Genomic DNA, 60,703 nt, shown 5'->3' with positions numbered 1-60,703 from the left:
TGATGGCTTGAAGAATTTCAGCTCTGGAGCCTACGATGAATACTGGCTCTACTACTTTTTAGCTGTGAGCTAGTGTTTTCGTTCAGTCAATCAGTTGTGCCCAGCTCTTTGCAACCCTATGAACTGAAGCACGCTAGGCTTCCCTGTCCTTCACCATCTCCCGAGTCAGTGTGCAAGTTACTAAATTCTCCGTGCTATGATTTCCCATTTGTAATGTGTAATTGTAAAGACCCTGCCTCATAGACTTCAAGAATTAGAGAAAACGGACTTGCAGAACACTGAATGCCCCGCACACACTCAGGTCTCATTTCTACCCATTGTTGTTGCCTTGTTGTTGATAGGGCTCTTTGCCTTGAGCTCTTTCTACTGCAGAAAAACCTTGTTTGTTGTGTATGGAAAACATATCTTCTGGCTGTGCTTCTCTTGTCCCAGAAGAGACGATGATGTACCTGGTAATATGCTAGTGCTTTTGAAGTTCAACATGAATCTTCCTTCCGAGGTCTCCCTCTGAATTCATCTCTCATGGAATATTGTCTGCAGTTTCATTATAATGCTTATATCTGCCTCATGTTGGCCACATGTCCATCTGTGGGATGAGACAGTAAGCCAGACTCATCCCTTTAGCCCAGCACTTCGCATGGTGCCTAGCCAACTAGGAGGAGCTTACTGGATATTTGTTGCTTAAATGGCCTCTTGTCCCTAGCAACCTGATCTCTAAGTTTATAATGGTGCTGCTGGCCAAAAAGAAAGATGTAGTTCACTTTGAGAAGGGGAACCAGAGACCTGGGACCTGTAAACATCTCACTGGGTCTCCTGGAAACTGAAGCAATAGTGGGCTTATGGCAGCCTCAGCCCCACTCTGGACGGCATGCAGCCTCAGTCAGAAGCAGTTGTTTAGGGACAAATGAATCATCACAGGCATTGCCTATTTACTTTACTTGTCATCTTCACTTTAAAGGGGAATTTGATTTGAGACTCACAGAGGCTTTCAATATCCATTAGTTGGTAAACATTTCATTGAATGGGCTCTTGCACCTGCCTCAGGACATGTCAGAGCACTTCTGCTGTTCTGACACACCCATTGCCCCAGATCTCCATTCTCTATCTTCATAGACTCTATGAATTTCCCAGAAGATCTAGCTTTTTAAAAAAACAAACCACACAGCCTATCTTTAGACTCAATATTGGATTTTCCTTGGCCCTGCTTTGAAGTCTGGGCAAATATTCCCTGCTAATGTGCCCAGCTGGGCATTGCTGAAGCTTGGAGCTGGCAGAAACTTTACAGATGACCTCATTTCTCAGCAGAGCCCAGTGGGACCATACTCCTGGCTTCCTGGAAGCTTCCTTTTATAAAGGCTGTTTTCACTTTTGTCATAATATGAAACTCACAGCATAATGTTCCCCTTAAATGAAACTTGGCTTCTCAGAAATCCACTTCCCTCTTATGCAAAGGTCTTTACTAATCAATTCTTTCTTCTTCTCCAGACAATGAGAAAATAACCAGCCAGACAAATCCCGGGGGAGCAGCCCCCATCCAGCCAATGGGGACACTACTTCTTTGTCTCCCAAGAATGTTAGTTTTTCCTCCCCTCTCCAAGTGGCCAAACAGCTGGGTTTCCATTGACAGGGCAGCAGCTCAAATCTCCAGTGGATCCCAGGGCTTTGAGGGAAAGATGCAGGCTGGATGACTGACCAGTTTGCAGAAAAAGACTGACATTCTGTGCAGGCAGTGGATGGTGCAAGATGTTCTCCCATTTGGACACACCAAATAATACATTTCCTTTGAGAGAACAGTAAGGTGTGGAAGGGGTAGAACTCCAGAAAAAGAGGTTCAAGTCAGTTCCTGGGACTTATATGTCTTTGGCAAGGTTTGGACTCCTCGCTGAGCTGAAAGGGGTGGGTGGGACTTTGAGACAGTAACACGAAGCCTGCAGAAAGAGAGCTACATTTCAGCAAAGCTGACCAGGGAGCCAGCAATAGGTTCCAGAATGGCCATAGGCACTCATGTTCTAAAAAAAAAGGAACATTCGGAGGCTGGAGGCTTATGTTTGGTAAGTCCCTGCCAGCAACCAGGTGCTTTACTTCATTTAAATCCTTATATTTAACTATCAGTCAGTTCTTAGAGGTAGGTACTCTCGTTATTTCCTTTTTCCAAATGGAGAAATGGAGGTTCAGAGGGATTACATGAGCTCTGACCACATAGCTGGTGAAAAGCAGATGTAGGCTTCCAGACGACACTTTGTGCACCTGATGGTCAACATTCTCATCAATGTATGCCATGTCTTCATGGCTGTGCCACAATTAGGAGCAAGATTTATGGACTGGCAGTGTAAGGAACTCGGGGGACACTCTCCCTACAAACCAACTATTTAGCAGGAGGAATTAAAGTATCAATTATTTAAGATCTCTGGAAATTGTCCTAAGGGCATACAGCAAATGGAGAAATGTTGATTCAAGAAAATCTCTTAAATCCTGGTGAGAACAGAGAGGGTATATATGGCATTTGAACCACGACCCATTGGCTTACTCCCTCTCAGTTCTCTCTCCTGGAAATTATTCCAGGTACCTGTAGTCCACTCTGGGCAAGGATGGCTAATAACACAGAGGATCCCTCTCCCTACAATTTTCACTTTAGAATTACAGTTTTCCCTCAAGCATTTGATAAATCCACTAACCTTTCATAATAAAATCACTCAACGACTTGGAAATAGAAACTTCTTCAACCCTGTAAAGACATCAACAAAAAACTGAGTTAACATCATATTCAGTGGTGAAAGACTGCTTTCTCTAAGACTCAGAAACAAGATAAAGATGTCTGCTCTTATTCTAGCCAATGTTGTACTGGTGGTGGTAGCTAGGAAAATGAGGCAAGAAAGAGAAACGGCTTCAAAAGACTCTTCAAGAAAGAGAAGAGGCAACCCACAGAATAGGAGAAAATATTTGACATTTCATACCTGGTAAAAGTCTAGTATCCATAATATATTAAAAGCTCTTTTCTTACAATTCAAAATAAAAAGACAAATAGTCCAATTTAAAAAAGGGCAAACCATTTGAATGGGGGTTTCTCAAAGAAGGTATAGAAATGGTCAATAATTACATGGAAAGTTGCCCCAACTCATTAGTCATTAAGTAAAAGCATATCAAAACCATAATTAATGAAAGACTATAATAAAAAAATCAGACAATAACAAATGTTGGTGAGAATATGGAGAAATCAGAACTCTCATACACTGTTGATGGTAGGGTAAAATGATGCAGCCCCTTTGCAAGACAGTTTTGCAAGTTTCTCAAGGTGTTAAACATTGATTTACCACTTAACCAAGCAATTCCACAGCTAGGTATATATCAGGGAAATGAAAATACATGCTCACCCTAAAACTTGTACATGAGGATGTTCATAGCAGCGTTATTCATAAAAGGCACAAACTGGAAATAACCCAAAAGTCCATCAAGAGATGAATGGATAAACACAAGTTGTATATCCATATAGGAGTGTTCAGCCATGGAAAGGAACAAAGTAAAATATGTGTTAAGACATGGATGAACCTTGAGAACATTATGCTAAGTGAATAAGGCAACTCACAAAAGACCACATATCGTATGATTCAATTTACATGGAATGTCCAGAATAGGAAAACCTAAAAACACAGAAAGTAGATTGTGGTTGCTTAGGGTAGGAGTGGAGTAGGGTGGGGAATAATTGTTAATGAGTAACAGACATTTTGTAGGGGTGATGAAAATGTATTATCTTAGGTTGTAGTAAACCCGATTATGAATATAACAAAGAACATTCAATTATACACTTTGGTGAATTGTATGATACTTGAACCATATCTCAATAAAGCTATTTTAAAAATTAAAAAATAATCCTTTAGTACTGATGGGAGAGAGACTAGGATACTAGGTCACCTCCCACTCCCACCGACCCTAGAGCATGGCTCCCCGTTACTGGGGGCCTGCTTTGGCTCTCTGTTGAAGCTGGAGCATGGTGTCTACACCCTCTCCAGGCTCAAGCCCTGGAATCTGGAGTTGAGACCTGCGTTGGCCGTGCCCTGGAGACAAGCCTTGCTGATGTTTTCTCACTGCGGGACCCATAGTAACAAGCACTCACACTGACTTGGGCCCTGTGTAATCTGAAAAAGCACTTTCCCCATTTTCTGGGAAGACTTTGCACCTATTCTGAGAGACGTGCTGTTGTTCCTACTTAATAGGGGATCCTGGAACCCAGGGAGGTGAAGGGGCTTGGCGGAAGTCAGTCAACGTGTTAAGGGCAGATTTAAGAACACCCCCTCCCTCACCCCGCCCCCCCTCAACCTCAGCCCAGTGCTCCACGCCCAATAGTTCTATTCTGCATCTACACTATGTCTGCTCTGCCTTCTGCTGAGAAAGTGGGGCAGGCTACCGCAAGTCAGCCCTTCTAGTCTTTGTTTCTCATTGAGATGGAAGTCAGGGCATCTTCGTAAGGACAGCAGTAGATCAGGATGTGGTTTAGTGTTTTGGATTGAGAATCAGATGGAGACGTGGTGCTTGCCTGCTTTTGAGGAAGGTGCTGCTTTCTTGCCCGGTCCGTTGACAGAGATGAGGGCTCTGGTCTATTGAATGACCTCATCCAAGCCTGTTTTGGAGGGTAGGGTGGGGTCAGCAAGAAGAGTGTTGAAGAACTTTACTTTGTTAACCTAGGTAAGTTCATAGTCACCTAAGCCTCTAATGCTTCATACGCAGCAGACTCCCTTTACTGATAGCAGCCACCAGGAAGCCTTAGTGTTGAGTTGCTCAGTCATGTCTGACTCTTTGCAACCCCATGGACTGTAGCCTGCTAGGCTCCTCTGTTCGTGGAATTCTCCAGGCAAGAGTACTGGAGTGGGTAGCCATTCCCTTCTCCGGGGGATCTTCCTGACCCAGAAATCAAATCCAGGTGTCCTGCATTGCACGAAGATTCTTTACAGGGAAGCCGACCAGGAAACCTAGAGGTTTCAGAATATCACCTGGAACTCCCAGTGCCCACCTCATGAACAATGCCATAGCAGATGCTTATTAAACATCTCTTAATAAACTGAGATGTTTACTAATGGGGTCTGAAATCTCTGAGATTGTGCTTCCCAGTTGCTTACTGAGACCGAGTCACCCATCTAGCTCAGTTGACTTGGGCTGAGTACGGGGTAGGAGTGTCATGTTCCCTAGAGGCCTGTGCAGTGAGGGTGTCTCTGCCCATCACCTCCACCCCCGCCCCCCATGACAGGTGGGGACCTTAACTCCTTCCCACTTGGGCTCCCTGGGTGCACAGCAGGCCAGCCTGAGAACCCTGGCCCATTACGAATCCAGCACAATCCCTGCCTACACATACCCATGATCCATATTACTCATTCTCCCCGGACAGTGACTCCTGAAGTTCCTCCTTGGTGGCGGCTAAAGAAACAACTCTGCAGCTTCCACCTTTGAGGGCTTATGAGAGTATCCTTTCTCACTTGGTTTTACAGAAGAACTGTCCCCCCCTACCCCTGTCTCCAGGAAGGAGTCTGCTTGTTTGGGACACCTGCTGCGTTTAGGCACCACACTGATACCAGCTTTTGGTTGGCTATTTCCATTCATTTGTGAAATAACTTGTAGGGAATATGGAAAAGTGTACAAGAATAAGCACGTGTTTCTTACCTAAACCTCAAAGCATGTGCTCTAAGGGCTATTCTGCAGAACCCTAGTGTTTGCTCACACACACGAATGGGAAGCATTATATAATATAATTGCTCATTAATTAAGATTACTTATGAAGAATAACACATCTGTTCTGCCTTGCAACCACCTGAAGGACCAGAGAACACTTTTTAGAAATATATATTGCAGTTTTCTTAACTGAATATTTGATTCAACTTTATTTGTTCATTCTGGGTTAACTGTTACTTCCATGGCCCTGTGGCACAGGGCTGGCCTGTTCCCTGCCCACTTTCCTATCTCCCCTCTTTCCCCTGCTCGTCCTTCCTTCTCTTCCATTTTGAACAAGCATACATTTCTCACCTCTTCTGCCACCAGTCACCAAGCAGGCCAGAGCCACGTCTCCAAGCTGTGTGAGTCTCCAAGGCACCGCCCCGTGGCCCCTGCACACAGCATGCGCCTTGTCATGTATGTTGGCATTCACGGCCGAAGATTGTCGGCTCACAGTCTCTTTTAATTTACATCATCTGCTTGGAATCTTGAGAACCCATGTGGTGGGGATACAGGGAGCCCTCAGCGATGCTTCTGGAATGAGCATCACTGTCCCAGCCCCGCTCTCCCTGCAGTGAGCACAGAGCCCCATTGTCTCCCTGAGTGGCTCTGTGACTCCTGCTGCCTGGCGCCAGCCCTGGAGCACGCAAAGAATGCAGCCTACTCCTCAGCGCTGCTCCCACCCTGGAGGTTCGCCACCTTGCCTTCCTTTCCCGCTTCCCGTCCCCGAACACTCTCAGTTGGAGTTCAGGACCATGGCGGTCGTCAACACCTGCCTTTGAGATGCATAAGCTGCCAGAGCACTGCTGGGCCTGCAGAGCTATGTTACATCAGAGAGGAGATGGGCTGTGACAGTGTAGAGTGTAGGATCCGGGCTCAGGAGCCGAAGAAGCCCCAGGACTTCTGGGCTGATGCCTTGTGTGAGGTGGGAGTGACGATCTCCTTTAGGGAAGCACAAGGACTTCTCCGATCTGGGTCCAGGAGGGAGGACCCTGTGAGGGCTCGAGGCAGCATGAGCTTCATCTGTGCCACCCTCATGGTCTTCACAGGACCTGTCCTGCTGCCCAATGGCCCCAGAGGCCCAACCACCATGGGGATGTCTGGTAACCCCTAAAGAGCTGACCTGTGAAGACTCTGAGCTCCCCCGAGGGGCCCTGGACACCAGGGAATTCCTGGCAGGACCATATATCTATACAGACTCCTTGCTGAGCATCCCCCAGCCTGGAAAGAGCAGCTCAGAAGAGGCCGGGGCTCGCAAGGGAAGAGAGGAAGAGTGGGGCCTCAGGGGGCGGGATGATGGGGGTGGTGTCAGAGGTGGTCTCCTCCGGCTCGCTGTCCCCATCATCTGGGCCTTCTGCCAGGGCCGGTATGATTTTCACCACGCTGTCCTCAAAGTGCACCTGCTTCTTCTTGGCCAGTGAGTCAGCCGGCTCCAGAGTCAGCTCCGTCAGGGTGTCCGGGCGTCGGAGGGTGTTGGGCTTCCTCGTCCCCTTCAGGATGCTCTTCACGTGGATGAAGAGGGAGCCAGGTCCCTCCTTGAGGGCTCCGTGGAAGGTGTAGGTCTGCTCGGTGTCCCCAGAGCCGGTGGTGCTGACCACACTGCTAGAAGGGTCTGTGTACTGCTCTGGGAGGGCCAGCACCTCTGCTGCAGCTTTGCTCTTTTTCCGCTTGCTCAGCAGGAAGTAGGCCAGACCGGTGATGATGAGCATAGAGCCTGGGAGAGATCTGGGAGGTTAGGATGCTGGACACATCCTCGAGAAGAGCCAGATGCCCACCGTCCCTGTGCAGGCGGCCTGTGCAGCCACACCTAGGCCCCCAGTGCTCCAGCCGGCACACCTAACTTGTCCTCACACACCCACATCAGACACTGTGGCAGGCTGATGCCTGGCCAGCAGGGGATGTCAGCAGGGCCAGTCTATGCTGGGGTCTTCACCACGACCATTAGCCAGGAGACCCTGTGCCTGAGACCCTCTTCGTGTAGGAAGCTGGTCCTTGTGTTGTTTCTGCCTGTTCTCCCTTCACTGTGCTCAGCCTCCCTCTCAGGGATGGCTTGCTGTGTCTGGACCTGCAATGCCTTCAGCAAACCTGGACTCTAGGTTGGATACCAGGATCCGACTGCTGATTGGAGCTTCCTTCTGTTCCCAGGAGTGGGGACAACCTCCTTTACTACCACCTGCCTCCAGTAAACACAGAGGAAGTTGCAAAGCCCTTTGGGAGCAGCCGGCACTGTATTCACTCCCCTCCTGGCCCCTCATGCAGCCTCCAGGCCAGAGGCCCTTCTGTCTCCTGCTGGGAGCCCCTCCTGGTCCAGAGGAAAGGGTGAAGGTGGCTCTCCTGCCTGCCAGGGCCGGAGCCTCCCGTGTATCTCACTCTTTCTAAAGGTAGGAGGTTGTGGCTCACTCTGACCTTGGCCGTGCTGAGTCTGACTCTACTGAATGCTGCCTGGAGTGGCCCTGAGAGGTGAGGATAGATCTGAGAGGCTAGGGTGGAAACTACAGGGAAGAAGAGGAGGCTCTGCCTTTGAACCTCATTTCCAAAGGCGGTCGGCTTCCTGGCATTGTAGATGGGTATTGAGGAAGGGTGCAGTTTTCACAGCTAGGGAGGAGAGAGAAGTGTCCCAGCAGAAAAAGGCTTCATTGAAACGCAGGAGGTAGAAGCATCCGTTTCTGGCTTCTGAGATCAGAAAACTGGGCTGGCTAGCAGGGTGAGTAGAGGGGGATAAATAGAGGGATTTTGAAGGCCTTTGGGGGTCCCATTTAGTGTGCCTTTCAAACAGGTGAGGAGTTTGAACCTGAATGGGTAGGGGCTAAGGAGACACAAAGGTTTGGATGGAGAAGTGATCATCTCGCTCCCTCTGAAAGCTCAGATCACACACAAGAATTGGAGAAAAGGTCAGTTTGCTTTTGTGGGTATAACCTCTGGACATTTACAGGAAAAATGCGTTTCCTGGGATGTTCCTGCCTCTTGATAAATTCTTCATCCCTACAGTCTATGCCAGGAAGGGGCCAGTGGGGCCCTAGAACCAGCATCACTTGAGGCCCATGAGAGGGGGATTCAGACCCTCCTGCTCAGAGCCCACCCTCGGCCGGAGCCTGTCTGCCTCCACTGCCTCCTGGAGCTCCTACCTGGGATGGTCACGTGCCAGACCAGGACAGGGTGGAGGAAGCAGGCCACCGACAGCAGCATGTAGGCCAGGAACCTCTGGAAGCAGCCCAGCCAGTGGGCCTTCTCTCTTGCTCTGTAGGCCAGGGACCCTGGCTGACACCTGCGGGGAGGAAGTCCAGGATTGGCAGGAAGTAGGGAGGCGCCCAGAAAAGTCCCAGCAATGTAAAAAGCCCTCAGAGTCTGGGACTGGGTTCCATTATGGCCGGGGTTCTCTGCAGTGGCCTCTGGTTGAACTCCTCCCAGGAGGCGAACTCCTCACTGTGGGTTTCACAGTTAGGGGGCCTTGCCCGAGCCTCTCCAGAGGGTCTCCAACAGTTTTTTTGAAAGGCCGTGCAGCCACGGCTGTCTGGTCTAGGCGGAGGAAGGTAAATGCTCTCAGGATGCTGCAAAGGCGGTGGGAAGAAGAGTAGGAGACCCAGGGGCACCTTGTGAGTTCACAGGGCAGTGGAGAAGGTGTGCAGCACGGGGAACACTTGGATGGGACAGCTGTGAGGGTTGTGCATTGTACAGAGGGCCTGGACACTTGGGCGACAGGGCTGGAATCCAGCTGTACCCCGCTCAAAGGGGCCTTGCCTAGACATGAGATGGCATCGGCCTAGAGGGGCTTCTATGTTAACTGGCACGCAAGGGCTAACACATGGGCCTGGTAGAGGTCTGATGCTGAGCAGGTTTCCTTAAGGATGCTTCCTCCAAGTTGCAAAGGAAGTTAGTGTTTGCATTTAGTTCCCCCTCCTTCACCCTCTGAATTGGCCTAAAGCCGGACTTTGCACACAGCCCAGGCTCACTTTGCAGGAAAGGTATGGCTGGGTTATGTGGGACCAGAGCCTTCTGCCATGGTCTATTGGTGCCCCCTGGTGGTCATTATTTTGTGACAAACCCAGGGTGGGAATGGAGGAAGTCGAGGGTAAAATGCCCCTTTAGGGTGAGGGCAGCACCCTCCCCTGCCCTGAGAAGCTGCAGGGGTCCCTCAGCAGTGGTGTTCAGCAGGAATGGGGGAAGACTTCTGCCTCAGGGCTGGTGACCCTGGGAGGCAGCCAGTGGCCTTGCAAGATACAGGACAGCTGGATTTGAAGTCTGACTCTTCATGCTGACTGCCTAGAGACCCAACTGTGTAGGTTCTGAGAATGTGGCCCAGGACGAGTCCTTGGCCACACTGATGACAGCTTCTGTGAGCTGAACACGAGTGGGCAGAGGTACAGGCCTCTGTGGCCATGTGGCCTCCCGAGACCCTGCAAGGTCTGCAGTCCTGCCCCACAAATGGGCCTGGAGGCCAAGGCCCTGACTCATCCGTGCATCCTGGCAGGAGGCAGAGTCAGTTCTCAAACCCAGCTCTGCATGGTCCAAGCTGGCCTTCTGCGGGGTTCTGCCCCTTGGTGGCCGACTCAGATGGCAGGTACGGTGACCGGGTGTTTCTGGAGGATGAGGATGACTTTGCAAGTGGACTCGGTGGATTCAGGCCCTGGTGGGTGTGTCAGTCCACTTCCAAGTCTGGGCTGGGGCTCACTGCAGGGTCGGGAGGGAACCCATCCACTGCTGCTTTGGGAGCAGAACACTTCGCAGTCGTGTGCTCATGGGTGGAGGCATCTGGGGTGTCTGGGACGGGGGGTGTTGGGGGAGCTCCAGAGGCTACTTACTGGAAGCAGATGGACAGCAGCTGAGCCACAAAGTAGGCCCCTTCGCTCACAGAGACGGCAGCTCCTGTGAACCTGTGTGGAGATAGGTGAGGGAGGCCAGACACACTCTTCACATTCCTTGGGAGTTTGCTCACGGCACCTTGGCCTCCTGGGCTTCTGCGTATAGCTGAACAACTGACCGGGAGTTTCTTGACCAAATCCTGCCATCCAGCCAACAGCCACTAGGAGCTTCCTGGATGCCAGGCCCTGTGCTGGGCTGGGCTACCAGAGGTAGGTGAGGGACCTACAGGCCAGCAGTGAAGACCACCTTGACCCCCAACACTGCTGCTTGGACACTGGCAGGCATATCCATCCACCCAGGGTCACCAGGACTGTGGACGAACTAGGCAGCCATGTGGAGTGAGGGAAGGCCTGCCCTGCTTCCAGATTCCAGGAAGACAGTGCACAGTGGCCGGGCACAGGCTCAGTAAGACATGAAGGGCCTTTGGAGCCAGGAAAAGTCACTTCTGTCTGGCGGGGGCTCCAGGCTCTGGAGGCACGCAGGGCAAAATATCAGGCTCTGGGAATGCTGGAGTGACTGGGAAGGTTCTCTTGCACTCTACAGGATGGAGTAATGGCTTAGAGGGGAGGTGACATGGGTGAGTTTGAGAAAGAGTCAGAAGTTCTTGGGGTATAAACTGAGGGATAAGAAATAAGACAGAGGCCAGAGGATGACAAAGGAGTGTAGGCTGGAGGCTGTGGGATCCACTGAAGATTGTCAGAAGGACCTAGTTTTAAGTGGCTAAAGTGGTAGAGTGGAGATGGACTGGAAGGAGAGAATGGGATTGGGAGCTGATGGGTGTGATCCATGTATTAATAGCAAACCAAGGAGGTTGCTCTGAGGAGCAGCCCTGGGGAGGCACAGTGATGCGGGCGGGTGTGGATGGGAGCAGGTGGGGGTGGAGGATGCAGCCTGGTGATGCTGCAGGCAGATTGGTGGTCCCTCAAGGTGGCCTGCTGAGAAGCTGGGTTGTCAGAACCCGCAGGGAAGGGAAACCAGGCTCTCATCACCCCTGCACAGGTTTTTTTTTTTTTTTCCCACTAGGGGCCATTTGCAGAGGCAACTGGCAGAAGAGAAAGACAGAGGTTGAGAAACAAAAGGGACCCAGGTGGATGAATCTGGGCCCTGCTGGTCTTGGGCTTGGTGATGTGGGCTGAGCTGCTTACTCCTCTGAATTCTTTTAATTTGCAAAACAGACTATGTAGTGTGCACTTCTCCTATAACTCTGTCAAAGGTAAAGGACATAATGTAAACAAAACATTTAACTGTGCTTGGCATACAGAGGCGCTCAAACAGAGAATCCTTTGAACTGATTCCCATCTCTCTAAAAAAGAGTTTGCTTAATGTTTGATGAATAAAGAAATGATTGATGATATGGATAGATAGGTGTATGGATGGGTAGGTGGAGGAGTGGGTGGGTGTATAGATGGATGGGTAGGTGGAAGGGTGGGTGGATGGATGGATGGATGGATGGATGGATGGATGGATGGATGGATGGATGGAATGCTGATTGGTTGGTTTGTGGGATGATCTGTCTAAAGTCCTTTCCAAACAAGAGGATATTCTAGAAGCCCCTGTTACTCCTTTCACCTTTGGGACAGAACAGAGCTTGTGTAGGATGTGGGGAGGTGCTGTGGGTGAATCTCAGCAGAAGGATTGGGGTAAGCTGGAGTAGAACATACTGGCAGGGAGGGGCCCATGCACACATACTCACAGCAGATAGAAAGCCAGGCTTTTGAACTGTCCCCGGAGGAAGGTCTCAGTGCCCACGCCGATCAGCACTAAGGGAGGAAGAAGAGGAGGGAAGGATGGGCCCGGGTGCTCCAGCCATGGCAGTGCTTTGTGGAGGCTCCTTGGCCATGGAGTGAGCCATCCCCTGGGCACTGGGAGCCAGGGGAACTCTTCTCCATGTGGCACCGGGCGCTGTGGCCGGGAAGGAGGGCAAGGAAACTTCTGGATTGGTCTCTGGGAACTGGAGGGGATTTATGCAGAAGCCCAGAGGCCTTTTAATCCAGCCTCCCCAGAGAAGATGCCTGTCCTCTTCCACCTTGGTCATGCTGCCCTGAGTGTCCCCCGAAACAGCCCACAGACAGGCCCCGAGCCCCAGGCTCCACAGCTGTCCTCCACGTGGAGTGGCTTGAAGGGCCCTCACCATCCTATAGGCCCATGGGTGCTGTGTGTCTGGGCCTCAGTGCTTGGCCGTGGGACCTGCCCCCACCCCCTTCCCTTGCCCAGATCACTATTCTTGCTATTTCCATGGCCTCATTTTCACTTGCTGGCTTGGCGGTTGCATTGAACACTCTTGGCTCATCGTTTTGGACCCAATGCTGATGAAGTCCGTGGGGTTTTGCTCAGACACAAGATGCGGCTCAGCCTCGTCTTGCCTCCTATTTTTTCTTGGCAGCTGGTGTTTGGGCTCGAATACTTGAACTCCCATTTGTCCAGGGTGAATCCATCTCAGATCCAGCTCTGCGGACTTGCTGGGTCCTGGCTGTCTCCTCACTCTCATGGCTTCACTCAACCAGCCGTGGCTCCAACCCATTTGCCCGAGGAAGAAACGCCACAGACAGCATGCAGATTGTCTGGAAATGTTCTTCCCACCATAGGGACCCACGAATCAGATCTCTTTCTGGCCCTATCTGATTACAGTCCATGCACCCTACATTACAGTCCTTGCATCCTATGTTACAGCCCATGCACCCTACATTTCTCTCGGTAGGCTCTGATGACCCACACTGGTATTTGCCAAATGGTGACTTCACCTCGTCTGCTCCCCAGAGAGTTAGGGCTGGGCTGTTTTCAGCTGCCGGTGCATGGGCGTTTGTCTCTGCTGCACTGGGGGCTGCTTCCCTGGGCAGTGATGCCTCCCCTTTTCACTGGTGGATTCCCTTGTAAGCTCCCATACTTGGGTGACCTGAGCTCTTGATCCACTGCAGAAATTCTGACTTTTGACATGCAGGGTTCAGTCCCTCACTTAGCCGCCAGCACTTCCACCCCTTACTTTGTGGTGGGATGCAGAAGTACTTTAGGGAGAAGGGAACAGAGCTCTTCCATCTAGGAAGGGGATAGCAATGTATCCTTAGGGATTGGGTTCTAGTGCGCCCTGTGCTTGAGGGCTAGAGTGGAGGAGGACCCCATGCCTCTGTCCTCGTCAAGTTCTAGCTGCCTTCTGGCTTGTCCCAGGTTAAGAGTCAGGGATGCCCTGCAGCTTCATGCCCCTCCGCAGTGTTAACATAACCTGTAGAGCACTCAGTGGATTACACACAATGGTTGTACATGTCCTGGTTCCTGCCAGCAGCCCCACGACTCAGGGAGTTCTGTATGCCCCCTTTTACAGGGATGGAGATGAGGCTCAGCGACCTTGTGTAGTTCTCCCAAGGACACATCTAGAAAGTAAAGGGTCTACAAAACAAAACTGAGAGTTCTACCTCCAGGCAATGGACCATTTCCTGGTTCCCACTGTGGACCTGTGTGTATGTGTGTGTGTGTGTTATGCAGGCAAATATTCGTGTATTTAGTTTTCACTATGTTTTCTGTCCTGTTTTCAGCATTTAGCATTTATTAACTTATTTAAGGGGCTTCCCAAGTGCCTCTAGGTCAGGAAGATCCCCTGGAGAAGGCAATGACAACCCACTCCAGTGTTCTTGCCTGGAGAATCCCATGGACAGAGGAGCCTGGAGGGCTACAGTCCATTGGGTCACAAAGAGTTGGACATGACTGAAGCGACTTAGCATACCACACAGCTTATTTAGTCCTCACAACAGTTTTATATGAAAGTACTATGTTACCCTTATTTTATGCAAGAGGTGATGGAGGCATAGAGAGTGTAAGTAAAACCAACCAATCAGCCAACCAATCGTGGATGTCTAAGTCAGATCCTGCATTTCAGTTTCACATTTGCCAGCTAATAGTTCTGCTGATCTCTCTGAGGACTCAGTGAGTTAATTAATGCCAAGCACATCACAGGGGCTCAATGAAATCACCAATTTCTGGCACAAGAATACAGCCCAGCCCAGGTAAGGATCTTCCCACCCAGGGCCTGGGGGAAGGGACGGTCTGTCCAAGGCGATGCTTCTGGTTGTTCACCTCTGGGGTGAGGCAGGGCCTTCATTCACCTCCATAGTCTTCGTACATTTGCACTGGCTCCTGGTGGATGACCAGCAGATGGCAGGAGAGGTTCTTGGGAACTCAGTCCCTTTCCCTAACTTGTATCCCTTTGGCACATGGAGAGCAATTTTGATGTCTTTAAACGGAGCATCAATAGTCAAAGGGGCATTTCAGGAACACTCTAGAGGCAGTGCGGAGAAGGCAATGGCACCCCACTCCAGTACTCTTGCCTGGAAAACCCCATGGACGGAGGAGCCTGGTAGGCTGCAGTCCATGGGGTCACTAAGAGTCAGACACAACTGAGTAACTTCCCTTTCACTTTTCACTTTCATGCATTGGAGAAGGAAATGGCAATCCACTCTAGCATTTTTCCCTGGAGAATCCCAGGGATGGGGGAGCCTGGTGGGCTTCCATCTATGGAGTTGCACAGAGTCGGACACGAGCGAAGTGACTTAGCAGCAGCAGCAGCTAGAGGCAGTGTTTGTTTGCAGCTTAAAAAATGAGAATAACAAAAAAAAAAAAAAAAAAAGAGAGCGAGAGAATAACAGGGACTTCCCTGACAAAAAAAGAAGACAGCGAGAGAATAACAGGGACTTCCCTGACGGCTTAGCGGTTAAGATTCTGCACTTCCAATGCAGGGGGCGCGGGTTTGAGAATTGGTTGGAGAACTAAGGTCTGCCATGCTGTATGGTGAGGCCAAAACAGAAAAAGAAAATTTTAAAAAATGAGAATAACAATAGGAAAAAGAGTTGGGTTGGAATCCTGGTTCTGAGTGGGTAATTGTGGATAAGTAATTAACCCATGGGGCTTCCCAGGTGGCGCTAGTGATAAAGAACCTGCCTGTCAATGCAGGAGACATAAGAGATGAAGGTTTGATCCCTGGGTTGGAAAGATCCCCTGGAGGAGCACATTGCAATCCATTCCAGTATTCTTGCCTGGAGAATCCCATGGACAGTGGAGCCTGGTGGGCTAGATCCATAGGGTCACAAAGAGTCAGATGTGACTGAAGAGATTTAGTACACATGCCCACACTTAGCCCATCTGGTCTGGGTTTGCCATGTGTGGAATGTGTAGAATTAGTTATATCTCCCAGAGTTGTTGCTTGGGTTGGGGAAAATAATGGGTTTTGTGCTGAGAGACGTCAGGTGGTCCAGACACATGAGCGTCTTCCTCCCTCTGACTCTGGCCTCTTCAGCTCTCCCAGCCTCCAGGTAGCCCATTTTGGAGCAAGGGAAATGAGGTCACCCTTCCAAGAGCTCTCAACCAACAATAAGCATGCTAGTTCTGCAAGCCCAATGACAGAGGAATGGCCTTTGGTTGGAGGAGTAGAGCAGGGGGCTGGAGTTGGGAGCATGACCCCTCAGGCCAAGAGATCCATAGGGGATTCTCATGGGAGGCTTATAAGGCCCTTTGACACTGGGGCCAAGGGTTCCCCTGATTGATCCTCTTAGTTTTGGGGCTCATGTTCTCAAAGACAGACCATTGACACTGAGGCAACGCTGATCAACGTGAAGCTTTTCCTTTCCTCTGTGCCAATCTGTCTGCTTATGGCCTTGACCCTGCTCCTGCCTGGCTGCTGGCTGCTGCCTGCCCAGGCTTCATGGTGTCTCCCAGCAGCTACTCCTAGACTGTGCTTCCATCTCATCTTCTGTGGTTTTGCAGGCTCTGGCTCTGAGTAAATGGGCCAACCTACATCAGCCACTCACCCCAACAAATGACGCTGTGGCTCTCGCCATGAGCTAGGGATGGGGACAGAAGAACTGACGATTTGAGAATGAAGATGGGGGACAAATGCCATCATGTCTCCTGCATCAAGACTTCATTATAACAACATCCCTATAAGAAAAAATTGCTCCAGAACAGCCTTGATTCTGAGTTGCATCGTCCTTTGTGCTGCAGGTGGTAGTGGTGCTGGGCGGAGTGGTATGTGGGCTTTTACATTCCCACTGAGGGGCCTTAGACTCCTTCCATCCCTCCCAGTCACCCATCCTGTAGGATCTTCTTGCCCTGGTCCCAGCCCAACAGAACCACTTTACAAGCCCACCCCGACACAGCCCATCCCACCCCTCCATCTCACTTCCCCTCGCAGTCTCTTGGGAGGCATCTTTCCTGGAGTCTTGTTATAATCAGCATCTGTGGACAAGCCTGGCCTCTTCATCTCATCCCCTGGCCTCTGGTTTCTTTCCCTCTTGTCTGAGCTGTGTCCAACCACAGTACAGTATTTTCTTCTCCCAGAGGCCAGGGCTTTCTTCTGAGTTGCTGTCCTGAGCTGTTTGTTCTAATCAGCCTTAGCAGGGATCAGAGATTCTAGACCTGTGGTGCAGGCCTGGGCCAGGCACACAGCAGAGCATCTTCCAGGCATCTCAAAGTTCTGGTCCCAGAGTGTGGTTGGACAGAAGTGTGGGTGCGTGTGCTGGGCTACGGCAAAGAGAATGGGAGGCTTGATCAGAAAAGCAGAATCCGGTTCCTCACACAAATGGTAACTCCCTTGTCTGCTTCCTATTCCAGAAAATGAGGATCATAAAACATGCATAACAGGCTATGAGCCTCAGTCTTAGTAAATTATAGAGTGTTGTGCAAATGTAGTTGATGGTTAATAGCATTATTAGGAGAGGCAGGGCATTCCCATCTGTAGCCATGGGGAAAGGGGAGGGTTTATTCTCATCCTTTCCTTCCATTAATACATGTTTTTATTGTGGCTCATGAGCTCTTCTCTGTATACTAACGTTGCTCATTGATTTTTGTGTCTAGCAGATCCCTTCTGCAGTCTCAATTGACATAAATGGTCCAAAGCCCCATCTACCTTTACATCTCAGTGTAAGCCTCTCTGTGCATCCTGCTAAGAGTCCATGTGCTCCTGAGGATGGGGCCTTGTCTGGGTTAGGGTTAAGGCTAAGAGGCTATCTCCACAAATTCTGATCTCCGCTTCCTTTGCTTCAGGGCCAGCGTCATGGCGGGTTGAAGCTTATCTGTTTTGACTCAGCCACTGGGTTGAGTTTTGACACCTGTCTTGCATTCAATGCAAGCTTCCCTGGTGGCTTAGACAGTAAAGGATCTGCCTGCAATGCAGGAGACCTGTGTTTAATTCCCTGGGCTGGGAAGATCCTCTGGAGAAGGGAAAGGCAACCCACTCCAGTATTCTTGCCTGGAGAATCCCCGTGGACAGAGGAGCCTGGTGAGCTACAGTCCACGGGGTCACAAAGGTTTGGACATGCCTGAGTGACTGACACTTTCACTTGTATTTGCATTCAGTGTGGTGTCCTGGTGAGAACACAGGACACTTCTCAGAGGTCACTAGGGGCCATGCTCACTGACTTTCCATGCCAGGCAGTGGTCTTGGCCTTGGATGCCCGGGGAGCTGGGGGAGAAGGTCATACTCACTGCTGCTGAAGGTACCTCTTAACACCCCACGTTGTATTTATTGATTTTCTTCATCCACAGCTATGGCATATCTCCTGCTGGTCTTAATGTCTGTAGGGACATCTCTGGTAGGGAAACACTGATCTGATGACAATGGCTGGGGATGGTTCAGAAGGGGTCACAGCTGACTATAGACCTGAAAGCTAAATCTGCACCATTTCTAAGAACCCAGAGATGCAGGAACTAGCTGCTAAGAATCCAATGAGATAATAAGGTAGTAGTTGCAAGCTTCTTGACTCAGAAGGAGTTGTGGCAGATTCTAAGTATGGCGGGGAAGTTTGCTCGGGTGTTGAGAGCCATTCAACGGACACCTAGGAACCAGGGTTCAGAGACATATGAGAAGAGGCCAAGATTTTATAGAAGAAAATTTTAGATATTCAGTTAGAAGAGATTAGAGTATAGGGTGGTCCTTAGAGCCCTCCATCAGCACTCACATGCCAGTTTAGGGAGAATGACCTGAAGGCAAGAGGGTCCTCTTTCTCTACCAGAGTCTCTGTCTTAGACTATAGTGGACCATCCAAGAGGTCTACTTTGTCTGGCCTTGTAGATTGGCCAAAGTGCCTTGGCAGGTTGCAGTGATGCCTCCCCAGTCTTCATCCCCTCGGTATCCACACCCTTTGTTATATGCCAATGCTGTCCCTTGCACTAAAGAGAAGTCTGTTTCCTCACCCCTTGAATCTGGGCTCAGCAGTGTGACTTGCTTTGGACAACAGGATTGTCAGGTAACAGACAAGCACAGATGTGAAACAGACTTGGGCACTGGACCTACCCTCTCGTGTCCCTGCCATTATCATAGGCATGTGTCTATGCCAGCCTGCTGGAGCACGAGGGGCCTTATCAACCCAGCCGAGGCGAGTCTAGATGAACCAACAGCTGTCTGATGCTCAGATAGGTGAGTGCACTCAGTCTACATGAGCAGCGACTCCTAGCCTACTCACCCAGATGTGTGAACAATAAAAGCTTATTTCTGGGGGCTTCTCTTGCTGTCTAGTGGTTAAGACCATGCTTCCACTGCGGGTGATGTGGGTTTGATCTCTGGTCCAAGAACTAAGATTCTGCATGCCTTGCAGACACACACACAAAAAGCTTATGGCTGTATGTCTAAGGTTTTGAAGTAACAGCGTTATTTTAGCAATAAATAGCTGACACATCTACTACTAAAAACAGCCTTATTGCGGTATAATTAACATGCAATGAACTGCATGTATTTAAAATGTGCAATTGCTAAGTATTAATATATGCATATACCAGGGAAACTATTATTCTGCTCAAGGTAATGAACATATTTATCACCCCCAAAGTTTCCTTGTGTCCTTGTAATCCTACCCTCCCACCTTTGTATCCACTCCCTGGCGTACATTCTTGCTAAGTCGCTTCAGTTGTGTCTGACTCTTTGAGACCCTGTGGAACGTAGCCTACTTCTGTCTCCTCTGTCCACGGAATTCTCCAGGCAAGAATACTGGAGTGGATTGCCGTGCCCTCCTTCAGGGGATCTTCCAAACCCAGGGATCAAACTTGTGTCTCTTATGTCTCTTGCAATGGGAAGTGGGTTCTTAATCACTAGTGCCATCTGGGCACCCTTGTTCCCACTCCCAGGGATCCACTAATCTCTTTTCTGTCACTCGATATTAGTTTGCATTTTATGGAAGTTTATACAAATGGGATCATACAAGATGTACTCCTTTTTTGCTATCTACTTTTATTCATCATAATTATTCTGAGATTTATTCATATTGTAGTATCAGTTGTTCATGCCTTTATATTGCTAAGTAGTGTGGATATACACTTTGGTTTATAACTTATCTGTTGATTGGTACTTGGGTTGTTTCTAGTTTGGGCTATTACAAATAAAGATATTATGAGTCTTTTTGTACAATCTTCGTATGAACATAGACTTTCTTTTCTCTTGGATAAACACCTGGAAGCAAAATACCTGGATCATGCAGTAGGTGTATGTTTAATTTTTAAAGAAACTGCCAAGCCATTTCCACAATGAGTATACCATCTTAAATTTCCATCAGTAGTGTATGAGAGTTCCACATCCTTGCCAACACTTCAGCATTTGGTATAGTAAGTCTTTTTAATTCTAGCCTTTCCAATAGGTATGTGATAGTATCTCATTGTGGTTTTGATTTGCAGTTTCCTAATGACTACTGATGTGGAATATTTTTTCGTGTGCTTATTTATCATCGTGTCTCTGTTGATTTATTTTTCATTCTTTTAACATTATATTTTCAAGAGTGAAGTTTTTAAGTTTGAAGTTATGCAATTTATTAATTTGTTCTTCTATGAATTGAACTTTTGATATTGTACCTAAAAACATCTCTGCCTAACACATTACTAAGGTTTTATTGTATTGTCTGGAAATTTTATAGTCTTGGGTTTTACATTTAAGTCTAACCATTTTGAATCATTTTCTTTGTGGGTATCCTTAAAAAAAATTTTTTTTTTTTTTAGCTACACCATGTGGCATGTGCCCACTCAGGGATTGAACACGTGCCCCCTGCACTGGAAGTACAGAGTCTTAACCACTGGGCCACCAGTGGTCTTGTGATTTCTTTGTCTAGTTTTGATAACACAATAATTCTAGTTCATAGAATGGCTTGAGAACCATCTCCTCCTTTTCAAGTTTCTAGAAGGGCTATGTAGCATAGTATTAATTCTTCCTTCAGGGTTATAAGATTCAAGGTTAAGAAATCACCTGGGACAGTATACTGCCTTTTGCTGATGACATCCTTTACATGGAAGGACCCTACAGACGTTCACTGATACTGCTGATGATATTGACCTTGATGCAGAATAACATCCTTCTAGTAGAAACCCACAAGAGAAATTTCTTCTAGGTCTTGGTTTCAAGTCAAAGTATTTGGTTCAAGTATTTGATTCTTATGCTTTCTTGTATTCAAAGAGAATATATCTGCTCACTCACTCTTCCATATGGCAGCTTTCCTGGCATTAGAAAACAATGACTATGCCTCCAATTATTCTCCATTCTTGCTGCACATACCATGTTTTTATTTTTATCAGATCTTTACCAAGGCCTATGGCAAGCTAGGAAGGCTCAGGGGACAGCCCAGCATTAGCCATTTGTTTCTGACTACCTTCCTTCTTGATAACAATTCTCTTCAGTTGGTTGCACAGACTAAAGAATAATCTTAAAAGAATTGTTAGCCCATGAAAAATAAAATGAGGCTACCATCTTTCCTCTGATTTCATCACTACATGTGGTGTAGGAATAATCAGCGTCCTGTGGGGTGATCTTAATGGCCCAAGCTCAAAATGTGAAGAAAAATATGACTCAGGGTAAGAGCTTTCACAGAATAGCCCCTTTTTCCTTTCTAGCCTCAGGATCATATGTTAGCTTGTTCCTTTCCTCGAATCTTTCTTTTCCATCCTGCAAGGAGATCCCACAGCTCACACTGTGCAAACTATATGTCCTACACATTCTTCTAAAATTAGACAGTGCTGAGTGAGAATTTGTGTGGATCACAATAAACTGTGGAAAATTCTGAAAGAGATGGGCATACCAGACCACCTGACCTGCCTCTTGAGAAACCTCTATGCAGGTCAGGAAGCAACAGTTAGAACCGGACATGGAACAACAGACTGGTTCCAAATAGGAGAAGGAGTACGTCAAGGCTGTATATAGTCACCCTGCTTATTTAACTTATATGCAGAGTACATCATGAGAAACACTGGGCTGGAGGAAGCACAAGCTGGAATAAAGATTGCCGGGAGAAATATCAATAACCTCAGATAGGCAGATGACACCACCCTTATGGCAGAAAGTGAAGAAGAACTAAAGAGCCTCTTGATGAAAGTGAAAGAAGAGAGTGAAAAAGTTGGCTTAAAGCTCAACAGTCAGAAACTAAGACCATGGCATCCGGTCCCATCACTTCATGGCAAATAGATGAGGAAACAGTGGAAACAGTGGCTGACTTTATTTTTTGGGGCTCCAAAATCACTGCAGATGGTGATTGAAGCAGTGAAATTAAAAGACGCTTACTCCTTGGAAGGAAAGTTATGACCAACCTAGCCAGCATATTAAAAAGCAGAGACATTACTTTGCCAACAAAGGTCTGTCTAGTCAAGGCTATGGTTTTTCCAGTGGTCATGTATGGATGTGAGAGTTGGACTATAAAGAAAGCTGAGCACCGAAGAATTGATGCTTTTGAACTATGATGTTGGAGAAGACTCTTAAGAGTCCCTTGGACTGCAAGGAGATCCAACCAGTCCATCCTAAAGGAGATCAGTCCTGAGTGTTCGTTGGAAGGACTGATGTTGAAGCTGAAACTCCAATACTTTGGCCACCTGATGCAAAGAGCTGACTCATTGGAAAAGACCCTGATGCTGGGAAAGATTGAGGGCAGGAGGAGAAGGGGACAACAGAGGATGAGATGGTTGGATGGCATCACTGACTCGATGGACATGGGTTTGGGTGGACTCCGGGAGTTGGTGATGGACAGGGAGGCCTGGCATGCTGCGGTTCATGGGGTTGCAAAGAGTCGGACACGACTGAGCGACTGAACTGAACTGAGTGAGAATCTGTGTGCCATGAAGTTTGCTGCTTTAGTCATTGTTTCATTGGATGCTCGTGACCCCAGAAGGCAGATGAACTTATTATCCTTATTTCATAGATGAGAAAACTGACATTTAAAATGATTAGGTGACATGCGTAAGGCCATATGTCTAGTAAGTGGTAGAGAGGGACACAGATTCACCCTCCCAAGTACTATGCTTCAGAGCTAGGCACTGGGATATGTGTTTACTAGCTTGTCTCCCTGGTCAGATCATACAGGTCTCCAGGTTAGAGGTCATACCATTCTAATCTATGTGTCCACATTGTGCAAAGTGGGAACTCAGCCAATATTTTCCAGATAAAAGAGTCTTAGGTGGACTTCTAAACTTTTTGTTCTAACTCTATGAAGGAAGAAAGTGACGTGAAAGTGTCTGTTGCTCAGTCATGTCTGATTCTTTGTGACCCCATGGACTATAGCCCACCAGGCTCGTCTGTCCATGGAATTCTTCAGGCAAGAATACTGCAGTGGGTAACCATTCTCTTCTCTAGGGAATCTTCCCAACTCAGGGATTGAGCCTGGGTCTCCTGCTTTGCAGGAGGATTCTTTACTGTCTGACCCACCAGGGAAGCCCCTAATAAGGAGGTCTCAGGCATGAAGAAGTAAAGAGAGAAATACTTGAGCCAAATGTATTATCTCCCAATGGTAGGAGGGTGGAACAAAGATGGGAATATTTCATTTGCTCACTGGAATAATCAGAGTGGAAAACAGTCTACATCCACTTAGAAGATCTGAAAACAATAAGGTCTTGCTTGGGTAATAAATCCACCTGCAGATTGTTGGAGTACATGAAGCTTCCCTAGGTGGCAGGAGAAGGTCACAGGGACATACATTTAAGAAGAGTGGATATTAGTACGAAGGGCCCAAGATGATTGTCTCAGAAGCATCAGTTGTTTTTCTTCCAAAGGCTTTAAATAGGACTAAAGTCAGACTATGCATTTGCTGTACTCTTTAAAAAATAATGAGAACATCTAGGTTTAAATGCTTCCTTTATCCTGGTCTATATTAATAAGCCAAGTCTCCATTCGAATGGGCTGTGCAAGGCATGGGGCTGTCAGGAATGCAGCTCTGTCGTTTATGTAGAGAAGAGGTTAATGGGTCAAGAACCTGGAACAAAACAAAATTCCTAAGTCACCCCAAGTTGATCCCACATTGATTTGTGATAAGCAAGATTTGCTTAAAATGGCTTTATCTCAAGCCCAGCTCATTTTCTTGTTGGCTGTGTGGTATCTTCTTGGGAGATGTGTGCCGACAGCCCCCAGACGCACTTCTCTAGGCTAGAGGTCATACCATCCTAATCCACGTGCCTACATTGCACAAAGTGGGAACTCAGTCAATGTTTGCCAGTTAAATGAATCCTAGATGGACTTCCAGACTTTTTGTTCCACTGCATCACTGCCCTGTGACTGGGCAAACTGGGGCTCCAACCCCAGACCTGCTGTTTGCTTGTGTGTTCAGTACTAAGTCATGCCCGACTGTTTGCAACCCCATGGACTGTAGCCCACCAGGCTCCTCTGTCCATAGGATTTTCCTGGCAAGAATACCGGAATGGGTTGTCGTCCCCTCCTCAAGGGGTCTTCTTGAACCAGGAATCAGACCCATGTTTCCTGAATTACAGGCGGATTCTTTACCACTGCGCTATCTGGGACCTGCTGTTCACTGGCTGTTTAACCAAACTACCTGAACATTCTAATCCTTCACTTCCTCATTTGTAAAATGAGATTTAGCTCAGCGCTTGGTCCTCATGGACATTGGTAAGTCTGCGGCAGTGACTTTAATTAATAATTGACTTTCGAGTTTGTTGTCAGTCACGTATCTCTGGACACATACATGGAAGGTCCTACTGTGATAATTCCCTCTGGAAATGTGTGCAGATTTGTCTGTCCCCAGATGAGGTCCAGGAGTGAGTTTGGCTGGAGATAGTCATGGTGGTGCTGGTCAAAGCATGCTTGGTAATCATTCAAAGACAGAGCATGAGTAGTTGGATTAAATATCGGTGACTTTACAGATATACAGAACGAATGAGTGGTTACCAGTGGGGAGACAGAAGGATGAAGGGCAATATAGGAGTAGGGCAAAAGAAACACAAAGGGTTATTGTGGAATTATATGAAATCATGTGTGTGAAACTTTTGAAAGTTGTTAAGTACTGTAGAATTTAATGAATCTTTCATTCAATAAAATTGATCATGTAATTCTGCAGATAAAAAGAATGCCAGTCTTTAGATTTAGGAAGTGTTTGGTCAACCTTCCTTTGTTTCAGTGTAACTCTATCCACTCTCGCCATGACCCCACCTGCCTGAGGCTGTGCCTGGTCAGGATGGACCGATGGTGGGGGCACTAGACTGATAGGGTGGTCTCAACCAGTCACAGGTGTGTCTGTGTGTCTGGTGACACATCTCAGCAAAAGAGGGACTCCCAATGCCTTCCATGGCCAGGGAAGGGGTACAAATGAATGATGCTAGCCAAGTGTATGGTAAATGGGGAGAAGTGGGTCTGTGATGATCTGGCAACTTTATGACTGATCCAAAGGCAAGAATAGTCTCATTTTCTAACTTTAAAAACACTTCTGTTTGGGGGGAAGTCTGCGAAGCCTGTGTACCCTTGTTTGGCAGTGGCAATACTCTGTGTCCACTTGTGGTGTGGGGCTGGTTGTGGGGGTGGGACAGCAGTGGCCTGTGGGATCCCTGGACATCCTAGTGGGGCTTCATTTAGAGGGGCCGAATGGGGAAAAAGAGTTGAGCTTAGCCAAGAAGCATCTGCACAGGGAATGCTTTGGCCACAGCTTCTGGGCTTGCCATACTGGTGTGTGACCCCAGGGCCTGGTGCCTTCTGAGCTGCTGACAGCCTCAGATCCTTCTGCAGAGGGAAAGGGAAACCCGGGAAGGGCTGCTGGATCAGGAGCTGCCTGGTCCCTGCAGGTGACACTCTGGGTGACCTGGGTCACACGCTTTTCCTAGTTTCTAGGAAACCCACACTCCTCCGCACAGGGGGACCAGGGCTACTTTACGTTTCCCAGGGTTTCTGCAAAGTGACAGCCTCTGTCTCAAGTCTGATTTCCCCTCCAGCAGCAATGCCCCTATTCACAAGGCCTGGACTTCTCAACAGAGGATTTCAGGGAAAAAAAAAAAGGCTTAAGGGAATAAGGAATTTGTAAATCTTACACATTGGAAATAGGCCAGCAGTTCAGGGATGCTGAAAGAAACTTGAGATTTTCCTAAGATGACTAACACCCCTCTTTCTAGCTTCCCACCTACTCCTAGCACTCTAGAAAGCCCCAAAACACCATTTCTGGAAAGCCTGGTCATTAGAAAGCAATATAGTGGCCTGTATTTAACCTGGACCCTATATCAAAACCAAGCGGGAGGCCCATTCTCTGCATTAACAGTAACCTTCTGCAAGAGATAAGGGTTGTGGTTCAGAGGCACAGTTTGTATGTGTGTAGTGTGTATGTGTGTGTGTGTGGTTGGGGGCTATATGTGTGTAGCTGCAGACCCTTCCACTGGCTGAGATAAATCAGACTTTTAAACTGTCTGCAGCTAATCCATTAGAAGTTTATATACCTCTTAAAACAGCTTCCCAACAGGAGCGAGGCCTCCCCTCCAGGCAGAGTATGACAGGGAGAAGTGTCACTGTGATTTCTGACAAATGAAAGGGGTGCATTTTACATATTTGGAAACCAAGACTTAGAGGATGGCAGGGTGAAGTCCAGATCAGCAGTGGTAGAGGGTTGAACCCCAGACACAGAAACCCTTAGGGCTAACCTCTCTCCCCCAGGCTGGATGGTAAGGTGGCTTGGCGCTCTTTCCTCCAGGTGCAGGCCACATGGTGGTTCTAACAGAGGTTGGAGCTGAGGCCTCCATTTGTGCATTTACCCAGAACCCTCAGCAGAGCAATTCCGGACCCTCTAGTGCCCCTGCAGCATTGGGCTTCTTACCCTGGGAAGAGGGAGCTCTTTGGCCAGAGTCCTGGCCTTTTAAAAAGTCGAGGGATCAGGGTTCCAGGTCGGCTGTCCCCCTGACTTGTAGCATGACCTTGGGTAAGGTCACTACCCCTATTTGAATTTCAACGCTCTGCTTTGTAACAGGATGGGTGGGATTAGACCACTGACGACAGCCCTCCGTGTGCTAACTCAGGGTTAAGAAAAGTCTGTTTGCTAGCATATTACCTTGGGAATGACACAGATCCCCTTGGAGCTCTGAAGTATGTCCTGGGGCTTCTCTCAAGGGGCTTGCATCCTCATTTCCACTTAGCTACCCTCAGTTCATGCATCCTTGATCTTCCAAAACACCTGGCCAGCAGGTCCAGTTATCTTTATCCTAAAGACCAGAAAGCACGACCCCAGAGCACCCAGGTGGCTTTGCCCAGGTCATGCATCGCTGGGTGACAGGGCTGGGGACTAGCACTGTTTGAGATCAGCTGGGGGCCATCTCCCATTTGCCAAGATGAATGCGTAAGATTGTGAGTAGCAGTGGGAAGGCAAGGACTTGATCAGCAGAGGGTGTCTCTTCCTGGTCCTTAAAGCTCAGTGGGGCCCAGAGCTAAGGGTTCAGAGTGCTGCCTGCTCACTTTCCCAACAGAGGTCCTGACCACGCGGGGGGCGCAGGGCTCAGGGCCAGGTTCAGCAGGGGAGGTGAGCAGGCAGAACTCAGGGTCACAGCTGCTCAGGTTCTTCTGTAACCACCCATCTTCCCAGCAAGTCAAGCAGCCCCCAGATCAGGCTGGGTGAGAAAGAGCAGTCCAGCATGGGGAACTCTGTCTTCCCCAAACCCATAGTGCTTTAAGGGAAGCCTGGGATCCCCGAGTGCAGCTTCCCTCCATGAAGTGGGTTGTGGTTTGAATAAAACAAGGTGCACTCCATTGACCATTTCCATGTCCATACAGGGAGGAATCCGTTTCTTACATTTGCCTGGCCCTTTACAGTTTCACCTTTAGGTCTCCCCCATCCACCTCGCAACAGTCCCCAAGAAGGCAGGGGTAGCCCCCTCAACTCATTTCACAGTTGACGATGCTAAGGGTCCCCAAAGTCACATGGAATGTGGGTGGCCAAGCAGAGATTCTGTACCATGCCCCTGCATCCCAGCCCCAGGCTCACCCCACTGCTCCTGCCACTGCCCTGAAGAGCCATGTTTCTGGGGTTTGGGGGAAGAAAGTGAAGAAGATGTGGCCAGGTGTTTCTGCCCATCCCCCACTGGCTGGTGCCCACCCCCTGGGCAGCCCTGTCTGCTGAGCCCAGCACACAGGGGACCAGAGCTGGGAGGCAGGGTCTTACCTGCAGCGGTGGTGATGCCCAGGAGCCGACAGGTGTATTCCAGCCCCGTCCAGAACACCTGCTGCTTCATGGTGCCGGGGGCGAGGCAGGGTCCCAGCAGGGCAGGCAGCAGAAGCTCTGGCCCAAGAGGTTCCAGGCTGTCTGTGTGCAGCGGGAGGCTGCGGCTGCCAGCTCTGGGCTTGTGCACGCTGGGGCCCTGCCTTCCCAAACCAGTCCAGGCCACCTCAGCCTGGCCAAGGTGTGAATAGGGCTCACCTTCCCAGCTTGCCAGGTGCTCGGCTTAATCATTACCCTGGAAGAATGCCTTCACTGCTCAGCACAGCCAGGGCCTGGTCTGGAGCTGCTGTGCGGCCCCAGCGTGGCCGCCTGAGATCCGGCCGATTAGGGCTGGGCTGGAGGCAGCCTGGAGCTGGCAATTAACTGTTTCTGGCTGGGAGGAGGGAATCAGCCGAGGAGCCAGCCCAGGCTGTTCCTTACTGGGCAGCAGAAAGGCCCAGAGAGTCACACCTGGGCCTCAAGCCTCAGGGTCTGAGAGTCAGTGTTTGGTGGTGACGATGTGCACGCAGCTTTGTGTGTGTGTGTGTGTGTGTATGGGAGAGAGGCATGTGTCTTTAAATCACAGAAACAACTTTTGAAATGAGTTCCAAGCTTCTATTCTTCTGTGCATAGGTGGATTAGAAAGCTTTCAAGTCTATGGCACGTTTGGACTCTGATCAGACATGCTTAGCTCAGGCCCATGCCACATACAGAATTTTCTTCATCCCTGATATGCATCCCTGACAGGTGATGTGGGAAATTACTATGATTCTTTGGGAGGTGAATTTCTATGTCAATAATTAACTGGGTGACCTTGGGGAAACCCAAAGATATGCATGTGCCTTGGTAACTTTTGCAGAAAACAAATGAGAGGGTTTGCCTGGATTGATGGTCCTCAAAGCATGTTCTGAGGGAGGCTTGGAGGAGACTGTCCTCTAAAATTGGACAATGGTGGGCTTTTACTAATTTTTAATTTACTAACTGACATAGATCAAATTATATCAAGTTTTAGTTTTCCTTCCAGACATTTTCCTGAAATTTTTTATGCCTCTGCCCCTGTGGGATAGACAACAAAAACAACCACTAAATTATGAGGAAAAAAATCCTCAGACCAATGGTCTGTGGTGACCTAAATGGGAAGGAAATCCAAAAAAAAAAAGGAGATATATGTGTTTGTAGAGCTGATTCACTTTGCTATACAGCAGAAACTAACACAACAGTATAAAGCAACTATACTCCAAAAAAAAAAAACCCAGACCAAATTCTAGTAACAATAGAAAACTCAGGCATAGTATGCTTTGTTTTTCTCTTTGTTGAAAATATATATACCCTCATATAATAAATATTCTTTCTATTGAATTATTTTAATTTAATTAACTTGACCAAGATTTCATAAAGAATTCTAGAACTCATATTTTTCACACTCCCTTCCCACTTTGAATGAGTTTAAGAACCTCTGTGTTCATGTGATTTTTAAGACTGAGGTTAAAAAAATGTATGATTTGACATATATATTTATTTTTTTGGTTGCTTGACTGTGTTTTAGTAGCAGACAACTCCAAACTTCCCAATTTAAACAGATCTTGGCACTCGCATGGCCCTCCTGATGTGATACCTGGCTCTCTGTGGCACATGCTGAATTGCACAGGTGGAGATGCTGGGGGCTGGGGTCAGCACCCTGTGGCTCACGTCCTTGAGGAACCTGTTCTCCCTGAGCTCCTTGGGAAGCTCTGGCTGGCCCCACAGCACATCTTGCTTCTTCCTTGATAACAGCAGTGATGTTGTAAATCTGGTGCCTCCATACTCAGAAGACATGGAGTCCTTCCAGGCCTTGGTGGGCAGGGTCTGTTCAGCCCACTGGTTCCGGTTATAGCCTCCCCTTCCTAGAGGCTGAGGAATGAATATGGAAGCCAAGTCTGGTCAAATAGCCTGGAAGGGGCATGTACTGATGAGCTGCTGGGAAAGTGCCCCTCACTTTAACCTGGGGCTGGACGGGCTTCACTCTCTCCCTTTGGATATGCCTGTGTTGGTTGGGTAGCTAGCTGGTGATGAGGAGGTAAGGCAAGGGGCAGACCCAGTAGAACAGGGCATCAAACGTCCTTATGGAGCTGCTGAACTTACCTGTTCCTTGTTGGTAGCTGGTTGATTAGGTTCCATGGCTCTCCAAGTCTTCTATTGGGATGCTCTTTGTTTGTGAGCTGGGCTTAGATTGGGAGAGATTGAAAATTAATGAAGCTGAGCATTAGGAATGTTCTTCCATCCCTGAAGGTTCCCTTCTTCACTGTGTTTTGCCCCCTTAGAGGGATGGAGGAGGGGGTTATGGTTTAGGGAGAAATCTGGTTGGGCCAGATTAGAACTCTATGAATTTAGAGAAAAGATTGTCAGGAGCCAGGGGTCAGAGACACTAAAATAGAAGTTGGCTGAGATGGCAGAGACATCCGAGTCTGACCTGGTAGTCCCAAATGGACCCGGAGGACAAGGAGAAGGGGCAATTCCTGGGGAAATAGTGGGACGACCCTGGGAGCCTGTGAAAAGCCACGAAGGGGATGGGACAGAAGGAAGGACGGAGAACTGTGGAGGGCTGAGGAACATGCATAAAGAGTGTGGAAAAGTACTGGGAGCAACAAAGAGGGAGTCTCAAATTACAGAGGTCTAAGAAGCATCGTGCTAGGGACCCCACTGCTCCTGACAATGGTGTGACCCGGATCTTGCACAGAGAAAGCATTGTTTTGCCTGTTATTGCATCCTGGAGAGTCCAAACTTGCACTAGCAATGGAAATTTTGTGGGGAAGCTTTCAGCTCCAAGTAGGGGAAGGTGTTCTAACCATCCTTACCCCATCGGTAGGATGAATTGCTGCAGGAGATAATGGGCTCCTTGGAGCCTTGTGACTACTTGGTGGGGGGAGGTGACATAATGGGAAGTTCTCAAGCACTGACTAGATGATTCAGACCCAGGGGTCTGTGATTCTAGAAGGCTGTGATGCCTGAAAGAATCAACACAGGGACTGTGAGAAGTGACTGGGACATCACCTAGGATTCAAAGGAACAGAGCTGGGGTTTCCTACCTTGCTTAGCTCCTCTTCTGCCCACCTACCTGTGGTCTCTGAATGCTTGGCCAGGGAAGAGAATCAGTGTGGGGACTAGCCAGGATAGTTTCCAAACTCATTTCTGCCCTTGACAGCTGTGTGGCCTGGAACATTCCTTAGCCTCTTGACTTCCTTATCTGTAAAATGGGTCTTACTAGGGGATCAGAAGTGCCGTGTCAGAAGGACCTGTCCAGAGCCGATGCCAGGAAATGGAGGCTAATGCATAAGTGAACAAAGTAAACTGCGCCACGGCCAACCCTATGTAGGCTCATTAACATGGGATCCTACCCAATGAACCAATGATACCCCAGACTGGGGCACAGCCTGGCCCTGACATCATGGAGAACCAGGGTAAAAGGAGAAGCTGTTCTTTGAGATGACAGGGCTCACCCAGGGCTTCGCTTACTATATTGTTTCATTTCATGCTACACCAACCAGAGCCCCTGTGTATTGCAGCCATAGGAAGGCTAGTTGACTCAAGAAAGTTACCATGGGATTTCCGTGGTGGTCCAGGGGTTAAGACTCTATGCAAGTTTGATCCCTGTTTGGAGAACTAAGATCCCATGTGTCATACAGCATGGCAAAAAAAAAAAAAAGGAATTTACCATAATTCAAGTCCTGACTCCAGGGCTGTGAAAACCAGTGATGATGTCAGTGACAATTATTATAACTAGCATTTGCTTAGTATTAACAATATTCCAGGTAATGTGCTAAATGCTATATACACAATCTTATTATTATTCTTCACATTTTACAGACAAGGAAGCAGAGGCATGTTGGGTTAAGTGCATTTGCTCAAGCCTACAGAGAACAGAAATGAGGGGAATTTTAGTCCACTTGTCTCAGCTCTGGCCCCTTCTGTCGCCCTCTCTGGTTTTACAGTTGCCTCTGTCACAAAGCTGCCGATGAGAGGAGACCATCCCAGGACCCTTGGGCAGATCTTTCAGGAGGGCTTTGGGTGGAAGCTGGGTGTTAATTCCCTCGCTCTTCCTGGATCCTAGGAAGCAGCGGTGGGTGTGGTGAAGCTGTCCATGCTGTCCTCCCAGTGGCAGGCCATGGGAGTGAATGCCTCCCGTGCTGGACTGCAGCTCTCCCTGGGTCTCATCTAGAGCTTCTGTGTGTTGCTATAAATGGTTGCTTCACAAGACTCCCCATCATGCAGGATAGCCATAAATTGTGTACCATTAATAGCAGCACAAAAATTCCAGATGCTTGGGATGGCTCTGGGGAGCATGAGAAATCAAGAAAAGATGAAATGTGGGTGTATACGAATCTTCATCTGTCAAGATTGCAGAAGCTTCAGCAAAACACTAGGAGGCTCACGGGCATAACTCAAGTGAGTGCCTGGCCCTGGAGACAACTCTCTGGAGCTGATCTAAGCCTTTGACCTCGTCAGTTGCCCTGTCACCTCACCCCTCATTTCAGCGTCTGCAGAAGAAAATAGGCCCTCAGACTTGCACCCCTGAACCCCTCGCATTCCTTTTAACTGCATCCTCCCCGTCACCTGTTCTTTCCTTCCAGTGTAGGCACAAGGGTTAATCCTCACACTCATGCTGTCAATCACTGTCCTCATTTGTCCCCTGGGACCTTGGACCTGTATCTTCCTCTTTTGCCTCCACCTTTCCCATCTACTCATCTACAGCTGAGAACAAAGCTATCCTATAAGATGCTATTTTCCCCTGCAAACCACATGCATCCTTTCCTCCCTGCACCACCTAGACTTTTGAGAGTGGCCTAAATTTACCACTCCCTCCCATTATTTCTCTGTGTTTTGTTCCCTTGTCCACCTACTAAAATGTGGCTTCCACCTGGATACATCTCACTGCCACTGTGCCGGCCTGGCAGCTGACCACCAGATCCAGTGGCCTAATGGCTGTGTTCTATCAGCTCCACCTCTTGGATTTTTTCAGCATTTGAAGCTATTAACATCCTTCCTGCTGGAAATGCTCCCTATGACATTAGCCTTTGGCAATCATCCTTCATGCATTAGGGCTTGTGTTCTTTCTTTTTCTTGTGTGTCCTTTGCTGAGTCCTCTTTTCTGTTTCCCTGGTGGTGATCTGTGGTTGGTAGCCTCCAAACGGTTCCAATGATCTCCCCTCCTGGTTTTCATGCCTTGGAGTGTGTCCTCCTGCATTGGGAAGGTTGGTCTGTGTGACTGGATATGCAGAAGTGGTAGTATGTCAGCCTGAGCTTAGGTTATAAGAGCCACGACCTTGGCCACTTTCTCCATCTCAGGGAAGACAGTTGCTGTGTCTTGAGGAGATTGACTGAGAGGCCACATGTTGGGTAACCTACACCTCCTCAACATAGCCACATGAGTGAGCCTAGAAGCAATCCCCTGCCCCAGTTGAACCTTCAGATGACTGTGGCCCCAGCTGACAGCTTGACTAAAATCTTAAGAGGTTCCTAGCTAGACTCACCCAGCTAAGTATGTTGTTTCAAGTTGCTAAGTTTTAGGGTAATCTTTGACTCACCAAGAGTTAACTAATAGATTCTTTGGAACCCGCTTCTCTCTCATCTACTCTACATTCTCTCTAATTTCATAGCTTGAGTGTTACCAGTATGACATTAATCCCAGGGAGGGCCTCTGGCCCAAGCCTCCTTTCCTTAGCTAAACTTTGGCCTGTATATTGGTCACCTATGTGTCAAACTTGCTATGTCCCAAGTTGAACTTAGTATTTCCACTCCATTATTTTCCTGTGTCCTGATTTTTACATCCTGGCTATTAGCCTCATTATTACGCTAGTCACCAAAGCTAGACACATCTGTTTTGAGAAACTCTCTCCCTCTATCTCCAGTTCTTCCAGTTTTAAACCACAATTGCTTCTCATCCTCATCTTCTTGTCTGCTGCTCCAAGTCCTATTTGAGCTCAGCTCTCACTCTCTCTTGCTCAGATAATTGTCATTGTCTGGACTTCCAGCCTCCATCCTGCGCCTGAGTTGTTGGTGGAGATTGCAGATCTTATAAGCTATGACTTTGCTTAATGTCGTCAAAATTTTCTACTGCCTAACGAATAAAGTCCGAACTCCTTAGGCCAGTATCTCAGGCCTTCTGAAAGCTGCTTCATGCCATCTCTTGAGTCTTTGGCCCGTCCCTTCTTTTCTTTCTCCAGACAGTCTGGGGTCAGCCTCAGCCCCACCAGACACACACTTTCATGTTGTCTTTCCTTGTGCTGTTCTCTCTGTAACATGTTTCCTTTTGCAATAGTCTCTCCTCCTCATCACCATTATACTCATCCTTGAAAGTCCATGTGACTAGAACCTGCCTGATGAATGAATTGTTTTTGATCTCTGCAGCCCCTGCTCCCATCAAAGTACAGTGTGAGAATTTCAGAAGTGTTCCTTCCGGGGTTTCCCTGGTGGTCAAGTGGCTAAGACTCAACACTCCCAGTGCAGTGAACCCAGATTCCATCCCTGGTCAGGGAACTAGATCCCATTAGCCACAACTAAAAGATCCTTCAAGGCTCAGGCAGATAAATAAATGTTTAAAAAAAAGTGTTCACTTCAAGTACAGCAGAGAGGGGGATTCAAGTGAAGGATGGAGGCATGGTGGCTGATTTTTCAGGACATGGAAAGGTTTGAGCTACTTGCCTGCAGTGGGTTTTTCCTATCAACAGTGTATCTTTCATCCTGCAAATCTCTGAGGGGCTCAGCACCCAGAGACACCAAGAACCAAAGAGCAGGGCTCAGGAATGGGCCCAAAGACCGGTGGATAGCTGAAATTCTGTAAATCGAGCAGTTGGACTCTTGGGTCCTTCCCCTTTCATCTGGGGACCCCCATTCCTCTGTTCTGTCCTGCCCTTCTCCTATTTCTCCAATCAACAGAAACCAGAGGCCTATTCTCCAGATGAACTGGATGGTGGCGATGTGTCAGGCCCTGGAAGGCTAGGCAAAGTGGAGGACAGAAGACAGGGATTAGTCAGACTTGGGCTGAGCTGTGGGCTCTTCAGCCCTTTTCTCCTCCCTGACTCCAGAACAGCAGCAGGCAGACCTATACCCCCAGGCAGGCAGCTGGAGGGCTCTTTCTGGAGAGTACAAATAGCCTCAGAGAAGGCCTGGGCACTAACTTTCAGGGAACCAAAAATCTAATGATCTTCTGGTGGAACCCACAAGTCCCTGAAATCTCCATAGAAAACTTCCAGTCAGTGTTGCAGGACCTTGTCCCAGATATAAGGATAGCACAGGGCCATGAGTTATCGGAAGAAGTTATCTGAGGAAGGCTCCAATGTGACAGAGAGGGCCCAAGACAAATAGAAACACAGAAGACTCAGAGGGAAGGTGCAGACAATGCAGGAAGCTAAAACTAATAAGCCCTATGATTACCACCTTAAAAGATATGTGGGAAGATGATACATCCATGAAACAAGGACAGAACACAATGAAAAAATAGCCAGAGCACAGAATTTTGAAAAGAAAAGAAAACAGAATCAAATGAAATAAAGCAAACGGAATGAAATGATAGAACAGTTGGAAACTAAAATCAATAGAACAAAAGAGAGAGACAGAGCAATAAAGGAGAAAGGCTAAGGCTAAGCAGATAACTACTTCTCCACAGAAGTTCCAGAAATACAGACCAAAGGGGGAAGAGGACTGAAGAAACAGCACAGGAGAATTTCTCAGAAATGAAGAAAACAAGTGTCCAGAATGATTATATTTTAGGAAGATGGGAGGAGAGGTAGTGATGAGGATGTCAAAAGTTCATGTCTACAGCTGATTAATGAAAAGCTGCAAGAAGAATATTACCAAAAATTTGAAAGCGGCTATCAGAAGAATTTGCTAGAAGAGTTGACAGCCTTTGTCTTGGGGCAGTGGAATTGGGGAGAGGAATTAGAGAAACAAATCGCTGTTTGTTACTATTGCTTTTATTTGCAGCTCTAAGACTGATTATTTCGTGCCCTTATTAAGCTTGGTGCTCTACAGCATTGAACTTTACTTCTATCACCAGTCACATTCACAACTGGGCCCTGTTTTCACTTTGGCTCTGTTGTTTAATTCTTTATGGAGTTATCTCTCCACTCTTCTCCAATAGCATACTGGGCACCTACCAACCTGGGGAGTTCATCTTTCAGTGTCATATCATTTTGCCTTTTCATACTGTTCATGGGGTTCTCAAGGCAGGAATACTGAAGTGTTTTGCCATTCCCCTCTCCAGTGGACCACATTTTATCAGAACTTTCTACTATGACCTGTCTGTCTTGGGTGGCCCTACACGGCATGGCTCATAGTTTTACAAGGGTGTGGTCCATGTGATCAGTTTGATTAGTTTTCTGTGACCGCGGTTTTCATTCTGTCTGTCCTCTGATGGATAAGGATATGAGGCTTATGGAAGCTTCCTGATGGGGAGAGTTGGACGGGGGGTGTAGGGGGGAACTGGGTCTTGTTCTGATAGGCGGGGCCGTGCTCAGTAAATTTTTTTTAAAATTGATGCTTTCAAACTGTGTTGGAGAAGACTCTTGAGAGTTCCTTGGACTGCAAGGAGACCCAACCAGTCCATCCTAAAGGAAATCACTCCTGAATATTCATTGGAAGGACTGATGCTAAAGCTGAAACTCCAGTATTTTGGCCACCTGATATGAAAAACTGACTCATTGGAAAAGGCCTTGATACTGGGAAAGATAGAAGGCAGGAGGAGAAAGGGACAACAGAGGATGAGATGGTTGGATGGCATCACCAAGTCGATGGACGTGGGTTTGAGCAAGCTCGGGGAGTTAGTGATGGACAGGGAAGCCTGGTGTGCTATAATCTATGGGATCACAAAGAATCAGACATGACTGACTGACTGAACTGAACTGAATTGAATTAAGCCTGGTTACTTTTTTTAACTTGGACAAAAATAAAAATATGTTTTGAAAAAAGAAATAGGGATAACAATTAAGAAAGTATCTCCTTCCAGATTACTAGAGTAAATGCTTCAAGTTATATAGTTATGCATATACAGAAAAACAGTTTTTCACCACAGTATGCATGTTGCTAAATAATTGATTCTTTAACCTAAAAGTATACTGGAATTATGTACCTGCCAATAAAATATATAGAAAGCCTATATATGGAAGGCCCACTGCTAGGTGGTATAGAAGAGAGTGAAGTTTTACACAGTTAACAATTATAAAAGCTGCATGATCTGAGTGCCCTGGGAGAGAAATGAGGGGGCTGGTCTTATCCAGGGAGACTCCTTAGAAGAAGTGGTTTCCAGGAAGCGCTCGAAGTCACAGACGTGGGGGCCTTGGTGAGCAAGGACACAGTGCCCTGAATGGTGCCAGCCCCACATCATCCACAACCACTGATGTGCGTGTCTGAGACTTGCTGGACCCACATCAGTCATGGTTGGTCAAGGGACAGAAAATTCCTTGCTGGCTCCAGGAGGCTCTGTCCCTGGCTGGGAAGGAGGCTGGGTGGGGCCAGACCCCTTCCTCCTCTTGATGATGATATTCACCACATGCCTTACCATGCTAGATCCACAAGTCTCTTTGCAGGCTGGCTTAATAAGCCCTGCGGGTGGCTCTGCTGAGACCTGGGCTCCAGCGCAGCCATCCTTCCCAGCCTTGCTGTGCCCCTGGGCTGGACTCTCTCTGCCTTGTGCACGATGGCCAGTGAGGGTCTCGTAGGATGCCAGTGCTTCCCAGTCACTCTGGGGACTGCTTGGAGGACTGAGTGCTTCATTTCCTCAGAAGTCAGGCTCCTGATGCCTTGAATAAGTAACACAACCCAGAAAATTGGCTAGAAGGAACTGAAAAGCCTCTGGCAGGGTCTTCTGGGATGCCAGCTGGGCTCATGACTCAGGGATGTGGGAACTGAGATGCAGCGGAAGAGCCTCGGACGGGGCTCCGGGGAAGGACACAGGCTGACTGAAGCTCTGCAGTGCTGGCTGCAGGGTTCTCTGTGTGAAAGGGTGTCTGAGGAACAGGTGAAAACAGAGACTTTGATCCTGGAGAGTAGGGTGGGCAGAACCCTACGGTGTTAAGCACCCAGGCAATGGGATCCTTGGACTTTTTGAGAAACCCAGACTCTTTTCCCCTAAGTATCACTTAAGACATTGGATCTTATACTTGACTGCACAGAGGAATCATCTTGAGGAGCTTTTACACATCCTGATGCCCAGGTCACCTCATGTCAATTCAAGCAGAATATAGGGAGGTTGGGGGTGGGAGGGACTCAGGCTCAGCACCTTTTTTATTTTTAAGCTTCTTGGGTAACGTTAATGTACAGGTAATGTCAAGAACTGCTGGTCTAACAGTGGCTCTCTATCTTAAACGCTGAAGTGTTAGCTGCTCAGGCATGTCTGACTCTTTGTGACCCCATAGACTGTAGAATTCTCCAGGCAAGAATACTGGAGTGGGTAGCCATTTCCTTCTCTAGGGGATCTTCCCGACTCAAGGATCAAACCTGGGTCTCCCCCATTGCAGGCAGTTTCTTTACCATCTGAGCCACCAGGAAAGCCCAATCCTGACTGCACATTAGAATCAATTGGGAAGGAAAAGAACAACAACAGCAGCAACAAAATAAGCAGGCTGCCTCAGTGCCCTAGACCCAAGGAGATCAGCCTGGGCTTTTTGGCGTTAGAAATCAGCCAGGGCTGGAGGCCGGGCCTAATGGGCACAGAGCTATTTCTGCCAGCTGTGTGTGGTCTCAAGATTCAGCTCCAACCTCCATCTGTGGGGAGGGAGGCCCCTCACCTTTTAATTTCGAGACATGAAGCCCCCAGCCCAGCCCTGTCATGGGACAGTACTCAGTGAATATTTCTCTGTCTTCTGTTAAACTGGCTCTTATTCTTGTCCAAACCAAGGAAAGCTGTAGCAGAAGAAAGGCTCTGGGACACCCCACTATGAGAGCTAGGAGGGATCCCCGAACACAGGTCACTCAGGGAGCAGAGGTGCAGTTGCTCCTCAGGACAGCTGTGGGTCTCCCCAGTGGGCTGGCTCTGTCTCTCTGGTCCAGGAGCTTTTGGGTGTGTGTGCGCCTCTAGGGAGATGGCTCTGCCTTATTCCGAGACAGTTTCTCCTGTCCCGCAGCGAGAGTTTCAGTTTCCAGTTGCTTTATGATCAGCATTTGGCTTTTCTCCTTTGGGGCCCACCACGGCGTGATGATGTATTCTGTGCTTGCAGGAAAGTGGTCTCATGTTCAAGCCCAACTCTTGGCATGTCAGTGTTTTGCTCTTGATAAAAGAATCAGCTGGGTCTCAGATGTCAGTTAGAAAAAAAAAACAAAACAGATTTGTCAACAATGATCTCAAAGTTGCCCATTTGAGGAAGGGCAGGTGCTGCCCTTAGTAGATATTGGAGGACGTATTGAAGCTGAGAGGCCAGCCTGTGAGTGACAGGCTTGGGGCTGCTTACCTCGCAGAAAGCTGGGCCTCAATGATCTCATCTGTGTGATGAGGCGAGAGGGTCTGAGGATCGTCAACATCCCCCAGCTTTGTTACCCTGAGACTGTGAAACGAGGTGAAAACCTGCAGAACAGGAAGACGATCCGTAGCCAAGGACATGGACATTTCCCCCCCAGTCGCTGCCTTGTTCTTGACAAAGTCCCTGGAAGCGCTCCTCCCTGGGAGTTCAAGACCTGGCCATGTGTAGCTCTTACCCAGGAAAGCACCTTCTTGCTCATTGTATTTTTTCAGTCTATGGAATGTCAATGTATGAATGAGTTGGGATTTATATCTGCAGTCTTGGCTGCTGTTTGGAACTCGCTTGGATTTTGAGATATAAATTACACTTGTGTGTTCTGCTCCAGGACACGTGTTATTTATTGTTTGAGCTTGAGGATCACAGAGAATCAGTTCTGGGGGACCTGGAGAGTCTGTTTCAAGGCTCTATATTTTGCCTGTTCCTTATCCTCTCACATCGGTCCCAGTTGTTTTGAAATAGAGCACCATAAATATGAGTGTGAAGCCTGGGGGAGCTGCCCTTGTCCTTGCCTTCCTCCTGGGCGCTGGGTTTACTGTGCCCACGAGTGGTGGGGGGAGGGGGGAGGAGAGAGCTGGAACTGGCTCTTACACACCCTAGGTCTGACAGTGGCACGGTACCAAGCTCTCTACACAGGCTGCCAGTCCTCTGTTACCTCTTTTTCTATGGAAGGAAACAGAGACAGTTATACATTTGGGATTACCTTTGACAATGCCTTAAATGACCCATAAGGTACAAGGTGTAGAGACTGCTGGATACAGACAGCCCTGTACAAAAGTGTGTACTATAACCGAATGATGCTCAGAGCAGTGCAGGCATGTTGGGAACGTAAATGCGGGAGCATTCTGACAGTATTTATTGTGATAATGTAAAAGAGAGCAAAGGAACACTTCATACCCACTTGAATGGCTATTACTAAAAAATAAAAAATAAAAAGGAAAATAATAGCCATAGGCTGTATGTAGAGAAATCAGAACCCTTGTGCACTGCTGATGGGAATGGAAAATAGTGCTGCGACTTTGGAAAAGAGAGCTCCCTCAAAAAGCCAAACACAGAATTACTGTATCATCCAATGATTCCTCTTCTAGGTGAAGTTAAGTGAAATCTTAGACATGAAAGGGCAAATTCTATGATTGATTCCACTCTCATGAGGTCCTAAAACAAACAAATTCATAGAGACAGTTAAATAGAGGTTGCTGGGTTGCAAGAAGGAGTGTGGAGTTATTTAATGGTTTCAGTTTCTGTGGGATGATGAAAAAATTCTGCAGATGGATGGTGCCGATGGTTGTACAACACTGTGAATGTACTGGATGCCACGTAAAAACGTTTACAGCGGTGAGTTTTGTATATATTGATCACAACAAAAAGAGCCAGAGCAACAGGTTGAATTCACATCACTTGCCCCGCATCCTCTTGGGGGGTGTGGACCCCAGCACATCCCACCTCTGCTTCAGCATGGCCCTACTGGGGAGACATCAGCCCCATTTTAGAGGTGAGTAAATAGAGTGCAGGGAATCTGCCAGGTCTGTTTATCTTCTTTTGTTTCTTCCTAACTCAGACATACATATTCTCATTTGTATGCCTGCTTACTGTCTGTCTCCCCCCCTGTGGGATATGCATTCTCTCAGGGCAAGGACTTTGTGGGGTCACTCACCCCCATATTCCCTGTGTCTGCAGTGGTGCCTAGCACCCATGGATGCTGATACCAAGTGAAGATACAAGTAATAGTCGTCTGAGATGGCAGGGAGCAGACACAGAACAAGTGCCTCTCATCCTTCTGATTCTGCTCCCTGTGTTCTGTCTGGGTGGGTGAGGAGGGACCCCCTGAATGTGAAATCTTTCATGCTCCAAACCAGGATAAACATCCTCTGGAGAGCTGCCCTTGGGCAACAGCACCCTCCTGATGGCTGCAGGGCCTCCCTCTTGGAGTCACCCACTTCCGGAGCTGGAATTCTTCCTTGCCCCCTGCTTCCCCCTTTCCTGACCTGGCCCCGGTTCACCTCTCAACCTAGACAGAGGAGCCTTCTTCTTTTGCTTTGCTCCGGCTGGTTGCAAGCTCTTCTGCCTCCCAGTTCTGGGCCAGCGTGGAAGCTCTCCCTGTCCCTCTCAGGGTGGCTGAGAGCTAGGGCCTGGGGTTCTCTGGGCAGGAGGTGAAAGCTGGCTCCACCTTCAGCCCCCGCACTGGCTTTCTTCTCCCTTCTGTGCTTCTTCTCATCCTTGTAGCTCCCTGCTGAGGTTTTACCTTCACTTTCACTCCTGTCTCCAACATGAGGGCCTGTCCTATCAAAGTTGATGGCAAATCAAATTGTCCCCTGCTGAACAGGAAAAGGCTGTGCCTCACAGACCCCATCCAGCCCCCGGTTTTGGGGTGTGTTGGGGGTGGTCGGGCCAGCCTGGGAGGGACAGGTTTGGGATCTGCTTACCTCCTAATGATCTCATCTGTTCAATGAGGTGAGAGGGTCTGAGGGTCACAAACATTCTTCCAGCTCTGACACTCAGGTCGTAAAACAAAGTGACAACATGCTGAGCAAGGGGAAATGATCTGTTAGCAATGGACTCGAACACCTTTCCTCCAGTCTCTGCTTGGCTGACACCCATGTGCAGGGTCACGGGTACCGCCCATTTCTGTGGCTGCTGCTACGCAGTCTGTTAGCCGTGTCCGACTCTTTGCGACTCCATAGACTGTAGTCCACCAGGCTCCCCTGTCCATGGGATTCTCCAGGCAAGAATACTAGAGTGAGTTGTCATTAGTTCTGTTTTAAAACAGCTCACAGGTGATTTTGGATGCACGCAGAAGTAAGCAGGCGGTTTACAGCAAGAAGCAGAGAGCAGTAGCTGGAAGCAAGACCTTCGTTTTCTGAAACAGAAGTTCTAACTCCTGGACCACAGGGGCCAAGACCAGCAGCAGTTAGGGTCTGAGTCCCTAGTCCTTGCCTGTTGAGTCAAGAATGAATTCAGGTGAGGAGGCAGAAGGTGAAGGGTAAAGCAAAAAGTTTATTGAAAAGAAAGTACAAGTGGAAAGGGCCTCTTGTGAACTCAGAGAGAGTTTGGGAAGTTTAAATCCTTTATAAGGGGTCAGTTCTCCAAGTCTTTGTCTTCCCTCAGGCCAATCATCTTGCTTTGTAACCCCCAGGCTATTTGTCTCAGTACCCTCCCCTGAGGTGGCACCCACCCCTCAGCCAAAATGGATCTCCAAGGGAAGTCTTCTGGGAGGAGCAAGACTCATTAGGGCCTGGCTTTATCCCCTGATTTGACCCCAAGGAGTCTTTCTGCACATGTGTCTTCCTTGTCCCAAAAGTGTGTGTGTGTGTTTGGAGGGGAGTGGGGTGGGGTGGGGTGGGGTGGGGGTGGGGAAGACTTAAAGCTTTACTCAAACAGGGCTTTGCCCCGCTTTGTCCTTGCCAGGACTATTATCTTCAGATGTTTACAAGAGAAAAAGACTGGCTATTTACCCTGTTTCTGTTATTACTTCCATTTTGGAGGCAAACAGAAGGCTGACTGTAAATGCCTGGACTGGAGCCCACCTATCTCTTGTCTCAGGAAATGCAAACAGGAGGCCAGTTGTAAATGTCTAACCTGGAGTCCATCTATCTCCTGTCTCAAAGGGACTCATCTTTTCTCAGTCCTGGTCCCCGGTTTAATCTCCTTCTATGACAACAAGACCTCAGAGCAGACTGTGCTCTAGTTTTCCTTCAGTCCTTCTTGGGTCAGCATGAGCCCTGCTGTTCCCACTTCCCAGCATTGCCCTCATCTGCCCACTTCTTACCACCCCCGTGGCTGTGGCAGATCCCAGGGCTGCCTGATTACCCTCTGATGTGTGCCATTGACTGCCAGCTGAACACCCTGCCTCATCTACCTCCTCCTGACACTCCAGATGTCAGGATGTACAGCTACAAGGTCGTTCAGACACAGAAGGAAACACACCACTCTGCAATGTAAAGATCAACAATTCTTGCAGGTACACAGGGCTCTGAGGCAATAGTGTGGCTAGCAGGTGAATGATTAAAAACAGCTTTTCAGTAGGACAGCACTTATTTGTAGCATTTGCCAATTTCTGTAGTGTAAATACTCCCACAGTGGATGATTTCAATCCACCGACAAGATGTTACTGATTACAGTGCTAGGAAGAGATACACACAGCACACTATTATATGTGCACTAAATGATTTCAAGAGCAGAGGTAAGAGTAAAATGTAATATATTAATTAGGCCCTGACGAGTTTTGAATATTTATTACATTTTACTATATGATTTATTTACTTGATGGTTTTGTTTAATGACGAGCTCTTAAAATACCTGAAAATTGAATAACCAGCTCTCACAAGACTACAGGCATTGATTCCAGCACATAACTGGAAACTATATTAAAAGTAAAAATGAAAACTAACCAAACAAAAGAATCCTTGAGCGCAGCAAGGTGATTGATGTACACACTAGTTACACTGTTTCCTGGGAATGCAGGGCATTAGAAGAGGCATGGGAGATTGATGAGTAGAAGAAATGGAAGAAAGAGCGAGTGGTCTGTCCCTCCTCCACCCATTTTCTTTTGAAGTCTGTATCCAGGATTGCTGTGCTGTTCACAGAACCAGAATAGGCCAGTGACCTTCATACCCACTCAGGGAGCTGAAGCAGGATTGTTGTTCAGTTGCCATGTCATGTCTGACTCTTTGAGGACACGGACATGGACACGGAGTTTGTGCAAGTTCATGTTCATTGACTCAGTGATGCTATCCAACCATCTCACCCTCTGTTGCCCCCTTCTCCTTTTGCCTTCAATCTTTCCCAGCATCAGGGTCTTTTCCAGTGAGTAAGCTCTTCGAATCAGGTGACCAAGCATTGGAGCTCCAGCTTCAGCATCAGTCCTTACAATGAATATTCAGGGTTGATTTTCTTTAGGATGGACTGGTTTGATCTCCTTGCTCTCCAAGGGACAAGGGTCGTCTCCAGCACTGAAATTCTTCACTGCTCAGCCTCCTTTATGGTCCAACTCACATCCATACATGACTACTAGAAAAATCATAGCTTTGATTAGACCGACCTTTGTTGGCAAAGTGAAGTTTCTGCTTTTTAATATGCTGTCTAGGTTTGTCATAGCTTTCCTTCCAAGGAGCAAGGGTCTTTTAATTTTATGGCTGCAGTCACCATCTGCAGTGATTTTAGAGCCCAAGAAAATAAAATCTCTGAATGGAAATCGCTTCCTTATCTCACAAGGAGGGGCTTGTGCACGCTTGGTAAAGCTGTGCTCCAATTTGGATCCAGAGGGAAGTAAGTGCTGGAGGCACCAGAGGCACCCCATTCAGAGTCTGCATGGGAACACACCCTTAGCAAGTCTCTGGCAAAGGATTCAACTCTGGGACCGAGGGTTGGGGATGTAGGATTCTACATGGGCCCCACTTTGTACCTTATAGCCCAGGCCCCCTCTTCCTAGGCTTCCCAGGTGGTGCTAGTGGTAGAGAATCCACCTGCCAGTGCAGGAGATGCAAGAGATGTGAGTTTGATCCCTGGGTTGGGAAGATCCCCTGGAGAAGGAAATGGCACCCCACTCTAGTATTCTTGTCTGGAAAATTGCCATGGACAGAGGAGCCTGGTGGGCTCTAGTCCTTGAGGCCACAAAGAGTCAGACACGACTTAATGACTGACCACACCTTCTTCCCACCCAGATTAAGAACTCTGTTGAGTTCCTAGGCCCATGATCCTTGTAGACAGAACTATAAAAGATTTCTTTAGATTGAGGCACAACCAATATACAGTAAAATGGAATATTTTAAGTTTTCAGTTTGGAGAATTTTGATAGTCAAAAGTATTTGTGTAACCATCACCTAAAACAAAGGGTAGAACATTTTCAATTTTCAAGAGAGCTCCCTTTACCTCCCCACTCAACCATCCAACCACTGTGTTTATAGAAATTGTCCATAGAGATTAGTTTGCCTGCAAAAATTAGTTTTGATTATTCTGGACTCATAAGGTATGTATCTTGTGGCTGGCTTCTTAAAAATTTAAGATTCATCTGTTTGGATTTTTATATCCATTTTTATTATACCAGAACTCATTTATTCAACTACTTGTTATTCCTAGAATTTTTTTTTTTCTATTAGGAAGAAAGCTACAATGAACATTTAAATACAGTTCTCTTTTGTAGATACAGGTATTTATTTCTTGTGGTAAATACCTGAGTGTAATTGCTGAGTCATGGGGTAGATGTATCTTTAACTTTATAGAAACTAACAAACAGTTCTCTGTAGTAGGTGTGGCAATCTACATGTACAGCTTTGAAGGAGAAATCTGGATGGTCTGATTTTAGTCACACTGTGGGGAGTGGTGGCTCAGATAGTAAAGAATCTGCCTGCAATGTGGGACACCTGGGTTTGATCCCTGGGTTGGGAAGATCTCCTGGAGAAGGACGTGGCAACCCACTCCAGTATTCTCGCCTGGAGAATCCCCATGGATACAGGAGTCTGGAGGGCTACTGTCCATGGGGTCGCAGTTGGTCATGACTGAGTGACTAAACACAGCACAGCACATCACAGCACGGGGTGTGAGATAGAATGTCATTGTGGAGAGTTTTAACTTGTACTTGTTTGGCATTTTCACATTTTCTTCCTTAAGCTCACAACCTCCTCTGCCTTTAAGTTTGAGGATGTCTTGGGGGTGTTTGGGCTTCTTTGGTGGCTCAGATGGTAAAGAATCTGCCTGCAAAGCAGTAGACCCCGTTTCGTCCCTGGATCGGGAAGATATCGTAGAGAAGGGAATGGCTGACCACCCCAGGATTCTTGCCTGGGGAATTCCATGGACAGAGGAGCCTTGGCAGGCTATAGTCCATGGGATCTGAGCTATTCACATCTGACTAACACTTTTCTTCTTTTTGGGAGTGTTTATAGACCAGGAACCTGATGGTCATAGACAGTACTTTGCTCAGGTGATACTTGACAGTGTAGGTATTCAAGCCTGGCTCTGACTGTGTTTACAATCAAAAACAGACTTGATCTTTGTCCCTGGCTCCTGGCGCAGAGCTCCTAAAACCTTAGAAATTTCCTTAGTGATAGGAGTGCTTATTTGCTCTGTTGTGTCCAACTCTTCGCAACCTCATGGACTATAGCCTGCCAGGCTCCTCTGTCCATGAGGATTCTCCAGGCAAGAATACTGGAGTAGGTTGCCATGTCCTCCTCCAGGGGATCTTCCCAACCCAAGGATTGAACCCAGGTCTCCTGCATTGCAGGCAGATTCTTTACCGTCTAAGCTACCAGGAAAGTCCCTTAGTGGTGAAAGTGAGGTTGCTCAGTCGTGTCCGACTCTTTGCGACCCCATGGACTGTAGCCTACCAGGCTCCTCTGTCCATGGGATTTTCCAGGCAAGAGTACTGGAGTGGGTTGCCATTTCCTTCTCCAGGGGATCTTCCTGACCCAGGGATCGAACCCAGGTCTCCCTCATTGTAGGCAGTGGTAGGAGTATCTTATTATTCATAACAAGCCCTTCTTGGCCACCCCTGAGTTTATGCTAATTAATTGATTCTTGGTTGGCTCCAGAGAGCTTCAGGATGGTGACAACCACGTGATTACAGGAGTAAATTCCTAACCTTACCTTCTGACCTTTGAGTAGGGGAGAAAGTCTGGGGGTTGACTTCAATCAGCGATGACCACAATTTAATCAGTCATACCCACTTGAAAAAAAACAAGTTGGATTAAAAACTCTGAAGAAATGAGGTTAAAAGAGCTTCTGGGTTGGTGAACACATCTGGGTGCGGGGAAGGCGGCACACCCAGAAAAGGTGTGGGAGCTCAGTACAGCCTCCACCCCACACCTTGCCTATGCCTCTCTTCTGGTCAGTTATTCATTTGTATCTTTTTAAATAAAGTTGTACTTGTAAGTAGGGTTACTTTCCTGAGTTTGGAGACTCCTTCTAGCAAATTATAAACCCGAGGGTGTCAGGGGGACCCTGATCTGCAGTTGGCCAGTTAGAAGGGTGGGTCTGGAGACTTCATTTGCAGCTGGCATCTAACATGGGGACAGTCTTGTGGACTGAACCCTTCACATGTGGGATCAGCATCAGTTTTGGGTTGTTAGCGTCAGAATTGAACTGAATTGTTGGAGCCCCAGTTGGTATCAACCAGAGACCTGGTGTTGGAAGGATGTACGTGACATCAGTAAAAACCCCGTGTAGGCTGACTCTTGGCTACCTGCTGCTGCTGTCCCTCCATTTTTGGTGGGCATATTGTACTAGATTGCCCTTTAAACAGTGGGACCTGCTGGTATTAGAACCGAAGAGTGACAAGACTGCCCTCCTCTGAGCCATGTGAACGTGCTGATGCTTGCGTTAAAACAGCAGAATCGTGACATCTCTGGGGATTTGCCAGATGCTATTTATCAGGCTTCTCAGGACAGACTCTAACCAAGGCTGAATTCTAGAACGTGTCACAGAGTTCAGAAGCAGAAGCAGACATCATAAATTGTCGACTATGAGTTGAGGGAGATGACATGGAGAAGTCTTGTAAGAGTACTTTAATGGAAATAGAAACATCATCAGTGAACAAGACTAATGGCAATAGAGTCATTATCAGGGACATTTAATGAATTTTATTATGTTTTGTGCATTTTAAAATACTAAGAACAGGAAAAGAGGGACACAATTTTTTGTCTCTCATTATTAGATGTACATAATAAAAATATCCATTAATGTTGTTGGGACTATTTGCTAGCTTTATCAGAAGTGATGTTTTCCCAGAGTGTCTAAGACTTTTTCTTTCATACTGTGTGGTCAAACCTGGAGTACATTGCAGTTTAGACTCTGAAGCTGACTTTGCCATGAGGATATCTGGGTACTAACACTAACCTGTGAAGACAGTCCTTGCCATTATCTGTCCATGAAAACCTCTGGGGAACTCCTGAGACCTTGAGACCACCCAGCTGCGTGAGCACAGACTGTGGAGAGCCAAGCGGTAGAGAACTTTCAGTTCCATGTGGTTTTATAAGAAGTGGCCCCACACATCCTCTCTTTTCACCACAAGTTAGGAGATGAGGGGCTTGGTCCTGGAGAGGTGCAACACCTGCATAAGTCCAGCTGGTCCCTGGCAGGAGGAGAACGCCATCTCCTTGGACTTTTGTTACTGGGTGTGGGGGATACAGGTTGCAGGGCAATGCCTCACTTCTGGGGAGAAAGGAAGGGGAGAGAGAGAGTGATGGAAAATATAAGCTCTGATCCATTGAGCCTTTAGCATGCGTCAGCGCTCTGTCAATACTTTGTGCATCCATAGCCCTAAGGAGAGAAGGCTGAGCCTGGGAAAGGTGAAGCGAGCTCTCCAGTGTCAAAGGTCAAGCAAGTGGGCATCTGCCATGTGATCTGACTGTACAGCAACCCAGTGTTGTAAATGCTGCCCTCCTCTTGGTTCAGAGTCTCACTTAGCCCCATTGTTCAGATGATGATGTGATTTTGGGGTCCTCTTGGTCTCAGTATTACAGAATCCATTGGCAGCTCATTTTTAGGCTGGTCCCTGGTCATCCAGGTGGTACTAGTGGTAAGGAGCCCACCTGCCAATGCAGGAGATGTAAGCAACGTGGGTTCAGTTGATTCCTGGGTGAGAAAGATCCCCTGGAGGAGGACATGGCAACCTACTCCAGTATTCTTGCCTGGAGAATCCCATGGACAGAGGAGCTTGGCAGCTATGGTTCATAGGGTTGGACATGACTGAAGTGATTTAGCACTGGTCACCCAAAGACTGCTTCCCAGTTGTCTTTGTGGGGGACACCCAGGCTCACCCTGAATCAAATGCTTCCATTTTCTTTGGTCTTCACTGTAGCTCTGAAGAGGGGGTACACACACAGTCACTACTAGGGTGGCCTTGTCCAATCCCACCTGTTAGGCACCTCCAGCATCAGCAGCTTCCCCTTGGTCTGGTCAATGGCTGTTTTCCAGTGGCTGAAGAAATAGGTATTGTATGCTTTATCACATGTTCTGTGTCTTCCCAGATTTCCTGTGCCACTCATGGGCCTGGGAACTGTGTAGTCCTCCAGACCCAGAGAAGTCTTCCAGTTTCAGGCAGACAGCAAGGAAGAAAACATCCCTGGACCATCAATGAGCCTTTCTGGCTCCTGGACCCTGGCATCAGAGCAAACCTGCATTTTACAAGACTTTCCTCGCTTTGGCCTTAAACCTGCAAATCTAGGGAGAGAAACAGTGGATCCACATGGACTTGGAGGCCAGAGCAAGTAGTAGGTGAAGTTTTCACATTTCACACTTGCTTTCTTTGCTCAACTTTTGTATAACACCCTGGCCTGGTGGTGGGCTTATCTTCCACACCCAGTTCTTTCTTGGCTGCCTTATTCTTTATTTTTTTCATTATTTAATTGGATTTGTAGAAAACTGCTTGGTTATCTTTTTCCTTGGTCAAGCCACACAGCGCGTGTGATGTTACTTTCCCAACCAGGGATAGAACCCACATTCCCTTTATTGGAAGTGGCCTTAACCACTGTACCATCAGGGAAGTAACTTTCCTGGCCTTCTTAATAGCCTTTTATCCAACCCCTTCTCAGCACAGTCAGCTGCTCCTGCTTCAGCTCAGGCAGTAATCATTTCTCACTGTGGCAACTGGAACAGCCTCAGACAGGGTCCCCTGTGGCCCGTGGCCCTGTGCTCCCTGTTGTCCTAGGCGTCTTGCCCTCTCTCACTCATGTGGCGAGAGTTCTGTGGTTGGAAGTAACAGAGACCTATTCTGGTAACTTAAACAGAAGAAGATGCATAGGAGGGGTGCGGGTTTGCCCATGGGATGGAAGGGAGGGCTCGCGGAGCAGGCCTGGAGCAGGCAGATGTCCAGGGTCTCAATGGAGAGGATTAATCACCGCTCCCTACTTTACTTTTGCAAATCAAATGTTCACCACAGTTGCCAACTTTCAGAGAGTGTCTGGGGGAGGGAGTGGAGCATGGCTGAAGGCACCCAGGGCCCTGAGAGAAGGACTTGGGAGTAAAGAATGAGGTGATGAGTGTATCTTTGGGAGTAAAATAAAATCAAAGCTCAGAGGGCCATGCAAATCAGTCATCACTTCAAAGAAGAAGAAGAAGGGAGGCAGGGAGGAAGAGGGAGGGATGGAGGAAGGACAGGAAAGAGAGAGAGGAGACAAAGAAGGCAAAAAGATAAATGCAAAAGAAAGGAAAAAAGGGGAGGAGAGTGGAGAAAAGAGGATCGCCGAGACTTGAGACACTGGTCAGAACCCAGGAAACCAGCCAGGTGTCAGAGGTTTGAGGCTGGGAGGTGGCTCCTGGGGAAACTCCTTGAGCTGCAGAAAGGGGCCTCTGGAGCTCTGGGTGGGGGATTTGGGGCCTCAGGGGTGGTTAGGAAGAGATTGTCTAAGGACACCTGCCGGGGGCCATGCTGGGCATAAGTAGGGCAGGAGGAGTGAGTCACAGCCCTGTCCTCAGTGCCCACAGGGAAGCAGGACCCCGAGATCAGCTGAGAGAGTAACCAGGGACAGGAGAGGATGCAAACAGCTAAGTCTTGGAGCATAAGGCTATTGTCGGTCCTCGGCAAGGTGGGTGTCCCCTGACCTCCTCACAGAGGAGAGCGATCAGACTTAGAGATCAAGAGCCGTCGTCAGCACCACACAGCTAGATGTGGCGCCCCTGGGATCTGGAATCTGGATGCAGGGTGTCTGCTCCCACAGCCCGTGTGCTCTCCTCTGCATCTCACCTGCAGCCTCTCTGAACCTACCTGAGACCCAGGGAGGCGAACGGCGTGGCTTCTTGCTTAAGGGGTGTTTGTCTTTGCACCCCGGTGCACTGCACAACGGCAGCTGTCCCTACCCCACTCAGATGCACCCGGGCTCCTTCTCAGATGTTCCTTCTCTGCAGTTAAGTGAGCAACATGGAAAATGGTGGGGGCATCCCTAACTCCTCCAAGCTGGCCTTTCAATGTCACCAGGCTGCTCCCTCCCAAGTTTCAGTACATTTTCCAGCTGTTGATTGCTCCAGGGCTTGCAGGAGTGGGTCCCGTGACCTGGCTGTTTTCTCAATCCAGCAGGATCACAAGGGCTTGTTTTGTTTTTCTGCTGCTGCTAGGAACTCAAACCTTGCTGTGGGGCATCTTATTTTGCCTTCCAAGCACACTTGTTTTCTCCCGTCCCCAGGCCTGCTTCCACTCTCATACCTTTCAATATGCCATCTGGAAATCCTTGAATCATTCTAAAAGACAAGGGACCTCCTTGCCTGGAATTCGCTGCTTGTTTCCTAATTAGGAGTCAGTGGCTTGAATATAAACGAGTCATTAGATCCATTAGAAACGCCAAGTTCAGATGGTTGTGAGTTTTCATTTAGATATTTTCTGCTTCTTGGCCCAGCCCAAACAAACACTCCAGCATTCCCCAGTTACTTTGTTCCTCATGGTCAGATAGACAACTTTTCTGCTATAATTCATAAATCAGGCCTCACTGGGGTTTCAGTGAATTCTTTGACTGTTGCTTTGATTAATCGGAATTGTATGCTTTTCTTTCTTTTGGAATGATCCTTTCTAAGGACCGAATTTTCATATGTCCTTGAATATAAAAATGAACCTAGACTTGAAGACACAGGGCATCAGCATTCCCACAGCTGGGGAGGGTCTCCTTTCCCTGCAGGAGAGCTGCAGCTCTGGGGACTGGAGCCAGGAGCAGCCACCTGATGGTCATGCGCTCACTGGGGGTGGCAATTTGAGCAAAGCCTTTCCACCTGGAAGATGACCATGATCTGCAGTGGGCAGAGCAATAGCAGCAACAAAAACAAATACAGCTAAACCACGTCACAGGTCCTTGAAGTTACTTGATCAAACACTCCCTTAATGTAAGTAGATATTAAAAAACAAGAGCAAGACAACCAACCAGGCAGAACTCCCTCCACACACGGGGTGGACAAAATGTGGGTGAAAATAGGATACAAACGATGACCTCTGTGTCCCTGGAGATGCTGCCACAGTGCGGACTGGTGGAACACACAGCCCCTCTGGGTCAGGGATGACTCCCCCGGCTTGCAGGATCTCTCTGTGTCCCCGACCCTACACAACAATTCAGGATCCTTTCTTTCCCCATTCACTAGACCACTGTAAGGGAGACAGAGGAATGCTTATGAACACTTTATGCCATATTTTTACCTTTGTGACATATTACATCACCCATGCCAGTTGGGTCTGAGATTTCTTTGGATCACATGTCCTATGCGTATTGAACAGTGTGAGAAGTTCCATCTTAATGACCCCTTGCAAAGCCCCCTGTGGGGCACACAGGGACAGGAATGTCAGTCCTATTTCCTGATGAAGAAATAAAGGTTCAAATGGGTGATTTGACCTCTCCAAATCACAGATTCCTCCAAGAGCAGAGCCTGTTCTTAAACTCGGATCTTCTGCCTCCAAGCTGAAGGCCATGTTCATTCATTAATCACCAGAAAGAGAATTAGTCTGAATCTTAGAGTTGACTTTTGAGTCTTTGATCATTGGATACAATGGGAATCATAGCTTCATGGGGAAGGCATGTAGTTCTGTTTTGCTGCATAAGCTGGCCATGTTTCCAGCAGTAACACTGGCTGAGGGACAAGCGGGGGCCAGGTGGAGAGTGGGGGTGGGGAGCTGCCTTTGAGACTATGCCAGTGACCCTTATTTTACTTATGCTATATGAGCCCACCCAAAAGAACACTGCCTTCTAGCCACCCTAGTCAGAGCCCGCTAAGACGGGGTTTCCTTGGTGGCTCAGTCAGTAAAGAATCTGCCTGCAATGCAGGAGGCCCGGGTTTGATCCCTGGGTGAGGAAGATCCCCTGGCGAAGGAAATGGCTACCCACTCTAGTATGCTTGCTTGGGAAATGCCATGGACAGAGGAACCTGGTGGGCTACAGTCCATGGGCTCAAAAGAGTTTCACACAACATAGAAACTAAACGACCAGCCACCAAGACTACTGGTTCCTTAGCACCCAAAGCAGCTTTTCTTGATGGAATGCAAGCAGTTCCCTTCCTGGGGCCCTGCCAAGGCTTGGCAGAATCAAATGTGACATTCAGTTCCAGATTAAACAAGTTGGAACAGTTTTGCTGAAGGTGTAGATTTTTATTTGTTTTTTTGTTTATTCACTTTCTTACTGAGACCTTACTTTAATGACCTGGTTTTGGATTTCTGCATGAAAGATGCATAAGCACGATGAGTATTATTTTTATAATGGATGTTCATAATGATTATACTAACAATGGCAACTTTTATTTCTTTAAAGTTTGTTTCTTCCTTTTAAGCTTCATCCCAGGAATTTGGGATGGAATTCAGGGTTTCGTAGAACTTCACAGGGTGAAGAGAGTGTCTAGCTGCTCCCCGAATCCTCTCTATGAAATTCCTACCAAAAGTCCTGCAGCTTGGACTCCCCCAACTCATGAGGAATTTTCTACTTTACGGAGCAGCCCATTTCCCCCTCCAGCTGCGCTGTCTGAATGTCTGTCTTGAACAGATTCAACAGATGTGAAAACTTGAGTGGAAGAGTTATTAGGTTTGTGTTTTCACAAGCCTGCCAAGTGATTCCCAAGCAGGCTAAAGTTTGAGACCCACTGCTCTACTGCACACTGTCTTTCTGATAATAACTGTGATAGTTACTTTTATGTGGCAACTTGGCCGAGCCATGGTACTTAGTTGTTTGGTTAAAAATGAATCTAGGTTTTGCTGTGAAAGTTATCTTAATCAGTAGACTTCGGGTAGATAAGACTGTTGTTGTTCAGTCGCTAAGTCGAGTCTGACTCTTTGTGACCCCGTGGGCTGTAGAACACCAGACTTCTTGTCCTCCACTATCTCCCAGAGTTTGCTCAGATTAATATTCATTAAGTCAGTGATACCATCTAACCATCTCATCCTTTGCCACCCCCTTCTCCTTTTGCCGTCAATCCTTCCCAGTATCGGTCTTTTCTAGTGAGTTGGCTCTTCGCATCAGGTGGCCAAAGTTTTGGTTTCAGGATCAGTCCTCCCAGTGAATATTCAGGGTTGATTTCATTTAGGATTGACTGGTTTGCTCTCCTTGCTGTCCAAGGGACTCTCAAGAGTCTTCCCCAGCACCACAGTTTGAAAGCATCAGTTCTTTGGCTCTTTGCCTTCTTTATGGTTCAAATCTCACATCTGTACTTGACTACTAGAAAAACCATAGCTTTGACTATAGGTACCTTTGTTGGCAAAGTGATGCCTCTGCTTTTAATATGCTGTTTAGGTTTATCATAACTTTTCCTCCAAGGAGCAAATGTCTTTGAATTTCATGGCTACAGTCACCATCTGCAGTGATTTTGGAGCCTAAGAAAATCTGTCACTGCTTTCACTTTATTCCCTTCTATTTGCCATGAAGTGATGGGACCTGATGCCATGATCTTAGTTTTTTGAATGTAGAATTTCAAGCCAGCCTTTTCACTCTCCTCTTTCACTTTCACCTAGAGGCTCTTTAGTTCCTCTTCACTTTCTGCACTCTTCATAATGTGTGTGGGTCTCATCCAATCACTTGAAGTGCTTACGTCCCCCAGGCTTTCCAGGTGGTGCCAGTGGTAAAGAACCCTCCTGCCAATGCAGGAGACTCAAGAGATGTGGGTTCAATCCCTGGGTTGGGAAGATCCCCTGGAGAAGGGCATGGCAACCCACTCCAGTATTCATGTCTGGAGAATCCCATGGACAGAAGATCCTGGTGGGTTACAGTCCATGGGGTCACAAAGAGTTGGGCAAGACTGAATCGACATGGCACACAGCACGCATGTCCCCTGGGTAGGAAGGAATTCTGCCTCTGGAGCTCAACTGCAGAATGAACTCCTGCCAGAATTTCTCCTCTGCCAGCCTGCCTTGTAAATTTCGAACTTGACAGCACCCACAATCATGTGAACCAATTGCTTAAAAATCTCTTCTCTCCTCCCCTCCTCTGTCCCTTTCCCTTCCCTTCTCTTCCTCTCTCTCATTTTCTCTCTTTGTCCAGCCTATCGGTTCTATTTCTCTGGAGAATTCCAACCAACACAAACTGCATTAGAATCCAGTGTGCAGTCCTTCTCTCTTAGCCCAAACTCGGTGGCAGTCTTCCTCACTGTAAGACTCGGGACAGCCTTTTTATTAGGCAGGAGTTACTACAGGCATGGAATTTAATAGCGATCCAGGATTTAAAATATTAACTAGGAACTTAAACTTTTGTGGGTAGATTTGGCAGAAACCATTTGATTTTGGGTCATTCCTTGGAAGCTTCTTTATTGAAAAAAAAATTCTAGCTTAAAGTGAGGACTTTAAAACCAGATGGATATAAATTGGAATCCCCACCATTGCTATTCACTAAACACCTCAGGCAAATCACTTAACATATGTGAGTCACATTTTCCTCATCAGTGAAACAAGGTTACTAAGGTTATTTTTTTCCTTTTGTGGCTTTAATGAAGCTTCTAGGTAGCATATCCAAAGCGCCAATTTATGTCAAGCTTATGGTTGGCATTCAGGGTGAGTGGGAGCTATTACACTTTTCGCTTGTTACTTCTAAGAGTGGAGGTAAACTAGAAAGACATTACAGTCAACTGGGAGTTTAGGTAACTCTTCTCTGGTTAATCCTGGATTTATTGAAATGTAATTTATTTCTCTTACCTTATTGCATTTACTAGAACCTTCAAAGAAATGAGAAGTTATAAGAATGGACATCCTTGTCTTGATCTTGATCTTAGGGGGAAAACATTGAGACTTCCACCACTAATTGTAATACGAACAATAGGTTTATCAGAGAGATCCTCTATGGACTGAGGAAGTTCCTTCTATTTCTGGTTTTCTTAGAGGAGTTATGAGGAATGGAAGTTGGACTTTTGAAAATGATTTTACCACATCTATTGAGATGCTTATTGTTTTTTGAAATTAAATTTAAAAATATGGTGAATTATACTGATTGGCTTTTAAAATCATAAACTAACCTTGCATTCCTGGAATATACTTCACTTGGTCAGGACGGATTATATTTTTATTAACGGATTTGATTCGTTAAAGTGTTGTTTGACTTAAAATTATTTTTTCTTTCATTTTATTATTTTTCTCTTTTGTATTCATAGGGATATCATTGGTTTGTAGTTTTCTTTTCTTATAATGTCCCTGTCTGCATAACACTGGCTTCTTAGAATGACCTACTTCTTGAGAAACTTATATGCAGGTCAGGAAGCAACAGTTAGAACTGGACATGGAACAACAGACTGGTTCCAAATAGGAAAAGGAGTACATCAAGGCTGTATATTGTCACCCTGCTTATTTAACTTATATGCAGAGTACATCATGAGAAACGCTGGGCTGGAAGAAGCACAAGCTGGAATCAAGATTGCCGGGAGAAATATCAATAACCTCAGATAGGCAGATGACACCACACTTATGGCAGAAAGTGAAGAAGAACTAAAGAGCCTCTTGATGAAAGTGAAAGAGGAGAGTGAAAATTTGGCTTAAAGCTCAACATTCAGAAAACTAAGATCATGGCATCTGGTCCCATCACTTCATGGGAAATAGATTGGGAAACAGTGGAAACAGTGTCAGACTTTATTTTTTTTGGCTCCAAAATCACTGCAGATGGTGATTTCAGCCATGAAATTAAAAGACACTTACTCCTTGGAAGGAAAGTTATGACCAACCTAGATAGCATATTAAAAAGCAGAGACATTACTTTGCCAACAAAGGTCCATCTGGTCAAGGCTATGGTTTTTCCAGCGGTCATGTATGGATATGAGAGTTGGACTATAAAGAAAGCTGAACGCCGAAGAATTGATGCTTTTGAACTGTGGTGTTGCAGAAGACTCTTGAGAGTCCCTTGGACTGCAAGGAGATCCAACCAGTCCATCTTAAAGGAGATCAGTCCTGGGTATTCATTGGAAGGACTGATGTTGAAGCTGAAACTCCAATACTCTGGCCACCTCATGCGAAGAGTTGACTCATTGGAAAAGACCCTGATGCTGGGAGGGATTGGGGGCAGGAGGAGAAGGGGATGACCGAGGATGAGATGGCTGGATGGCATCACCGACTCGATGGACATGAGTTTGAGTAATCTCCGGGAGTTGGTGATGGACAAGAAGGCCTGGCGTGCTGCCATTTATGGGGTCTCCAAGAGGCGGACACGACTGAGCGACTGAACTGAACTGAACTGAACTGAACTGAGAATGGGTTGTTTGCTCCTTAGCAGGTCCCAATTTCAGGCAGCTCCAGGCCTCTGCGCTCTCAGCAGAGGGTGTGATGTGACGAGTGTCCACAAGAGGGCAGCAAAGGTCCAGTATTGTTTGAAGAAACATGGCTTCTCCCCGCTGTGGCTCCTTTCACTTGATCGTGTTCTTGGCTCCTATTTTGTCACTGCTTTTGAGTTCACTCCTGGTGATTTCTTAGCTTTAAGCTTTGTTGCCTCACAACCTTGCTTCTCGGATGGCTGAGAGGAAGCCCCAGAACCACTGCCCTGAGGACAGCCGTTTACAGAGCCCCTGGGCCAGGGTGTGAGCTGAGAGGCAGCTGCCTGAGGCCAACCACAGAGGACACGTGGTGTGGAAAGCTGGATTTCCCGTCACTCTCCAGCCTAACTCATACAGAATGGAATGGGGTTTAAAAACGCGTTTACGGCTTTCACGGCTAAAGTCTGGTTACAGCCTCACGTGGGCTTGGCCGACCAGTGGTTCTCAGGCTCCATTTCTTCACGCTCATGGTGATGACAAGGTGGAACAGTTACTGTGCTTGGTAAAAAAAAAGTTTGCTTTACTAGACCTTGATGAAATACAGAAAAACGGTTAAGTGCTGTAAACTCATTCTTTATGCAGTCTGTTCAAGGAACTGATATCAGTTGGCTCTTCTTGTTGAAAGTTTTGGAGCTTACACGAGTCATCTGCTGAGTGCAGAGTCAGTCTTCCTGATGTCTGGGAGTGGGCTCCTTCCTGTCACTGCCTTTTCTCCAGGCACAAGGACAGACCCTAGAGGACAAAGGGAGGCAGATGCCACTGGTCATTAACTGCATTAACAGAATGCAACCTCACAGAGACCAACGGGCATTTACCCCTCTTGGACCTGAACACCTGCTGGAGCCCACCCAGATCAGAGCCAGTGCCAATATGCATTCTTGATCAAACAGTGTGTTGAGAGACACATATTCTCTTATCTCTTTCCCCATATCTATGGCTTCTTAACTTCAAAGCCTTTTCAACATTTATTTATTTATTCATTAATGCAAATATATTTATAAACCCTGTGCCGGTATAACGGCGTGCAAAACAGACATCACCGCTGTGTTTATAGAGCTTGACATCAAGCAGGAGGATGGATGCATGGGAAGTAGGGGGCGTGAAACCAGGAGGCCTACCGGTCAGGTCAGGCTGAGGTCAGGAAAGGCTCACTGGAGAAATGAGTGAGAAGCCTGCAGGTGGGGAGCACAGTGTGGGCAGCAGGGAGGAGCCTGGTGTGAGCAGACAGCTCCTGCAGAGGGTGTGTGGAGAGGAGCATGGATGGCCTGCCAATCAGCAGTGCCTGGAATCCTGTGAACTTCTGCTGAGGGACTTTGCTGAGGGAAGCAGAACCGAACCGCTGTAGGCATTTGGAGCAGAGAGAGCTTACTATGGGCAATTGGGGGCTTTTCAAATCATGGGAGAAACTTGGGGAGTGGAGGTCAATAAGACTACCTTAGGGCATCCAGGACAGATATCCAGCCCATCATCACCAGTGACCCTGGAGCCTGCATCCCGAAGCAGGTGTGGTCAGGACACTGGGAGAGCTGAGAGCTGCCTGCCTGTGGGTGTCACCGACTTGGGGCATCCAGAGGGCGATTCTCAGGAGAAGCCGGAGGAGGCAGACAGAGCGGTGCCCATGAAGGCAGCTATAGGACAAGACATACGCCATGTCTCCACTTCTGCACCAGAACCTAGCTCCTGTGCTCACCAACTGAGTCTAAACTCTACCCAGTGGGCCAGTGAATCTGTGGTTCCAGGCGTATCCCTGAGAAGCAGAGGACAGTGTATCAGAGACAAGGAGACCCTGCTGACAACTGACCATCCAGAAAAATCAGTTTGGGAGAAGGAAGTGGCCTTGTTTCCTTTGCCACTAGCCAGCAGTGTATGTATCTCCAGGTCTCAGCTTCCTCCTCTGTACAGTGGGTTGGCAACACTACCTGCTTAATATGTGTCATAAAACAGCAAACAAGGTGAGATAAATTCTTAGCACAGTGCTGGGCATGTAGGTTTCAATGATTTCTAGTTATTATTATTTTTGTTAGTGATATTTTTGTCATTAAGAGCACTGAAGAATTGATGCTTGCAAACTGTGGCGTCAGAGAAGACTCTTGAGAGTCCCTTGGACTGCAAGGAGATCAAACCAGTGAATCCCAAAGGAAATCGACCATGAGTATTCATTGGAAGGACTGATGCTGAAGCTGACACTCCAATACTTTGGCCATCTCATGTGAAGAGCTGACTCACTGGAAAAGACTCTGATGCTGGGAAAGATAGAAGGCAGGAGGAGAAGGGGACCACAGAGGAGGAGATGATTGGATGCCATTACCGACTCAATGGACATGACTTTGAGCAAGCTCCAGAAAATGGTGAAGGGAAGCCTAGTGTGCTGCAGTCCATGGGGTCACAAAGAGTTGGACCCTATTGAGCAATTGAGCAACAACAACAACAAAGACTAATGTGTTTTAAAAAGCTGAGGGATTTCCCTGGCAGTCCAGTGGTTAAGACTTCATCTTCCAATGCAGGGGGTGTGGATTCTATTCCTGGCTGGGGAGCTACGATCCCACATGGTTTTGGCCCCAATACCAAACAAAAAACAGAAACAATATTGTGACAAATTCAATAAAGACTTTTAAAATGGCCCACATGAAATCTTAAAAAAAAAAGTTGAAAGCCATTAAAGATGCAGGATATAAAATTAACACACAGAAATCCCTTGCATTCCTATATACTAACAATGAAAAAACAGAAAGAGAAATTAAGGAAACAATACCATTCACCATTGCAACAAAAAGAATAAAATACTTAGGAATATATCTACCTAAAGAAACAAAAGACGTATACACAGAAAACTATAAAACACTGATGAAAGAAATCAAAGAGGACACAAACAGATGGAGAAACATACCATGCTCATGGATTGGAAGAATCAATATTGTCAAAATGGCTATTCTACCCAAAGCAATCTATAGATTCAATGCAATCCCTATCAAGGTACCAACGGTATTTTTCACAGAACTAGAACAAATAATTTCACAATTTGTATGGAAATACAAAAAACCTCGAATAGCCAAAGTAATCTTGAGAAAGAAGAATGGAACTGGAGGAATCAACCTGCCTGAG

General features: G+C 47.5%; 1 protein-coding gene across 1 annotated transcript; it reads right to left on the bottom strand.

Annotated features, from left to right (window-relative positions):
• Positions 1 to 5,843: 5,843 nt before the first annotated feature.
• On the bottom strand, positions 5,844 to 28,238 carry TMEM72 (transmembrane protein 72). The gene is made up of 5 exons (XM_043476297.1): positions 27,912 to 28,238; positions 12,251 to 12,317; positions 10,497 to 10,568; positions 8,823 to 8,962; positions 5,844 to 7,411 (listed from the first exon to the last, which is right to left on the bottom strand). The coding sequence occupies exons 1-5, from the start codon at positions 27,979 to 27,981 to the stop codon at positions 6,933 to 6,935; spliced, it is 828 nt and encodes a 275-aa protein (XP_043332232.1). The 5' UTR covers positions 27,982 to 28,238; the 3' UTR covers positions 5,844 to 6,932.
• Between the last annotated feature and the right edge of the window lie 32,465 nt (positions 28,239 to 60,703).

Source organism: Cervus canadensis, chromosome 8, assembly GCF_019320065.1.
Source record: "Cervus canadensis isolate Bull #8, Minnesota chromosome 8, ASM1932006v1, whole genome shotgun sequence".
Taxonomy (NCBI): Eukaryota; Metazoa; Chordata; class Mammalia; order Artiodactyla; family Cervidae; genus Cervus; species Cervus canadensis.
The sequence above is the reverse complement of the archived record's forward strand: the minus strand, read 5'-3'. Positions and strand labels throughout refer to the sequence as shown.

Coding starts and splice junctions, on each gene's coding strand:
- TMEM72 (XM_043476297.1), bottom strand. CDS start 27,981: ATGAAGCAGCAGGTGTTCTGGACGGGGCTGGAATACACCTGTCGGCTC. Junction 8,963..10,496: donor CTGCTGTCCATCTGCTTCCA/GTAAGTAGCCTC, acceptor TCCTCCCCGCAG/GTGTCAGCCAGGGTCCCTGG. Junction 7,412..8,822: donor CTGGCACGTGACCATCCCAG/GTAGGAGCTCCA, acceptor GATCTCTCCCAG/GCTCTATGCTCATCATCACC.